The 72,089-nt window shown below is 41.2% G+C and overlaps 4 protein-coding genes across 5 annotated transcripts in view; 2 read left to right on the top strand and 2 right to left on the bottom strand.

Moving 5' to 3' along the window:
• Positions 1-684, bottom strand: part of arhgap29a (Rho GTPase activating protein 29a) — a 73,146-nt gene extending 72,462 nt beyond the window's left edge. For both annotated transcript variants that reach the window (XM_064949197.1, XM_064949199.1), the window contains exon 1: positions 520-684. The gene's annotated coding sequence lies outside the window, so the exon portion shown is untranslated. The remainder of the gene's footprint in view (positions 1-519) is intronic.
• Positions 685-14,590: 13,906 nt separating this feature from the next.
• On the top strand, positions 14,591-28,240 carry LOC135522690 (ATP-binding cassette sub-family D member 3-like). The gene is made up of 20 exons (XM_064949196.1): positions 14,591-14,846; positions 16,343-16,379; positions 16,476-16,577; positions 17,299-17,387; positions 18,320-18,389; positions 18,986-19,083; positions 19,268-19,391; positions 19,605-19,661; positions 19,746-19,888; positions 20,231-20,300; positions 20,448-20,517; positions 20,736-20,925; positions 21,157-21,321; positions 21,488-21,551; positions 21,873-21,950; positions 22,147-22,212; positions 22,368-22,577; positions 22,732-22,836; positions 23,080-23,136; positions 27,105-28,240. Exons 1-20 carry the CDS (start codon positions 14,737-14,739, stop codon positions 27,180-27,182), a joined length of 1,983 nt encoding a protein of 660 aa, XP_064805268.1. The 5' UTR covers positions 14,591-14,736; the 3' UTR covers positions 27,183-28,240.
• A 3,145-nt stretch (positions 28,241-31,385) lies between these two features.
• Positions 31,386-38,928, top strand: acp5b (acid phosphatase 5b, tartrate resistant). The gene is made up of 6 exons (XM_064949194.1): positions 31,386-31,601; positions 31,792-31,982; positions 32,924-33,051; positions 36,746-36,937; positions 38,159-38,306; positions 38,450-38,928. The coding sequence occupies exons 1-6, from the start codon at positions 31,529-31,531 to the stop codon at positions 38,687-38,689; spliced, it is 972 nt and encodes a 323-aa protein (XP_064805266.1). The 5' UTR covers positions 31,386-31,528; the 3' UTR covers positions 38,690-38,928.
• A 234-nt stretch (positions 38,929-39,162) lies between these two features.
• Positions 39,163-49,714, bottom strand: f3a (coagulation factor IIIa). Its single transcript, XM_064949195.1, has 6 exons — positions 49,411-49,714; positions 49,029-49,137; positions 48,026-48,219; positions 47,578-47,762; positions 43,063-43,237; positions 39,163-40,546 (listed from the first exon to the last, which is right to left on the bottom strand). Exons 1-6 carry the CDS (start codon positions 49,478-49,480, stop codon positions 40,401-40,403), a joined length of 879 nt encoding a protein of 292 aa, XP_064805267.1. The 5' UTR covers positions 49,481-49,714; the 3' UTR covers positions 39,163-40,400.
• Between the last annotated feature and the right edge of the window lie 22,375 nt (positions 49,715-72,089).

Here is a 72,089-nt window from a genome sequence, read left to right as displayed (position 1 = left end):
ACTAAATATAGTTTACGTAACAAAAATTAATTTGAAAAAGTAGTTCATAGGCCTACATCCAAGTCTGATGCCGAAAAAGAAAGGACATTATTGCCTACTTAAACCATATTGTCTCTTCTTTTTGCAAAAAAAAGTACTATGTGGTTCCAGCAGTTAGCTGGACATGACACACACAAAAAAAACAATTAACGTTAACTACTGAAAACACAACCAAGATTAGAATTTAGTTAAACTACCACGAAGCTACAGCAAAATGTAGTTAAATTACTAGTTGCACTGGAGTTCACTACTCCTCAGCACTGGCCAAAAGTCATTCCATTGCTGAGATTACACGCATTTTATTATGTTTTGTTCTTTGTATTTTGCTCAATATCTAACCAAAATAACAACGTTTTCTCCGTATATAAGTAATAATCTTCTTCACATCTCTAGGTGCCTATATGGATGCAATGGTTCACTCAATCAAAAAATGATAGCCGCCACATAGAAGTCTTTCATCAAATGCAGCAACCCACTCACCTGCTGTACAGTCCTGAAACATTGCACCTTCAAAAATCCCCGCTGTCGTGGAGTACAGAATCCAGTAATAGGTTATGTCTTTCTTTCCTAAACATCTGTGAATGACCCTTTTACAATAGTTTCCGAAACGGGAATTGTGGGATCGCCGCCGCTCAGCTCGATCTCGGGCACGAACGTCCTCCTCCTCTTCTCACGTGACACAGTAGGTAGGCTAACGTGTGATTGGTTGTTCTAGGCGTCTCGTAAAGAAGAGATTTGGGTCCCCTGCCCGCAACAACAGGTGTCCAATATTTTTGATGCGTCCTGTACTCAAGTTGTAATCTTTCGGGTCTATGATATTGGTATCGTCTCACTCAAACGGAACAATAGGGAGATAGATGCATTGTTTAATTTCCCCCAATAAAAACGAACATGTGTAGCCTATACACTGTAATAGGCCTGTATGGTTATGTGCATTGTTCCGTTAAATGATGCAGGGCTACAGTAAAATGGTTGTATCAGTTGGCTACATTTAATGTCCATCCATATCAGCTAAAATAAGAATGGAAGAAGACTAGGCTACAATATGTATAAGAGTGTGGTCTTGGCCTTGTCAGTATTTCTACCTACTCAGTGGCTGGGAATGCCACCTTGTGAGCAGAAGAAACAGTTAAAAGATTGGTAGAGTTGGTAGAGTAAAAGATTGGTAGAATTCTATAGCCCTTTAATCCACCCAGTGGTAGAAGTGTGCTAACGCACTACACTCATATCGTCAGAACAACGAGATTTATACGATATTCGAATTTGGATCCACTGTATTACTATCCCCTGATGTTGGTGCCAAACTCAGAATGCACATTTTTTGCTGTTTGTTTATGTTGTCAGCGTTTTGAAACATGATATTCCTACTTTTAGACACATTTAAATGTATATACAAGATCACACACGTGGGTCATATGTTAATACTGTTTATAACAGTTTAAAGTTAGTCTACTGGACATATCGCTGACTGGATGATATATTTTTATTTGATCTTTATTTAGTCAGGGAGTCATACTGAGACCAATGTCTCTTTTACAGATGAGCCCTGACAGAAAAAAAATGGGGGAAAAATGACAGAAAATAAACAAATCAAAACATAAATACAAAATGCAAGCAGAAAGAAAAACACGATCATAACACAAACCCATTCATCAGTAATAAGGTCCTCAGTCAGCTTTCTGAATGGCCCTACAGACAACAGAACATTTTGAAGATTGTTCCACAAATAAGGTGCAAGAAAACTTAAAGCTGATTCGCCTAACCCAGTAGAGACCAAAGACATTTCCAGAGTTAACCATCCCTGACACCGGGTGTGGTAACTCATATGTCTACAGTTTAGTAATGATGTTAGGTACAGTGAGACTTTTTGTAAAATGGCTTTATAAATGAAAACATAGCAATGTATCCAACCTACATGTCATTAAAGAGGGCCAACCAACTGTCTGGTAGAGAATGCAGTGATGAGAACTAAATTGTCCCCCGTAATAAAGTGCAGTGCGCTATGATAAACTGCATCTATCGGCTTTAATGAAGTGGCATCTGTGTTCCTTTAGATGATGTCGCCATAGTCTTGGACCGATAGGAATGTTGACTGAATAATTTGCTTTCTACTATTTAGCGAGACGCAGGACCAGGTTCTACAGAAGAGGCTTGTTCTTTGGAATATCCTCATGTCGTATCACTATCCATGGGACTTAGAATAGGCTACACAATAGGGCCGAGCTGGATATTCTGATCTGTTTCTAAACCAAGGTCAGTTATTTGAACTATCCCCTCTACCCCACAGACCTATGCTCTCACTCGTCAGCAATGACACACTGCTCTAGTTTGTTCCCTCCCCACTACCAAAGATTATCTATTATATTATCAAGTGACTGCTCTAACAATGAAAATACATGTCCTCAAAGATGGAAGGCAGGCGAGAGGAGGCAACACCAGGATGGATCATTTTAGCCAATAGAAGGGTAGATACACAAGTGAACAACCAGTGGTGGAAAAAGTACCCAATTGTCATACTTGAGTAAAGTAAAGATGCCTTAATAGAAAATGACTTGGGTAAAAGTGAAAGTCACCCAGTAAAATACTACTTGAGTAAATGTTTGTTTTTTAATTGGTTTTAAATATACTTCAAATCAAATCAAAATCAAATTTATTTATATAGCCCTTCGTACATCAGCTGATATCTCAAAGTGCTGTACAGAAACCCAGCCTAAAACCCCAAACAGCAAGCAATGCAGGTGTACAAGCACGGTGGCTAGGAAAAACTCCCTAGAAAGGCCAAAACCTAGGAAGAAACCTAGAGAGGAACCAGGCTATATGGGGTGGCCAGTCCTCTTCTGGCTGTGCCGGGTGGAGATTATAACAGAACATGGCCAAGATGTTCAAATGTTCATAAATGACCAGCATGGTCGAATAATAATAAGGCAGAACAGTTGCAACTGGAGCAGCAGCAAGGCCAGGTGAACTGGGGACAGCAAGGAGTCATCATGTCAGGTAGTCCTGGGGCATGGTCCTAGGGCTCAAGTCCTCCGAGAGAGAGAAAGAAAGAGAGAATTAGAGAACGCACACTTAGATTCACACAGGACACCGAATAGGACAGGAGAAGTACTCCAGATATAACAAACTGACCCTAGCCCCCCGACACATAAACTACTGCAGCATAAATACTGGAGGCTGAGACAAGAGGGGTCAGGAGACACTGTGGACCCATCCAAGGACACCCCAGGAGAGGGCCAAACAGGAAGGATATAACCACACCCACTTTGCCAAAGCACAGCCCCCACACTACTCGACGGATATCTTCACCCACCAACTTACCATCCTGAGACAAGGCTGAGTATAGCCCACAAAGATCTCCGCCATGGCACAACCCAAGGGGGGGAGCGCCAACCCAGACAGGATGACCACATCAGTGAATCAACCCACTCAGATGACACACCCCTTCCAGGGACGGCATGAGAGAGCCCCAGTAAGCCAGTGACTCAGCCCCTGTAACAGGGTTAGAGGCAGAGAATCCCAGTGGAAATGGAAAATGGTACTTAAGTATCAAAAGTAAATGTAATTGTTAAAATATACTTAAGACTAAAATGAAAAGTAAAAGTATCCTTCATTTCAAATTCCTAAAAAAGCAAATTAACGGCAACATTTTCTTGTTTTTTTTTTATTTAGCTACACTCAGACATAATTTACAAAAGAAGCCTGTGTGTTTAGTAAGTCCATCAGATCAGAGGCAGTCTCCATACTAAAATCCCTTATCTTCATGGACAGATTTTGGACGGAAGTAAACCCTCTCGCTTCGCCTCTTCTGGGATCGACAGTATAGCCACTACCCATCATGCTAATCGATGCTCACGAGGGAGAATGGCGGAAGCAGATACTGAGTTTGAATCTGTTAAAATGCAGTCAAGTAAGCCTACTGCTCATGGCGCAACTACTTCACAGTTAAAGTAGTAGGAGTGCAGTTCGGGGATATGAAGATTTACCTGGGAGATCCGTTTAATGTTACCAACATGGTGAAGAAAGTGTTGGGTACTGTGGAATCTGGGAGGGTGACCAGAGGTCCGTTTGATGTTACCAACATGGTGAAGAAAGTGTTGGGTAATGTGGAATCTGGGAGGGTGACCAGGCTCAGTCGGTAGAGCATGGCGCTTGCGACGCCAAGCGTCGTGGGTTCGATTCCCGCTGGGGCCACCCATATGTAAAAGTAGTGGCCCCAGCCGACTTGTAAGTCGCTTTGGACAAAAGCGTCTGCTAAATGGGATATATTATTATTATTAATTTCTTTATGGCTGAACAAAAGGAACGCATGTTGCGCCTCACCAGAATCAAGGGCACCAATCAAGGACGTGAATTCTGGAGTCTCTGTGGAAGATGCCTTAATAGAAAATGACTTGGGTAAAAGTGAAAGTCACCCTGTAATATACTACTTGAGTAAATGTTTAAAAAAATCTCTGTGGAAGTCGGGGTTGAGAAGATGAAAATTCCTGGAGTAGTTGGGGCTCAACGATTGACGCGTATGTTCAATGGAAAGAAGATAGTGAGAACGTGTTACTGTTTTTTGAAGGGTGAAAGAGGCTGTTCAGTGTGTCCGTCTCTTATGCCAAGGCAGCGAGAAAAGTTAAAGAATATTCTAGTGCTTCTGTTGCCATGGAGACACCACATTCCAGTGCCGTGGGTGCCATTTGCAAGGTGCAGGACCCAGGTACCCTTTTCTTGAAGGAAGTAGATTTTGGGGCATTTATTGCTATGGTGAGAAACTGCACTGCAGGAGTGGATAAGAACTCAAGAAAGATACAATATCATTGTAACTGCAGCTGAACGCTTCTTGAGAATGAAGGATGTAATGGGTGAGGAGCTGCATGGTGGACTGACTGCAAGTAGCATCCTCTCAGGTCACTGGATCTGAGTAGAGCTCTGAGTGGATTTTATTTTATTTTTTGATTATTTTTTAATTATTTATTGAATATTTGATACATACAATATACTTGTAGTGAAGCTGCTCAATAACTACATCATACCAGTCATCCAACAAATTCCCATTCAGAGCGACACACAGAAGCACCCAGGGTCAAAGCCCAACTCAAGGGCATGTTGACCGATCTACCACCAGGCCAAAAAACGTGAACCCGAACCCTCCAAGCTCCCCCCACGGTTCCCCAATAGCTGTCCCTCAACCATTCGAGACCCCTCCCACAGTCCCCCCAAGGAAGAAAATCAAATCAAAAATACAATTCATTCCATTCCCCACCCCCAAGAACCCCCCAATGCACCAACAACCAAGAGAATGAACTAAAGAGAAAAGGAAAAGACAGAAGAAAACAGCAAACAACAATGGAAAAAACATTTATTTAAATTAATATAAAACAAAGGACATCAAGGACAATTAAAATCATAACAGCAATCCCAACTGTATATGTTTGAGTGCGTGTCTGGCATTATTACATGTATGTGTGTGTTCTTGTATGTGTTTATTTGAATGAGAGTGTGTGTATATGTATGTGTACAAACACCTGCACGGCATCAGCCTCAGGCAAACCGGCATTAGTTGTAAAAACACTGCCACCTAGTGTCATTCAAATGTACTTTTTATTATGTTTTGTTTTAACTATTTTCATTCTATCTATTCTAATATCATTCTATCTCTCACAACAACTCCACTCCCACTTGTCTCCAATTCCACATAACAACCCTCAGCTTCCCTCAGCCCATCCCATATATCTCTGCTGGCCACCCACTTTGGGTTTCTACGCAACACATATCTTTCAGCTATGCTGTGATGTATAACATACAATTTCAATCTATCTAATCGAATAGAATCCACAGATTGCGAGTTGAAGATAAATACTTTAAATAAGAGGAGTAGTATATTAGTAATTGACTGACCCGGTCTCTCCAGATCTCCTAACAGTACTATTTCTAGGGTCAATTTTAGATCAATGCTATGCATTTTCAGCCATTCCTGAACCTGAGACCAGAAACAGGCTACCTGAGGACAATACCAACATAAATGGTCTATTGATTCTGTATCCTCACAACAAAATCTGCAGAGCTTCGATGATTTTATGCCCCAAATATTCAACATTTTGTTGGTGGCAAGAATTCTACATAATAAGTTTAGCTGAAAAGCACGAAGTCTTTAATCTTGCATTGTTTTATATATCAACTCACACACCCTGTAGCATGGAATCGGTACATCAAAAATCTCTTCACAACTATTTTGCAATCTGTATGGCACAGTTGTCAATATCCTGGTCCTCAAATGAAACTGGTATACTTTCCAATTTAAACTATTTTTTATTCATCTGCCAGTTTCGATCCTTTATATTGGGCAGACAGACCAGTTCCCTACCTCCTCCTGCTGCCACCCGCCTCCTCCATTTTTGGGACAATGCTATAATCAATTGGTTGTACTCTTGGATTGAGCAGACCTTTCCGTACAATTGTGATGACTCCATGAAGAACATAACTCTACCATTCTAATTTACAATATAATTTAAGAACAAATTACCCTTTTCAAACTTCTTTCCCATAAATACTGGTATTTTATCAACCAGCACATTTGATTTCAGCCATAATATTTGTTGTAATATTTGTTCTATCTTTTCAGGGGGATGAAATTGAAATTGTAGCCAGCTCTGAAATGCTTGTTTGAAAAATGGTAAAGTGCTCTGAGTATATTTGGATGATTTTTGTTTTTGTTTTGTGTTTTGTTTTTCGGATTTTTGAGCAGATTCAACGTTTTAGTTTATTGGCCCTCTTTTTTATTTCCCGCATCCAGTAGTGGGCAGCAATGCACCGTTTCCAGTGACGTCCGCCCTAAAACCAGTTTGCCAACATAGGGACGTTGTCGCTAGATTTCTAAGGTTTTCAGAGCCCTCCAGCAACTTTTATTGGTGAAAGAGTATACAGTGTTACTGTAAGTCTGCCACAGCGACTTTGGATTGATTTTGCGACTTCCCTGTTTGTGTGTATGTGGCCGCCTGGCTGAGTCCTGCTGGACTGCTCCCTCTCTGTGCCTCCGCCTCCACCTGCTGCTGCGTGAGTGCACCTGTCACTTGCGACCCTTCCCCCGCCTCTCTTCACTCTCCACTCTCTCCCCCGCCTCTCTCCTCTCTACTCTCTCCCCTACTTCTCTCCACTCTCCATTCTCTCCCCAGCTCTCTCTTCTCTCCACTCTCTGTATGTGGCTTCTATGAAAGTGACCTGTGTTTGCATGTGATCAGGGGTACATTCATTCCGCCAATTCTGTTGAGAAATGTTTCTTAAACAGAAGCAAACAGACGAAATGGTGATAAACATACCTGAATTTGTCCAATCTCTGACTTGCAACTGTTGGACTGATGATTACACCCTAGATCAGCCAGATGCAGCCTTTATTTCTCAAATTACTTTGTAAACTTTCATTCATAGGCTAGGTTGTAGCAACCTCATGATGGGTGTAGGGAAAAATGTTGTATCGTGTAGTAGCCTAAACCTATCGATGTTACATTGAGCTGGGCGAATGGAATTTGAATGACAGTCATCCAATATGCTGTATTAGAAAAAAGGCCATGCTCATAAAATCATTGTCCTCCCTCATCTTAACCGCCACTGGCATATACCTGTCATTAAAAATATGAACGCATGTAGACCGCTGATTGGCCAGCTCATCCTCCTCAGGACAATGACGTCATCCTCTATGTGGAAATAGCAAGCATTCTTTTACATTTTCTTTTCACCAATGTATGCACTGACCTCAAATACGAGTATAGTATGAGTCAACAACATTATTTGGGTATGAGTTAACAAAATATGAACTTTTAAAAGTGAGTTTTCCCTGTACAATTACTATATAACAGCAAACCTTTCCATCTGCCCAATGGCAAAATGTGTAGAATTGCAGGAAATTAGCTTTAAAACAGCAGAATGTCCTTGTTTTTCCATGAAAACATACATTAAATTAGTTGCAAAATGAATAGGAAATACAGTCAAGACGTTGACAAGGTTATAATAATGATTTTGAATTGAAATAATAATTGTGTCCTTCAAACTTTGCTTTCATCTAAGAATCCTCCATTTGCAGCAATTACAGCCTTGCAGACCTTTGGCGTTCTAGTTGTCAATTTGTTGAGGTAATCTGAAGAGATTTCACTCCATACTTCCTGAAGTTGGATAAGTTGGATTGGCTTGATGTGCACTTCTTACGTACTGTAACGGCTTTCGTCTGGTGGAAGAGAAGCGGACCAAAATGCAGCGTGGTGGTTATTCATGTTCTTTAATTAAAAGGAACTCAACATGAAATAACTAAACAAAACAATAAATGTGTGAAAACCTATACAGCCTATCTGGTGACAATAAACACAGAGACAGAAACAATCACCCACGAAATACTCAAAGAATATGGCTGCCTAAATATGGTTCCCAATAAGAGACAACGATAAACACCTGCCTCTGATTGAGAACCACTCCAGACAGCCATAGACCTTGCTAGATAACCCCACTAAGCCACACACCCAACACCCCACAAAACCCCAAGACAAAACACACCACAATAAACCCATGTCACACCCTGGCCTGACCAAATAAATGAAGACAAACACAATATATTACGACCAGGGCGTGACACGTACCATAAGGTCAAGCTGCTCCCACAACAGCTCAATGGGGCCATTACATGATAGACAGAATACCAGCTGACTACTTCTTCCCTAAATAGTTCTTGCATAGTTTGAAGCTGTACTTTGGGTCATAATTTCCACTGGATGTCAGAAGGTGAATTCACCAATTTGTAAGTCGCTCTGGATAAGAGCGTCTGCTAAATGACTTAAATGTAAATGTAATAATCCTGTTGTAGGACGAAATTGGCTCCATTTCCGCTCCGTCCACAGGGTATGGTATGGCGTTGTGAAATGGAGGGATAGCCTTTCCTTCTTCAAGATCCATTTTACCCTGTACAAATCTCACACTTTACCAACACCAAAGCACCGAGCACTCTTCCAGCATATTTTCATTTTTTTCTGTGTCTCACAAATGTTCTTTGTGATCCGAACACAAACTTAGATTTGTCTGTTCATAACACTTTTTTCCAATCTTCCTCTGTCCAGTGTCTGTGTTCTTTTTCCAGTCTTAATCTTTTCTTTTTATTGGCCAGTCTGAGATATGGCTTTTTCTAAGCAAATCTGCTTGGAAGGCCAGCATCCCGGACTCGCCTCTTCAGTGTTGACATTTAGACATTGAGTCTTTTGTGGGTACTATTTAATGAAGCTGCCAGTTGGTGACTTGTGAGGCATCTGTTTCTCAAATTAGACACTCTAATGTATTTGTCCTCTTGCTCAGTTGTGCACCCGGGCCTCCCACTCCTCTTTCTATTCTGGTTAGAGGCAGTTTGCGCTGTTCTGTGAAGGGAGTATAACAGGTAGGGGCACTTGATTCAGCAGCCCTAGCGCTGTTGGTGGTAGGTGCACTTGATTCAGCAGCCCCCGTGCTGTTGGTGGTAGGGGCACTTGATTCAGCAGGCCTAGTGCTCTTGGTGGTATGGGCACTTGATTCAGCAGCCCTAGTGCTGTTGGTGGTAGGGGCACTTGATTCAGCAGCCCTAGTGCTGTTGGTGGTAGGGGCACTTGATTCAGCAGGCCTAGTGCTGTTGGTGGTATGGGCACTTGATTCAGCAGGCCTAGTGCTGTTGGTGGTATGGGCACTTGATTCAGCAGCCCTAGTGCTGTTGGTGTTAGGGGCACTTGATTCAGCAGCCCTAGTGGGGTCTACAGTAAATCACGGACTATAAGAATAAATCCAGCTCAGTCACGAACCAGGATGTCTTGCTCCCAGGCAGACTAAATAACTTTTTTGCCCGCTTTGAGGACAATACAGTGCCACTGACACGGCCTGCAACGAAAACATGCAGTCTCTCCTTCACTGCAGCCGAGGTGAGTAAAATATTTAAACGTGTTAACCCTCGCAAGGCTGCAGGCCCAGACGGCATCCCCAGCCGCGCCCTCAGAGCATGCGCAGACCAGCTGGCTGGTGTGTTTACGGACATATTCAATCAATCCATATCCCAGTCTGCTGTTCTCACATGCTTCAAGAGGGCCACCATTGTTCCTGTTCCCAAGAAAGCTAAGGTAACTGAGCTAAACGACTACCGCCCCGTAGCACTCACTTCCGTCATCATGAAGTGCTTTGAGAGACTAGTCAAGGACCATATCACCTCCAACCTACCTGACACCCTAGACCCACTCCAATTTGCTTACCGCCCAAATAGGTCCACAGACGACGCAATCTCAACCACACTGCACACTACCCTAACCCATCTGGACAAGAGGAATACCTATGTGAGAATGCTGTTCATCGACTACAGCTCGGCATTTAACACCATAGTACCCTCCAAGCTCGTCATCAAGCTCGAGACCCTGGGTCTCGACACCGCCCTGTGCAACTGGGTACTGGACTTCCTGACGGGCCGCCCCCAGGTGGTGAGGGTAGGCAACAACATCTCCACCCCGCTGATCCTCAACACTGGGGCCCCACAAGGGTGCGTTCTTAGCCCTCTCCTGTACTCCCTGTTCACCCACGACTGCGCGGCAACGCACGCCTCCAACTCAATCATCAAGTTTGCGGACGACACAACAGTGGTAGGCTTGATTACCAACAACGACGAGACGGCCTACAGGGAGGAGGTGAGGGCCCTCGGAGTGTGGTGTCAGGACAATAACCTCACACTCAACGTCAACAAAACTAAGGAGATGATTGTGGACTTCAGGAAACAGCAGAGGGAACACCCCCCTCTCCACATCGATGGAACAGTAGTGGAGAGGGTAGTAAGTTTTAAGTTCCTCGGCATACACATCACAGACAAACTGAATTGGTCCACTCACACAGACAGCATCGTGAAGAAGGCGCAGCAGCGCCTCTTCAACCTCAGGAGGCTGAAGAAATTCGGCTTGTCACCAAAAGCATTCACAAACTTCTACAGATGCACAATCGAGAGCATCCTGGCGGGCTGTATCACCGCCTGGTACGGCAACTGCTCCGCCCACAACCGTAAGGCTCTCCAGAGGGTAGTGAGGTCTGCACAACGTATCACCGGGGGCAAACTAGCTGCCCTCCAGGACACTTACACCACCCAATGTTACAGGAATGCCACAAAGATCATCAAGGACAACACCCACCCGAGCCACTGCCTGTTCACCCCGCTATCATCCAGAAGGCGAGGTCAGTACAGGTGCATCAAAGCTGGGACCGAGAGACTGAAAAACAGCTTCTATCTCAAGGCCATCAGACTGTTAAACAGCAACCACTAACATTGAGTGGCTGCTGCCAACACACTGACTCAACTTCAGCCACTTCAATAATGGGAATTGATGGGAAAGGATGTAAAATATATCACTAGTCACTTTAAACAATGCTACCTAGTATAATGTTTACATACCCTACATTATTCATCTCATATGTATACGTATATACTGTACTCTATCATCTACTGCATCCGTATGTAATACATGTATCACTAGCCACTTTAACTATGCCACTTTGTTTACATACTCATCTCATATGTATATACTGTACTCGATACCATCTACTCTATCTTGCCTATGCTGCTCTGCACCATCACTCATTCATATCTTTATGTACATATTCTTTATCCCCTTACACTGTGTATAAGAAATTAGTTTTGGAATTGTTAGTTAGATTACTTGTTGGTTATTACTGCATTGTCGGAACTGGAAGCACAAGCATTTCGCTACACTCGCATTACCATCTGCTAACCATGTGCATGTGACAAATAAAATTTGATTTGATTTGATTTGATTTAGTGCTGTTGGTGGTAGGCGAACTTGATTCAGCAGCTCTAGTGCTGTTGGTGGTAGGGGCACTTGATTCAGCAGCCCTAGTGCTGTTGGTGGTAGGTGCACTTGATTCAGCAGGCCTAGTGCTGTTGGTGGTAGGTGAACTTGATTCAGCAGCCTTAGTGCTGTTGGTGGTAGGGGCACTTGATTCAGCAGCCCTAGTGCTGTTGGTGGTAGGTGAACCTGATTCAGCAGCCCTAGTGCTGTTGGTGGTAGGGGCACTTGATTCAGCAGCCCTAGTGCTGTTGGTGGTAGGCACACTTGATTCAGCAGCCCTAGTGCTGTTGGTGGTAGGTGCACTTGATTCAACAGCCCTAGTGCTGTTGGTGGTAGGCGCACTTGATTCAGCAGCCCTAGTGCTGTTGGTGGTAGGCGCACTTGATTCAGCAGCCCTAGTGCTGTTGGTGGTAGGCGCACTTGATTCAGCAGCCCTAGTGCTGTTGGTGGTAGGTGCACTTGATTCAGCAGCCCTAGTGGTGTTGGTGGTAGGCACACTTGATTCAGCAGCCCTAGTGCCAGGAAGGTAAAGTGTTCCCATTTTGAACAATTTCATGTGTCTGAATGTAGAATCAAGTGCACTTATGGGCCTACCGCTGGTCAATCAGATAGCTCAGATCACCGTGTCTGCACGGTTTCCTCGAGCCACAGACTGTAAAAAGAAGCCTCACCTCAAACACACAGCAAAGTTGATACTGTGAGATTTAAAAACTTTCATACAATGACTTGAGAGAGACTCAACGAATACGAATTTTGATGAGTAAGTTCATGTTGAAATTGTTATTCATTACTGTCAACACTTTGTTCAACACTTTTATAAGCCATAAAATGTGCATTCTCACTACTTCCACTCATGCTACAACCAGCACTGCAGCTGCAATGAATATGTAAATATGCAAAGTGCTGCGTTGTTATTATTAGTGGCTTGTGTCTTTTTTTATATCTAGGAATATTTCAATATCTCTGGTCATAGGAGTAACAACATGAATTGGTGCATGAGGCAGAAATAATGCAGTCCAACTTGAGTTTCACCATCAGCTGGAAGACTGTGTCAAAGACAGTACATTCTGAAGATGGGCAAAAACTGCAAGTGCTGGTTAAATGTTTTATATTTTTTATTTTGGGGGGGGGGTGTTGAAGTGAGGAAGAGGATTATTTAAGAGACTGTTTGAAGAGGTAGGGTTTCAGATGTTTTTGGAAGATGGGCAGGGACTCTGCTGTCCTAGCTTCAGGGGGAAGCTGGTTCCACCATTGGGGTGCCAGGATAGAGAAGAGCTTGGAATGGGCTGAGCAGGAGCTGCCCTCCCAAGACACCTGAGGTTCCAGAACGGAGTGCTTCTCTAACCCCAAACCCCGGCCTAGTCTGCTTCGCAAGTCTTCCCAGAAGTCTTGCGATGTTGCGCCTCTGGGATTAGAAACTCTGTGACTGTGTCCCCTATTCTCAGCGGAGGGAGGGAGAGTGGAGAGACGGTGAGTCGTGTGAGGCACGGTGCTCCCTCCATCAATCTGGTAAAAAAGGCCATCAGTCCAGTAATTTAAAAAAATAAAAGATATCCCACTCACTCAGCTGTTCCTCACAAGTAATACAAATGATTACCAGTGTGATCAGATAACTACATTTTTTAATTATAATTTTGAAATGGTCTGAAAAGAACAACATGTATTGGGCCTATAGCCACCTGCACAAACCTCATTGCTGCAGAACTGCTTTTAAGTGGTTAATGTTGCATAGGCTTACGTTTTTTTAAGTCATATTTAAAAAACAATCTGAGCTGTAGATCTCGGCTTGCATTTTGACTGAGAAACGGTTGGTGACCACTGCCCTACATACTGGTCTTATCAAGAAGAAAAAAATCTGTCAGGGGAGGTTCTCTTCTGCACTGTTCAACCAATCCAGTTAATGTGGAGGAGGAGTTAAGATGGAGTGTTACCACAGAGTTTCTAAACCCAGAGGCGCAACATCGTGAGACTTCCGTCAACGCTTGTGAAACAGACCAAACAGACTAGGCGGGGGGGTTGGAATTTGAGAAGTCAATGAGAGAAGTGAAAATGGCTTCCTTAGTTGTTTTCTCGAAATCTAAAGGCATAACCTAGATTCTAGCACATGTCTTAAAGCTGCAATAGGTAATTTTTTGGGTGAACTGACAAAATTCACGAAGAAATTTACAGATCTGTGATTCTCATTGAAAGCAAGTCTGTGTGCGCTATTTCTATGCTTCCTGTTTTTAAGTTTTGTCTTTGCATCTTCTGCTTTTGGTTTTATACACCTGCTTCAAACAGCTGAAAATACAATATTTTTGGTTATGGAAATCATATTTCACAACGGTTAAGATGGTACAATGATTATCTACACTATGCTTGTTTGTTTTGTCACATAAACTGAAAATAGGCAAACTATTAGAATTTTTGAAATTTTAGAAAATAGCGGAGAGATTCCTGCATAGTGCAACTCTAAGTAGTTGAACATGTTATTACTATAACCTAGTGAAAGTGACAAACTGCCACGTTTTCATTTTTGTCAAAAAAAGATTTATAGCGAACGAGTGCCTTTGATATGAAGGCCTGCACATGCTCAGTTTGGCGCGAGATGAGTTATAGACCCGGATATGTGTTTCTACTTGACACTATAAGTGTGATCTGGTATTTCTATTAGAGAAGCAGTTGCAGCCTATCTTCATACTGTACTGTCTTTGGTGTCACCTTGTTAATATTCAAAAGCGGAATTCACTTCACAGGCTCTCTTTCCATTTCCCCTGAAAACCGGAACATCCGGTTGTTGGGGACTTGGCAGAGAGGCTACAAATGGAGCAACCTACAGTTACTTTCCTTGAAATATAGTTGCCAACTCTGCGGCTCAGCTGGTACTCTAGGAAACATGGCAGCCGTCAGTAAATATTTTACAGTTAAAAACTCCTCGATAGCTGGGGGAGTCCTACTCGCTTTATGCATCCTGAAGCAAAGAAGAAGAGGAGGCAAGTCAGGCAGGTATGTTGCTGAATAAATTATAATCTTGGTTGTACTTTAATTGTGCATTGCTAGAGTGCCCATGCCACCAGTTCTTGACTGAGGTAAAAGGAGTTTTATATTGGATATTCAGTGGATAATCTTTTTTCTCTATATTGAACTAATTATGCCATGACTATGAAAATGTTATATTCTGAATCAGGGGTGGATGGAAAACAATCCACTCAACCTTTTGTTGTTATAAAAAAAAATCAGTTTCCTGATTTCAATCTTCAATAGATCTTACACAGAGCGTGTCATGATTATGAAAATCGTTATGTTCTGAATCAGGGGAGAATGGACAGAAATCCAGTTCATTTGTATTTATTATAATTTTTTTCCACTTTCAATCTTCAATAGTTCTTACAAAAACGTGCCATGACTATGAAAATTACATATTCCAAATTAAATGGAGGATGGAGAAAAATACCAGTTTTTTTTGTAGTAGTTGAAATGTGATTATGATTTTTTTGGGGTGGATTATTTATATTTTTAGGGTGGCTTTAAATATTCAAAAGCACTCTGCTTCGAAATGCTCGTTTTAAGGTGGACCTAATCACTGCAGGTGGTGTTGCAGCCAGAGTGAATGGGTCCGTTCATTAATCACTCTCCTGATCCCACCCCAACAACCTGCCTCTTTAAGAGAAAGAGACAATCTCAAAAGCAGTTAGTTATTTTTGAAAAAATATCAACATTTCAAACCAAAAACAATATGTGGATTGTTCTCCATCCTCCCATTTCAGAATATATATATTTTTTATAGTCATGGCACGCTTTGTGTAAGAACTATTGAAGTCCGAATATCCAATATAAAACAAATTTTACCTTGGTGTGTTCTTGTATCACAGAACTTGTGGCCAGCAATCCAAGTTAGACAGAATTATTGAATGTCCAATTTCACAGATGTAATGTAATTAAATCTGAAAGTCAGTGATGTATTGCAGTTATATAATATTGCGGTTATCCATAACAGACAAGGGTTGATTCAAATGGGGTGGCAGGGTAGCCTAGTGGTTAGAGCATAGGACTACTAACCGAAAGGTTGCAAGTTCATATCCCAGAGCAGACAAGGTACAAATCTGTCATTCTGCCCCTGAACAGACAGTTAACCCATTGTAGGCCATTCTCATTTGCAAACAGTATAGGTCTTCATAGCCTGGGTCAGCAGGATAATTGGGGCAAATGTTGATATATTTGGCAACAAAGACAACACTGTCAGTTTTCCCGCAAGATACAATGACTCTTATTAGCAGCATGCTGCCTGTCAGTAACATATTGACAGTTACAAATTGCTAATTCATTTCAGGTTAAATGCTGTGTCAAGACTCCTTGTGACCTTAGTTTAGCCTACACAACATACACTTGGTTTATTATGGTCATGATGAAACTAATGTTACCTTGGTACTGTGTTGCTATCCTGATGTCCCAGATGTCTGTTGGAACATTGTATCTGACTATGTGCCCTATGTCTTTTACAGTACAAAAGTGGGCTCAGAACTGGTGTTGAGCAATGAAGTAAGTATGTAAGTGCATCAACAAATGTATAAAATATCCAACTACATGTCATTGTCACATTTGTCCCCAACAACTGCTTTGGCTCTATTTGTGCAGGACAAAGCAGCTAAGAAAGACCGGGCGGCGGTGGACTATGTCTTCTTCCTCAGAATCAGCAAGATCCTCCGGATCATGGTGCCTCGATGGTTCTGCAAAGAGGTGAGCCTCGTGGTTGGGTTGTTTTGTTGCAGAAAATATGGTCAACAATTGCACATATTTGAGCAAAAAACAAGATCTTAGTATTTCCCAATGGCTTATTATAGGGCCATTATTAAGTCATCTGAATAATAATATTAAGTGGATGTCTTTGTAAATGTATGTTCGGTTGCGTCACATCATGATAAGCATTGAACCTTGAAGTAATCAATATATGTGGGAACAGGCGATACCCTTGCCTTGTAAAGACGGATATGTGTTCCTTCGTTGCATCACTTTTACCCCACAACTTATCTCTTTCTCTATGCGTGCGCGTCTCAACGTGTTCGACAATATTGTCTAAACTTGTGTGTTCTACAAAACCAATGGAGCCTAGACATTGACCTTATATACTGATCCGTTTGTTTGATAAGCCAAGGTTGCGATGACATGACATCTGTTGGGTGTATCAGAGTTGATCCTCTATAGAACTCATTTAACTCTAATAAGATGGAAATACTGGTCATGTTGTTAGTTAAGGACAGGCCCATTCTACATTTGAACTGCCATGTTTTACTCATTCATTTTTTTAAATTAGTTTGCACACATTACTTACAATACAACATGAGATTGACTTGTTTATGAACATTGTATTGTTTAATCTGAGGGATTTGCTCATCTGGTGTTGTCTGTTCCCCACCTGTCCTGCACCACTTCTCTATTCCCTCCGTTGTTATCACCCCAGACTGGATACCTTCTCTTCATCGCTGCTATGCTGGTGACCCGGACATACTGTGACGTATGGATGATCCAGAACGGAACCATGATTGAAAGGTTAGAACCATAGAGCTATAATAGTGTTCTATTACCAGTTCTACGGTTAGAACACTGACTTTCCATGTGACTTGTTAGGCTGCTTCACTATGACTGTTAACCAGATCATGACAGCCAATGAGTTTGGTGGTGGAAGTGTTGAAAGGGTTAAAATATTATGGTCCGGTTCCCCATACACAAGTTCAGCTTAGTACTGGAATAAGACTCATGTTCAATGGAGATAATAATTGTAGTGCTCTTTACTCCATGACTAGGCTTCGTCTGGGACTGGGAAACCAGCCCCATATCAAACAGTATTTATTTTCCTGCTCAGGAATTGATTGCTGTCTTTCAATCTCCCATAGTGGTATCATTAGCAGAGATCACAATCTGTTATTCCTACGTTGCTGTCATACCTTGGGTAACTCTCCACCACGTGATGGTTTTCATAGAACCCAAACCTATAAAACCGATAACCTGTGTTTTTCGTTGTTTGTTGCCTATTACAGTTAAGCTTTTCAGGCCAACATTTGTAAACTCAACATGACTAATTGCCATTGGCTGTTCCAACGCCAGTGTATCTATTTGTATAACAAATCATCCTTAATGTCAGAGCTCTGCTTCCATACAATCTCACGGCCAATGCAGCAAAACACTAGCTGGGCCGTATGTGAATGATCCTAAATCATCTTTATAAATTTGTTTGGTTGTTACTTTTTCTCCGCTCTCCATGACTTCTTGCTTTGTCACTGGATATGTACTCTATGTGGTTGAGCTAATGCCACTTTGCCTTGCCAATTACTATGACCGTCATGGCAGAGGAGTTGGGTAAAGCACAAGCAGATCTGAAGGAGGACAGAGGCTAATCACTGCCACTAATGTTGAGGTGAATCAATCGGACAACAGCTATCTGTCCCATGTTTGCTCATTCTTGTGCATGTTGTGGTTTGCAGTGCAATTATCGTTCGCAACAACGCCGATTTCAAGAACTACTTGTTCAAGTGTTGCAAAGCTATGCCAATTGTAAGTGTGTTTTTGGTATTTCATCGCATCCAAAATGTACATGAGTCTAGATGTCAATTGATATACTTGAGTCTGGTTTTAAATCTCATATTACAGTAGTGAGTTGATTGTATAACGAATAGTTTACAAATACCAGACTTCTGAATGTGCTACAGTAGTCCCACAGTACTTCTTTAGTGTTATAATTGTTCTTTTGGTGTAAATTCTCAGAGGTCTGATATCAACATGGCAATATACACGGAATATCAATTATTAACCTCTCTCTACTGTAATTCATCACTTACCAATACTAATGTATTAATAACCATATATTTAATTCAAACGTTGGCTGAAATACTGGATAATATGTTGTTCGTGTACATACATACACATAAGCTTGATATTCTGTTCAAATGTACTGTATCTTATTCGCTAGACACTTGGAATTTAATTTGCTCTGCGTGTTTTGTATAAAACAGTCCCTCTGCCCATTTAACGAACAAATCCAGATTTCATCACATGCATACTGTGCTTGGAGAACAGACACTGCAATAGGTTGTATTTTGATTAAGCTCTGATGGTAATAAAGAGTGTGTTTTGTGACTGTCCATTTCCAGTTTGCCTTGGTGAATAACCTCTTGAAGCTGGGTCTGAACGAGCTGAAGCTGAAGTTCAGAGAGAGGCTGACCAAACATCTCTACGACGAGTACCTCAAGTAAGCATTGTCTACTGCCTCATCTCAGAACCTTGATGTCTGGCTTTTTCGCAAACATTCCAATAGGGACTACAGATAAATAGTTATCTAACTAAATATGGTGCAATGGTATGTTGTACATGGTCCCTAACAATAAATAACAGCCAATCTACAAATGAACTCACTCAACATGTGCCATCCCCAGAGGATACACGTACTACAAAATGGGCAACCTGGATAACCGCATTGCCAACGCTGACCAGCTGCTGACTCAAGACGTAGAGAAGTTTTGTAACAGTGTGGTTGACCTCTACTCCAATCTCAGCAAGGTACAGTAGAGTTGACCTAAACCATAATTTTTACTACTGTTTACCTCTGTATTTGTGTGTGTGGTTCCAAGGTGTCTGGTGCGAATTTGTATAGTATTTGTAGAACATCTTAGTCAATCATTAACTTCTTGTGTAAATCATAATATTGCTGAAAACAAGCCATCAAGAAAGCTACGTTGTGTAAAATGCACACTTACTGCATCTCTCCTTTAGCCTCTCTTGGACATTGGACTGTACCTCTTCAAGCTGACGTCTTCCATCGGAGCCCAGGTGAATATATATACTCCGATTCCAGAGGCATCCAATAGATTCCATTCAGGTTTTAAGAGGATGTAATGTCATTGTTTCCCTCAGGGCCCATCAAGTATGATGGCCTACCTGCTGATCTCAGGCCTGTTCCTGACCAGACTGCGGAAGCCCATCGGTAAGATGACTGTCATTGAGCAGCGCTACGAGGGAGAGTACCGATACGTCAACTCACGACTCATCACCAACAGGTAAAGACCTGGATCTACACTGACTTTGTCATGGGTTGGCAATACAGTGTTTTCTGACTAAAGTAAAACCTGTTAAATAAATCCTCAGTCAAGGAGCGAGTTCTTTAAAAAAGAGAACTAACTTACAGTGGGGCAAAAAGTATTCAGTCAGCCATCAATTGTGCAAGTTCTCCCACTTAAAAAGATGAGAGAGGCCTGTTTTAGTATTTCTAATGAATTTATTTGCAAATTATGGTGGAAAATAAGTGTTTTGTTACCTACAAACAAGCAAGATTTCTGGCTCTCACAGACTAAATAACTTTTTGCCCCACTGTATGTTAAACATGTACTGTTTTGCCACAGTGAGGAGATTGCCTTCTACAATGGCAACATGAGAGAGAAACAGACGATTCATTCAACATTTAAGAAACTGGTAAGTACCATTAGTCCTTTGTTAGTAAGAGGGATATTAAAGATTTATTCGTTCACTTCCATCTCAACGAGCAAACTAATGATTGTGGTTGGAACTGTCTCTACAGTGTCTAATGTTGTGATACCTTTTTGTCTTCTATCTTCTCAGGTCGACCATTTGCACAAGTTCATCTTCTTCCGCTTCTCTATGGGCTTTGTAGACAGCATGGTCGCCAAGTGTAAGATCTGATGTTTTAAACCTACAGCTTATGATCATGTCCTCCGTTACATAGCCAGAGATATATAGCTGTCAGTCAACTTGCCATTGTCCAGACATCAAATTATTATTATTATTATTATTATTGCTTTGCTAGGCAACAACATAACATTGTTCAGTACAGAATTGGTTTTCCACCAGAGCTATGAGTCACATCTTGGGTCTCTTCCCCCCCTGCAGACATGGCCACCGTGGTGGGCTACCTGGTGGTGAGTCGGCCCTTCCTCAACCTGTCCGACCCCCGCCACATGAACAGCACCCAAGCTGAGCTGATGGAAGACTATTACCAGAGTGGCAGGATGCTGCTGAGTCTGGCCCAGGCTCTGGGAAGGATCGTACTAGCTGGCAGAGATATGACCAGGCTTTCCGGGTGAGACTTCACTCTTCCCAAAACACTGTGATCCCATCGCCAATTCCATTGAATCGATTTGAATTGATGACATTTAATCCGACGGCTTCTCCAGCCAGAGACCACATAACGGACATCACTCCCGTCTTTCCATGCCTTCACTCTACTCTTCCATCACGGCTCTTCATGCTTTCACTCCCAAGTGCTGTGTAGGTGGTCTTCTGCTATAGGCCTGTCTCTCCTTCCCAACAGGTTCACCATGCGTATCACTGAGCTCAGGCAGGTCCTGAAAGAACTGAACTCTGGGAAATACGAACGTACCATGGTCTCCCATCAGAACAAAGAATCATTAGGTGTAGAAAGAGTCACACTGGTCCCGGGCAGCGGACAGATCATCAACGTAGACCACATCATCAAGTATGTGTGACAATCCTCAGTGCATTGCTGTACATAATATTGGCTGCATGAAATCACTTTAATATTTTACTTTTACCTCACTGAAGTTGTCCAAAGCCAAGGTGTTTTCTGAGGTCTGAGCATGAATCGTCACTAAGAACAGTGTCTGACTGTGTTGGTGTTGCAGGTTTGAACACACACCACTAGCAACACCCAATGGAGATGTCCTGATCAAGGACCTGACCTTTGAAGTGGGCATCTCTTTCTTTCCTTTGTATATTTTATTTAACCTTTTTATTTTTGCGTGGTTAGTCTCACTGAGAACTCACAGGTCTCTTGCAAAATAGATGTTATGAGATGGTAAAGCTACCATGACTTTGGAGTCCCTCGCCAATGAATGTGTGCCAATTGTCTAGTCATTCAGTTGGACCTAAGTACACTCAAACAACTTAGACTTTAATGGGTGATGTTGAAGTGGTGTTGACATTCAAAGTTCGGAGGGCCACGCCGGATGTTACAATGAGGTTATATGCCCTCCCCGACACTCTCGCTTTCACTCTCTCTTTCTTCAGGTGCGGTCTGGTACCAACGTGTTAGTGTGTGGGCCCAATGGCTGTGGCAAGAGCTCACTCTTCAGAGTACTGGGAGAGGTGAAGAATTGTCTGTTTTTATGATCTTGTTCTATTTATTCATACTGACATGACTGTGTCTATGTAAGATAAGATGTGGCAATGGAATATCTTGTAATAATGGAAGTACTGCAACTAAGTCAAACATTTTGGTTCAAGTGTCTTAAGAGCACAGTAGGCCATGGAGGTAACATTAGGTGTGTTGTTGACTCTATAGCTCTGGCCTCTGTTCGGAGGGCAGCTGACCAAGCCTGAGCGAGGGAAGCTCTTCTATGTTCCTCAGGTAACTAAATGGACACTTTGAGTCTCTTATATTACGAATGTTATATTCTATTCCATGTTTTGGTAAATTGGCAGCCATATTGGCTCTACTGGAAGGCTGTTCCATCTTATTGTAGAGACAGTACATGACCCCTGACCTCTTCCATCTTAATGTAGAGACCCTACATGCCCATTGGCACGCTGAGGGATCAGGTGATCTACCCTGACACCTATGAGGAGCAAAAGAGGAAAGGCATCTCTGACCAGGTGCTGAAGGAGTACCTGGGCAACGTCCAGTTAGGTCACATCCTGGACAGAGAGGGGACTTGGGACACCGTGCAGGACTGGATGGATGTCCTCAGTGGAGGAGAGAAGCAGAGGATGGCGGTAAGACGTTTTCTTTTTTAAATTCTTTCTTCAGTTTTTAATCAAAGCTTTCTCAAGCTTACATCATCACATTCTAATTCAGTTTATTACAGAATTGGGTATCATAAGGTGATTGACTTTGTTTTGTATGTGTGATGTTTGTCTCTGTCTGTAGATGGCAAGGTTGTTCTACCACAAACCTCAGTTTGCCATCTTGGATGAGTGCACCAGTGCTGTGAGTGTAGATGTGGAGGACTTCATCTACAGTCACTGCAGAACGGTACGGATAGCCCCAACCCCCTCCAGCCTTTAATCTGGACTCTAAGCATGTACTGTGATAGGTCTGAGTGTTTGCTTCCATCTTTATACAACTTCAGTTTAATAAATAACAGCACACCTTACATACACGTTATGTCTGCAGCATAGTTCATATAGTTCCTCATGTAATTATTTGATCTGACAAGTGTTTGTGTTGTATCTTTTTGGCTCTTATCTTATGACTGGTTTGTTACTTTATCCACAGGTTGGCATCAGTCTGTTCACTGTCTCTCACAGAAAGTCTTTGTGGAAACACCATGAGGTAAGATGACATCCTTTCTGGAAACACTGTTACGTGGGTCTTTGTGGCTTCTGATGCGTCAGTGTACAGTATGTTGTTTTGCTGTGATACATCTGGGAGTTTTTATTGAGAAACTCCTTCAGGCAGTTTTCTAAGATGTAGCTTTTGTTTCATTTGTGTCATGTCAGTCAAAAGGTTTTGGTTAAATTCCCCTGGTAGTGTTTTTTTAATGGTGAGTTTAAGAACATTTAGTATGATAAATAGATTTGAATCTTGTATCTCATTATGGTGAAATAAGTTTAGCCAGTTATAATTGTAATGGCTTAGAAGATAATAAGAAAAAAATATCAATATTTACCTGGCTAAAAGCGAAGGAATATAATATATATTGTTCAAAGGAAACTAATTCAATTTGATCAAATTTTATATTAAAAAAAATAAGACATTGTAATAATAGTCATCTAATAAATATATATATATATACACTAAATTTGTAGCTTGGTCCTTTTTACAAATTTAGATGAAATTGTGTGGAAAAAGGACTGGAGGGACAAAATACATTTCTCCCATGGGCAATAAAATTCAAAAGGGGTGATGATATTCATTAACAGTAATTTTGATCCAAATGTGCGAATTGTCCAAACAGATCCTCCAGGTAGATGGATGTTTTTAAATGTTTTGAACCATGATGGGAGGTCATAATAAGGTTTTAAATACCTCATGAACTTAAGGAAGTCACCAATGTCATGGATATATTGGAATTAGTGGATAAATGGAGGCTTAAATAGCCTGACCAAGTGAGACATACACGATGGAGGCTCAGTCAAGCTAGTCGTCCTGACTACTTTCTTATGTCATTCTCTCTGGCACCAAAATTAACAAAGTGTTGATAGGGGACAGAATGCAGTCAGACCATCAAATAATTGGCATTATTATTATTATTTCCATGTGGATGACGATATTGGAAATTTTATCAAAGCCTATTGGATGATAACTTGTTTTTAACTAGGACAGAAGAATTTATAATTTACTTTTTCCAACGTAACATAGGTACAGCAGATCTCCTTATTGTATGGGACACTTTTAAATGTTCCTTTAGAGGCCATGCAATTCAGTACTCATCTCTTAAACAAAAGCAATGTAGGTCAAGGAGTCCACACAAACAAAGGAAATGCAAGGACTAACAGTACAGATAGTTAGCAATAAAAACTGTACCACAGAGGCTCAGAATAAGTTAGAGAAAAAAAACAAAAAGAAATGGAGGAACTTATTCAAGAAAGATCCAGTGTAATATATTGTAAAAAATAAAGCAAACTGGATGGAATATGGGGAAAAATGCACAAAGAATTCCCTGAAACTTGTTACAAATGACTGAGTCAACCATTATTCATAAAAAAAACATTTTGAAAGAGGAAGTAAAGTACTTTAAGCACATGTTTTCATTTGTCTCCTCCATCCCCACTAACCGACTCTAATTGTATGGATTTTTTCCCTATTAATAATGTAAAATGAACATCTGTACAGAAAGACTCATGTGAAGGCCAAATTACGGAGGAACATCTTGATGCAATTAAAGCCTTTAATTCCAGGAAAACTCCAGGACTGGATGGCATACCAGAGGAGTTCTACCAAACCATTTTGATATACATAGAGGACTGTTATTAGCATGTTTTAATCACTCCTATATAAATGGTAGATTATCGGACACTTAACAAGAAGGTCTGATATCATTATTACAACAAACAATTGGAGGCCTCTTACACTTCAGTGTTGTGATGCAAATGTTTTTAGCAAAATGCATAGCTGATTAAAAGGTTAAAAGGTTTTGCTGGATATTATTAATCCTAACAGGGTTTTTCACATGGACAATACATTGGATATAATATATGCCAAGTGTAAACAATAGAACACTATGAAACATCTGGGAAACCAGGCCTGGTATTCATAGCTGACTTTGAAAAGGTTTTTGATAGAGTACGAATGGAGTTTATATACAGTATAAATGCCTGGAATATTTCAATTGTGGAGAATCTCTTGGGTTAAAGTTATGTATGGTAACCCTAGGTGTAAATTAGTAAATGGCTACTTCTCAAAGTTTTAAACTTTCAAGAGGAGTAAAACAAGGTTATCCACTATCGGCATATCTATTTCTTATTGCCATTGAAATGTTAGCTGTTAAAATCCGACCTGGCAATAGTATCAAGGGGTTAGAAATCCACTGTACGCTGATGACTTTTCTTTTAAATCCACAATTTGGATCCTGCCACAGCCTCATCCTCAGGATAAGAGGATCTTGATACTTGTTCTAACCTCTCTGGATTACAACAAAATTATGTGTACTATATTACGTATTGGATCACAAAAAATACAACTTTTACATTACTGTGTAGTTTACCAATAAAATGGTCTTACGGTGATGTGGACATAGTCGGTATACATATCCTGAAAGAAAGAAACGATCTCACTCCAATACATTTAATAGAAAGTTACCAAAAATTGATAAAATCTTGCTACAATGGAAAGGAAAATACCTGTCTATTTTTGGAAAAATGCAAAAAATATTCCATTTGATTTGGAATGGCAAGTCAGACTAAATTAAAAAGTCTTATTTATATAATGAATTTTAATTAGGAGGGCAGATATTCTGAAATATTAAAGCATTTGACCTCTCACTAAAGGCATCAGTCATACAAAAGTTATACTTCATTCTGAACTGGTTCTCTAACAAATTAGTAGGAATATCGCACCCCATGTTCAAGAATGGCCCTTTTCCCTTTTATTCAGATTACAACCTCTCACTTTCGGTTATTTGAAAATGAAATCTCCAAAATATCACTTTTTTTTAAAGAAGCCATAGAAAGTTGGTTGCAATTTCAGTTTAATTCACCAGAAAAGAAAGAACAAATAATACCACAAATTTTGTGGTTTAACTCAAATATACTAACTGATAAAAAATAAAAATTCAATAAAAATTCAATACAATTTTAAAATTAAAAGTATAATCTTGGTAAATTATATCATAAATAGGACTGCTGGAATTATGTCACACAAGCAACTAACAAAAATATATGGTTCTACCCAAAAGTAGAACCTAATTGAAGCATTACCGCAAAATTGAAGAGGCAAGTGAAAGGGGGAAAAAGTAATGAACTTGTCTGTCGGCCATGCATTAAAGACCAAAATTGGTTAAAGAAAATTGTGATAAATATAAAAGTATACCAGTTTAATTTAAGGACTAAAAAGTTGGCAGCTGTGCCATATAGATTGCAAGGAAGTTGGGAAGTGATTTTCAATGTACCGATTCCATAGCACTATTGTTTTTATTTAAATTATTCTACAAAATTCTTCCAAACAAGAGAATGTTGTATGTATATATATATATATATATATATATATATATATATATATATATATATATATATATATATATATATATATATATATATATGGGGGCTCTGCAGAAAGCTGCAAGGAGACATAGTCATTAGATCATTTGTTTTGGTACTGTCCATATGTAGCTTGTTTCTGGTCGCAGGTCCAGGAATGGCTGAAGAATTGCAACATTTACCTGGAGCTAACTCTGCAGATAGGACTATCATGGGATTTTGAAAAGTCATAGTCAATCAATCACTAATATAATAATAATTTTACCAAAAATGTTCATCTGTAATTTAAAATCTATAGAAACTATGAGAATAGAAAGGTTCACAACTTTTGTGGAACAGCACAGTTAAAAAATATATGGCAACTAGAACTGGATGGACATCAGAAATAGATGGGAGAGGTTGAGGGTAGAGGAAGGACAGGACTTCAATTACATTGATGGAAGCTGCAATCTGCAATCTATCTGCAATATCAAAGCTGATCTACCCTACATTATTTTTGTAAATGGAGTGCACTGGTGTGGTTGCCTGGTTATGGAACCACACTTTGAAACCATTTTGCTGCCAGAAATACCCTTTGAATTTTTGTTTTGTAACTTCCTCCAGTACTACCTTCACATGGACGGAAGAGGGAACTACGACTTCAAACCTATCACTGAGGAGACCATAGAGTTCGGCTCCTAGAGGAGCGTCAACAACACACACACCATCCTCCGGCCTGAAGAAAGGCGCCCACTAATTCTGCACTTAAAACAAACCTAGACTACTGTTTTTAATCAATTGTAACCTCTTTTGTTGTTTTCTTTTGACAAGATGTATTTAAATGATCAGATATGTTAGTCTGGTTAAGTAAACATTTGTCAACGGTGATTGTATGTGTTTGTTAAACGCTCTACAACAACGCTTTCTTAGTGTCCAACAAGCTTTTTCTGCCCTTAACCTTGTTCTGAACACCTCCAAAACAAAGGTCATGTGGATTAGTAAGAAGAATGCCCCTCTCCCCACCAGTGTGATTTCTACCTCTGAGGGTTTAAAGCTTGAGGTAGTCACCTCATAGAAGTACTTGGTAGTATGGCTAGATGGTACACAGTCCTTCTCTCAGCACATATCAAAGCTGCAGGCTAAGGTTAAATCTAGACTTGGTTTCCTCTGTCGTAATTGCTCCTCTTTCACCCCAGCTGCCAAACTAATCCTGATTCAGATGACATTCCTACCCATGCTAGACTATGGAGACGTCATTTATAGACCAGCAGGTAAGGGTGCTCTCGAGCGTTTAGATGTACTTTACCATTCGGCCATCAGATTTGTCACCAATGCTCCTTATAGGACACATCACTGCACTTTATACTCCTCTGTAAACTTGTCATCTCTGTATACCCGTCGCAAGACCCACTGGTTGATGCTTATTTATAAAACCCTCTTAGGCCTCACTCCCCCCTATCTGAGATACCCACTGCAGCCCTCATCCTCATCCTCAACATATAACACCCATTCACATTCCAAAGGTCCCCAAAGCACACACATCCCTGGGTCGCTCCTCCTTTCAGTTTTCTGCAGCTAGCGATGTTGTCTTAGGTCTCTCTTTATGTAGTGTTGTGGTGTCTTTCTTGTTGTGATGTGTGTTTTGTCCTATTTTATTTTTAATCCCAGCCCCCGTCCCCGCAGGAGGCCTTTTGGTAGGCCGTCATTGTAAATAAGAATTTGTTCTGACTTGCCTAGTTAAATAAATAATTATATAAAAATATGACTTGTAATTTATGGTCCAAGTTAGCCTAGATGAATTATGATTGCACTATACACCTGTAAACTGAACCATGTTTGATAATAATTAATATGAGTTAGCTCATACAGATAACTGCACTGCCTAGGTGATGGGTTTAGTGATCCTGTAGGCAAGTAACTGAGGGAACGCAACAGTATAATCAATATCTTGTCTTTTGCTAAGAGCAATTTCTACCAAGGTATATGTACAGTTGAAGTCGGAAGTTTACATACATTTAGGTTGGAGTCATTAAAACTCGTTTTTCAACCACTCCCATCCAGACCCATTTGCGACCAAGCTTTAACTTCCTGACGGATGACTTGAGATGTTGCTTCAATATATCCACATCATTTTCCTGCTTTATGAAACCATCTATTTTGTGAAGTGCACCAGTCCCTCCTGCAGCAAAGCACCCACCACAACATGATGCTGCCAATCCCGTGGTTCGCGGTTGGGATGGTGTTCTTCGGCTTGCAAGGCTCACCCTTTTTCCTCCAAACATAATGATGGTCATTATGGCCAAACCTTTCTATTTTTGTTTCATCAGACTGGAGGACATTTCTACAAAAAGTATGATCTTTGTCCTCATGTGCAGTTGCAAACCGTAGTCTGGCTATTTTATTGCGGTTTTGGAGCAGTGGCTTCTTCCTTGCTGAGCGGCCTTTCAGGTTATGTCGATATAGAACTTATTTTACTGTGGATATAGATACTTTTGTACCTGTTTCCTCCAGCATCTTCACAAGGTCCTTTGCTGTTGTTCTGGGATTGACTTGCAGTTTTTGCACCAAAGTACGTTCATCTCTAGGAGACAGAATGCGTCTCCTTCCTGAGCGGTATGATGGCTGCGTGGTCCCATGGTGTTTATACTTGCGTACTATTGTTTGTACAGATGAACGTGGTACCTTAAGGTGTTTGGAAATTGCTCCCAATGATGAACCAGACTTGCGGAGGTCTACAAAAAAAATTCTGAGGTCTCGGCTGATTTCTTTTGATTTTCCCATGATGTCAAGCAAAGAGGCACTGAGTTTGAAGGTAGGCCTTGAAATACATCCACAGGTACACCTCAAATTGACTCAAATTATGTCAATTAGCTTATCAGAAGCTTCTAAAGCCATATAATTTCCTGGAATTTCCCAAGCAGTTTAAAGGCACAGTCAACTTAGTGTATGTAAACCTCTGACCCACTGGAATTGTGATACAGTGAATTATAAGTGAAATAATCTGTCTGTAAACAATTGTTGGAAAAATTACTTGTGTCATGCACAAAGTAGATGTCCTAACCGACTTGCCAAAACTATAGTTTGTTAACAAGAAATGTGTGTAGTGGTTGAAAAATGAGTTTTAATGACTCCAACCTAAGTGTATGTAAACTTCCGACTTCAACTGTATAATATTCAGATGAAGCTGCAGCTTGCCCCTCCGGGGTGAAATCGATCCATGTGATTTCCTAGCCTAGTTCCTGATCCGTTGGTACTGTCAAGGACCAGGCTATTCCTTATGGAGGAGAGAAACTCTGATCTGCTGTAGAGTAAAGGGGAAGTGAAGCCTGAAGCTCGAGACTCCCGTCCTCTCAGTGACTTCGTCCCAAATGGCTCCCTTTTCCATATATAGTGCACTACTTTTGTCCAGTGCCATCTAGTGGATCGGTGCCATTTGGGATGCTACCAAAGCGTTCCAGAGGAACAGCCTGAGCAAGGCTCTCGCCAGAATTACAAATCTTTCATTCCAAATAAGTACTCACTATGTGGTCGATATCTGTGCAGTGCTCAGGCGACCCCCTTCGAACACGACGTCTGTCTCTGAGGCACTACTTCCATTACTACAGTAATTCTCAGGCTGCGTGTAGCAGTATGTAGGCTTGGCACTTGATTACTGACTATTGATTTATGTGGAATTGTATGAAATGTGACATTGTATGAAATGTGTTACCCTTCCTTGTATCAGGATGGTGCACTTGATCAGCAGGCCCCAGAAGCCTTTTTTCTTGGCCCCTCACCGCTGCAGTGACTACTACCCAATAGTTGCCTCTGTTTTTCAGTGTAATATACTGTAACAGAGTACATTTTTTTACTGAACTGTAAATAAACAGCCTCTGCAGAACGCATGGTTTTATATGGGAGAGAGACTATGATATTGTGGCTTGACACTAAAAAGAGCATGGACCTGCAATAACTGTATCAACATAACATTTTCATTAAAAAGAGACTGTGACTGGACTAGACTGCCATATTATCACAGGGTTACATGGGGGAACGGGTGTTTAGTTGACTTATGTTCTACAAAGCCCATAGAGGATCTAGACTGTAAATAGGAGAAATGGGAAGGGCAGGTAGACAGTTTTTCAACCTTAATGCATTCTCTTTGGTAGGTAGTATGATTGAAGTCTGTGCTGGGGTCGCCTGATGGGAGGAGACAGAAACGTGTCAACCCTGATAGAGGCTGATACCTCTCTGGAGAATGTGGGTGAAAGGTTACCTTGGTCAGAGTTCAAACATATCGTCAGAAAATAACGTCCTCTGAATTAACTCCACATACAGAGTAGTAATTTGCTGTATATTTTATTTCATAGAGTTAAATTTGATAAGTGCTGTGATTTTAAAGTTTGTCTTTGTTTTATAAGGATACTTGAGTTGCTCATAGATGCGTTTTGTAAAGGCATGCAATGTAACAATGACTTTCCCATTTGAACCTTGGCACAGAGAGCAGAGTCGTAAAAAAGGTACCTGAGCTTTACATTGAACATACCCTGTCTTTGTACACCTCTGGTGTAATAGGTGAAAGGTCATTGACATCCACTGGTACAGAGTACAGAACTCAAGTACACATGTGACTTTACCTTTCTTTCCATGTTAATCATTAAATCAAGAGACAGACTAAGGGAAGTTTTATAGTTGCACTGTAAATATGTCCAGGTGATACATTTAGGTGAAATTGTGTATATATGTATTTTTACTAAATGTCTTGTTTTCATCTAATTGTAATATTCATATATGTAGCTAATTTATTCCATTCCAAATATACTATTATATGCTAATTTGATCACTTAAATTGATTGTCTAGCGGCTAGCCTGTCCATTGTTCTGTCTTGTCTTCTGACATGGCTCAATAAAGGAAGTTATCTGAAACCACAATACTGCTTCCTCTATATGAACAGTTCTAAAGAGAACAAATGGAAATCTTCTTCCTGTTACAGCGTGTGACACACTGACCAACTGCTCAACTGTTCGTTTTCTTTGTTAGTAAGTCTATTCCTCTCCACTCTGGCATAATGGATAGGTTGTATCTGCTGCTACTGGTGTGCTTACAGTCATTCTGGCCTCACTGCCAACCACTGGACCAAGGTACAGTTTTCTATCTATCACTGTTATCTGTAAGTGTGGCTGTTTTCTATTATCAATTTGAAATGAGACTGTAAAGTAATTGTACCAGAGAATCTGTTTTTGGTTCAAGCACATGAGATAGTATGAAATAAAAAGTAGCAGAAGAATGATGTGTGATTGGTCTGCTGTGTTGGTTATACCTGTCCTTTAGCATCGCTGCGGTTCATTGGGCTGGGGGACTGGGGAGGACTCCCGCTCTTCCCTTACTACACCCCTCATGAGGAGGCCATCGCTGAGGAGATGTCCTGGGCGGCCCAGACCCTGGGACTGGACTTTGTCCTCAGTCTGGGAGACCACTTCTACTATGGCGGAGTGAAGGACGTGGATGACCCACGCTTCAAGGTCAGTTCACAGGAAAACCAAGTTCATAGTTCACACTTCAATACACTCAAAACACAGTGGTAATATCATATTGTAAAATGTATGACACTTTGCTAACTACAAAGGGCAGGCTAAATATATTATGATCCATTCTGTGTTGAGATAGGTGTTGTGTACATTGGTGTTGTGTACAGTATCAAATCAAAGTTTATTGGTCTCGTACACAGATTTGCAGGTGTTATGTCAGGTGCAGGGAAATGCTTGTGTCCCGTCAGTTCAATAGAATGTCTCGCAAATACAATACAAATACAGAATAATATAAAAATCCAAACAAGAAATAAACAAATAACGATCAAGGTAGATATATTAGTGAGAATATAAATATGTGGTGAGTACAGACAATATAATTAGGAAGATAAAAGGGTATGTACAGTAGTGGGTATATTACGATGATTCTGTGTATAGTGGTTCCGTGTTTCTAGCCACCCAGCTTTGTAACAGAGGGAATGTGGTTTGTTGAGTACACAGAGTGACGTAACACAGATTGACAGATGGAGCTGTATTAAGATGAGAGTGGAGAAGGCACTTTCGCTCAACGAACTCTTCTAGAGCCATCCCACTGGGCACCGACGCCAATTGGAAACAACGTTGATTCAACCAGTGTGTGCCAAGATGGATGCGATTATCTTCTTGTGATTTGTTTTTTAAGTGAAGCAAATGCCTGCCCTCTTGTGGTAGCATATTGTAGATGAACTAGTTCTACAGAGCATTGGGATATTAGTAGTTTTGCAGCACACAGGATGATTTGTAACATAATTATGTTAAAATGGATAACAGAAAATAGGAACAAAAAACATGAGCATTTCCACCATTCTTTGTTCTTTACTTTTTTAATTGACTTGTTTGTGAATTTGCGTCAGTCATTTTCCTGGTTGATAATAATATAATTTTTATTCCTGCAGCACACCTTCGAGCGTGTCTTCTCTCAACCATCACTCGTTGACGTCCCATGGTACCTTGTGGCGGGAAACCACGACCATCTAAAAAATGTGTCTGCTCAGATTGCTTACTCCAACAGATCGGGGAGATGGTGAGCATCTCTAACGGTGCACTAGATAAACTGTGTGTTTTGATTGTTTTCACCACATCCTGAACACAATATTTAGTCGATCTTTAAAAGTACAACTTATATAGGCTTTATATAGCATACATGAAGGATTCACAAATCCTCTAAGAGAATGACATGGTATATAAAAGGGTGAATTGCCTAATTGGCACTGTGAATATTTATGACATAAGCTTACAGAGGATTTGTGAAGCCTTTATGCAATGCTAAAATAATTATTACTGTATGCTATATACTGTACACTGAGTGTACAAAACATTAGGAACACCTTCCTAATATTGAGTTGCATGCCCTTTTGCCCTTAGAAGAGCCTCAATTTGTCGGTGCATGGACTCTACAGAGGGTCAAAAGCATTCCACAGAGATTCTCCCCACAGTTGTGTCAAGTTGACTGGATGTCCTTTGGGTGGTGGACCTATTTTGATACACACGGGAAAATGTTGAGCATGAAAAACCCAGCAGCGTTGCAGTTCTTGATCTTGACACATTCAAACCAGTGCACCTAGCACCTATCACCTTGCACCATTCAAAGGCACTTTGGGAGGGGGTTCTAGACTGATGTGTGGAATTGTTTTAAGATGGTCATACTTTAGCTATTTGATTGGATAAACGTTTGGACACACCTACTCATTCAAGGGTTTTTCTTTATTTGTACTATTTTTGACATAGTAGAATAATAGTGAAGACATCAAAACTATGAAATAACACATGTGGAATCATGTAGTAACAAACAAATCAACATATATTTTAGAGTTTAGATTCTACAAATTAGCCACCCTTTGCCTTGATAACAGCTTTGCACACTCTTGGCATTATCTCAACCAGATTCACCTGGAATGCTTTTCCAACAGTCTTGAAGGAGGTCCAACATATGCTGAGCATTTGTTGGCTGCTTTTCCTTCACTGTGTGGTTCTACTCATCCCAAACCATTTCAATTAGATTAAGGTTGGGTGATTGTGTAGGCCAGGTCATCTGTGTCACGCCCTGGTCTTAGTATTTTGTGTTTTCTTTATTTATTTGGTCAGGCCAGGGTGTGACATGGGTTTTGGTATGTGGTGTGTTTTGTCTTGGGGTTTTCATAGGTATTGAGATTGTGGCTTTGTGGGGTTTGCTAGCAAAGTCTATGGCTGTCTGAAGTGGTTCTCAATCTGAGGCAGGTGTTTATCGTTGTCTCTGATTGGGAACCATATTTAGACAGCCATATTCTTTGAGTGTTTCGTGGGTGATTGTCCTTGTTTCTGTCTCTGTGTTACTTTGCACCAGTATAGGCTGTTTCGGTTTTCGTGTTACATTTCTTGTTTTGTAGTATTCGTGTTTAGTTGTTTTTTTTATTAAACATGAATCTCAATAGCCACGCCGCATTTTGGTCCGACTCTTCTTCACACCAAGAAAGCCGTTACAATCTGATGCAGCACTCCATCACTCTCCTTGGTCAAATAGTCCTTACACAGTCTAGAGGTGTGTTTTGGGTCATTGTCCTGTTGAAAAACAAATGATAGTCCCACTAAGTGCAAACCAGATGGGATGGGGTATTGCTGCAGAATGCTGGTTAAGAGTGCCTTGAATTCTAAATATTTCACAGACAGTGTCACCAGCAAAGCACCTCCACACCATCACATGCGGAGATCATCTGTTCACCTACTCTGCCTCTCACAAAGACATGGCGGTTGGTACCCAAAATTATCAATTTGGACTCATCAGACCAAAGGACAGATTTCCACCGGTCTAATGTCTATTGTTCATGTTTCTTGGCCAAAGCAAGTCTCTTCTTCTCATTGGTGTCCTTTAGTAGTGGTTTCTTTGCAGCAATTTGACCATGAATGCCTGATTCACGCAGTCTCCCCTGAACAGTTGATGTTGAGATGTGTCTGTTACTTGAACTCTGTGAAGCATTTATTTGGGCTGCAATCTGAGGTGTAGTTAACTCTCATGAACTGATCCTCTGCAGCAGAGGTAACTCTGGGTCTTTCTTTCCTGTGGCGGTCCTCATGAGAGCCAGTTTCATCATAGCTTGATGGTTTTGGCGACTGTACTTGAAGAAACTTTCAAAGTTCTTGAAATGTTCCGCATTGAGTGACCTTCATGTCTTAAAGTAATGATGTACTGTCGTTTCTCTTTGCTTATTTGAGCTGTTTTTGCCATAATATAGACCAAATAGGGCTATCTTCTGTATACCACCCCTAACGTGTCACAAAACACCTGCATTAAGAAGGAAAGAAATTCCACAAACAAGGCACACCTGTTAATTGAAATGCATTCCCGGTAACTACCTCATGAAACTGGTTGAGAGAATGCCAAGAGTGTGCAAAGCTGTCATCAAGGCAAAAGGTGGCTACTTTGAAGATTCTAAAATAAACATATATTTTGATTTGTTTAACACTCTACAATGTTGAAAATAATAAAGAAATAAAGAAAAACCCTGGAATGAGTAGGTGTATCCAAACCTTTGACTCTTACTGTAAACATTTTTTTCGAGATAAAATATTGAATTTGGCCTTTACTACAATTGTTATTGTTATGATATATTTTTGTTACACATATTTAACCCCTTTTATGGGGTAGGCACAAAACTACCTTCATACACCAGAATTTCCTCTACCAGTTACCTTCAGACAAGTCCCATGGCACTAGTGGAGGTGTTAGAGAAAAACCGTGAACACCATCATATTCGTGACAATGTCTCGTTTCCACAGTGGGGTCAAATTAGTTTGTAGCCCAAACGGTTTGGTCGCTTCAAAACAGAAGTTGGCACATCAGCAGTATCGACTTCAGATGAGTCCCATGTCACTTGTGGGGGTCATAGAGCAAAACGGAGAACACCATCGTGCTCATGAGTGAGAGTCTCGCCTTTCCATAGAGTGGCCATAATAGTTTGTAGGCTGTTCGGACGCGACAGACAATTTCGTGAGAAATTGGGATGTCTCATGGTAGGACAAACACAGCTCTAGCTCTGCCACTTTTCCCTGCTGATGTAGAAGTGCGATTGAGACGCATCCAATGCAACAAAAAAAAAGATATCTCTAGTTTAAACTGATGAGTTTTGATGGGGATTTAATCAACTCTAGGGGGTTTAAATCTTTTGTCTTGCCCATTCACCCTCTGAATGGCACACACATAATCCATGTCTCAATTGTCACCATGCTTGAAAATCATTATTTAACTGGTCTCCTCCGGTTCATTGGAGCGGCAGGGTAGCCTAGTGGTTAGAGCGTTGGACTAGTAACCGCAAGGTCAAATCCCCGAGCTGACAAGGTACAAATCTGTCGTTCTGCCCCTGAACAGGCAGTTAACCCACTGTTCCTAGGCTGTCATTGAAAATAAGAATTTGTTCTTAAATGACTTGCCTAGTAAAATAAAATAAATAAAAAATTCATCTACACTGATATAAGGGATCATTGGATTCACCTGGTCCGTCTGTCACTGAAAGAGCAGGTGTTCTTAATGTTTTGTATACTTACTGTATTTAGCCTTATTAGTTGTAATTAGTTTAAAGTGGGACCCAATATTCATATTCAACTTATCAGATGCTTTTATCCAAATTGTGCATACACTTTTAGTATGTGATCCCTGTGGGAATTGCCCACTAACCTTTTTGTTGCTTACCAACTGAGCTACACAGAACCATAACGGCTGTGTTCTTCTCTCCTTGTTACCTCAGGAGGTTCCCTGAGTTGTACTATGAGCTCCAGTTCAAGGTTCCCCAGAGTAACGTGTCTGTGACCGTCCTGATGGTTGACACCGTAGTGCTTTGTGGGAACACCTATGAGGGGACCCAGCCCAAAGGAGAAGAGGACCCGAAGGCTGCTGCCAAGCAGTTCGACTGGATCAACTCCAGACTGGCAAACAGCAAGTAAGATCCATATGGTTCAGTTTCCTGGACCTAGATTAAGCATAGTGTGTACTTAAGAGCCCGTGTTTGACCTGTTGTGTTTTAGTGTCAGTTTCTCAAATCTAGATTAAGCCTAGTCCTGGACTGAAAAGCCCAATGGAGATTTGACCCTGCTTTTCAGTCCAGGACTAGGTTTAATCTAGATGTGACCCTGCTTTTCAGTCCAGGACTAGGTTTAATCTAGATTTGACCCTGCTTTTCAGTCCAGGACTAGGTTTAATCTAGATGTGACCCTGCTTTTCAGTCCAGGACTAGGTTTAATCTAGATTTGACCCTGCTTTTCAGTCCAGGACTAGGTTTAATCTAGATTTGACCCTGCTTTTCAGTCCAGGACTAGGTTTAATCTAGATTTGACCCTGCTTTTCAGTCCATGACTAGGTTTAATCTAGATTTGACCCTGCTTTTCAGTCCAGGACTAGGTTCAATCTAGATTTGACCCTGCTTTTCAGTCCAGGACTAGGTTTAATCTAGATTTGACCCTGCTTTTCAGTCCAGGACTAGGTTTAATCTAGATGTGACCCTGCTTTTCAGTCCAGGACTAGGTTTAATCTAGATTTGACCCTGCTTTTCAGTCCAGGACTAGGTTTAATCTAGATTTGACCCTGCTTTTCAGTCCAGGACTAGGTTTAATCTAGATTTGACCCTGCTTTTCAGTCCAGGACTAGGTTTAATCTAGATTTGAGCAACTGACACTAAAACACAACTGGTCAAACACAGCCTCTTAAGTACACTGTTCAATTACATCTGTCAAACCACTGAGGTGGAACAACTTAACACTTAAATAAAACGTGGATGGATTCAATGTTTTTCACAGTTCAGAGGAAAGAAAAGTCTCAGATCTGACAAGTTGTTGTTTGAGTCTCGGGAAAAGAATGTGAAGATTTCAGAGCATGTTTGTCGAGATCCCTGACTGACTAGCCTCCTCCACTCTCAAAACTCCACTCCTCCACTCTCATCACTCTTTTAATCAAGAGACCTTCACTTCACACCGCTACACATACATTCCTCAAGCTGTTACCGTATGAGGACTAGATTCTCCTGTAACAGAAAAGGTTCAGTAAGCCAGACTTACATTATGAGTAACCTTGCCTGAGACAAATAATTGTTTTAGCTCCCCGAAGTGAATGCCTAGGCTTTAGCTCAGCTGGCTAACACAGTCTTGTGTCTATCTTTTTCTCCCAGGTCAGAGTTCATTGTGGTAGCTGGTCACTATCCTGTCTGGTCCATTGGTGATCACGGCCCCACTAAGTGTCTTGTGGATAGACTACGGCCACTGCTGAAGAAGTATGATGTCACAGTCTACCTGAGTGGTCATGACCACAGTATACAGGTGGGTTATCATGCATGTTAGGACCATATACATACATACAATAACATGGGTTCAATGTTACAGTTTGAATAGACAAATGTTACCATTTCACAGTCGCTTATTTGAACAACTGATGTTGACCTGACTTTCCATACTTCTACCAGTTTATCAGAGAGGATGATGGGAGTTCTTATGTGGTCAGCGGGAGTGGGGCCTTTACAGAAATGTCCATTCATAACATCAACAGCTTCCCGACTTCATGGCAACGGTTCTCCAACGCTGTCAACCATACATCCGGTGGGTTTGCTTACTTTGAAGTCACAGAGAACAATATGACTGTCAGCTACATCCAGACTGATGGGAAATGTGTTTACCAAACAGGACTGGCAAAACGCAAAGTCTGACACAGGCAATGGCATCACGAGATAGTGAACAATCAACTACTGCAGGCCTAATATGCTGACTGTTTCTAAGAGCATACTGTATCTTTAAGCAGTTTACAAAACTGAAAACATCTTATTCTAGTTCAATTAATCTTTTAACTCTGTTTTCTTTTGGTTAATAATTGTCTTGGACTGTAACCAAAAAAAATGAATATGATTTTCTCTGAATTGCAATTCTAATATAATTTTAATGTTTTGAATGTGTTCTATTTTTCTTGAAAATCCCCGCCCCCAAAAATTGTGTGAAATAATTGTCAGTTGAATGATCTGTAGATGGTGCTGGTTAGATCATTTTGCAGGAACTATACAAGACTGATGTCTGCTGTGATAAAGATGACGTAACTTGAGCATTCTCACCAGACGTAGTCACATTAACATAACATACCCCACTATTCAACGATGTCTCATATCAAAGATAAACACATTACCACAAATTAATGGTAAGACTTTATTATGAAAATGTCAATAAAATCAAACAAGAGTACCATATTAGTGCCAGACTCCACAGTTATAAAAGTGTTTAATTTTGCTTTGATTATTTTACATCATGTTTTATCATCTAACTGTTTGGTTTACACTGAGTGTACAAAATATAAAGAACACCTTCCTAATATTGAGTTGCAACATTTTTGCCCTCAGTACAGCCTCAATTCTTCGGGGTATGGACTCGACATGGTGTCGAGAGCGTTCCACAGGGATGCCGGCCCATGTTGACTCCACTACTTCCCACTGTTATTTCAAGTTTGCTGGATGTCCTTTGAGTGGTGGACCATTCTTGATACACACGGGAAACTGTTGAGCGTGAGAAACCCAGCAGCATTGCAGTTATTGACACACTCAAACCGGTGCACAGGGCACCTACTAACATACCCTGTTCAAAGACACTTACAGTGAATCTTCTGTCTTACCCATTCACCCTCTGAATAGCACACATACACAATCCATGTCTCAATTGTCTCAAGGTTTAAAAACTATTATTTCACCTGTCTCCTCCCCTTCATCTACACTGATTGAAGTGGATTTAACGGGTGACATGTATAAGGGATCATAGCTTTCACCTGGTAAGTCTATATTATGGAAAGAGAAGCTGTTCCTAATGTTTTGTACACTCAGTGTAAATATATATTAAATATATATAAGGCAAAATAATTTAGTTTCAACATATAGGCTACTGTATCTACTGATCCCCTAAATGTTTAAAATAACCTAAAATACAAAGATTACTTTCAGAATGGCTACATATAATAAATTAAGCATCTTAATAAAAAATGATATATATATAATCCTACTAATCTTAATTTCCCATATGATTTAGTATTCAGCAGTCTCCCAAAATCAAGTTATATTTGACCAAAGATTATATCAAGTTAAAACCTAATAAAACACAATAAAATAAGAGTTGGTAGTGTTTCTAAAAGATAATATTCACAGCAGTAGTAAAAGTCACAAAATCAAAAAGGTGGATATTTGCAGCATTGTATGGAAACAAAATATACACTACAGCACATGTACCATATTCACTGTGCAGTTTCACAGAAACAAAATGGTGAACTCCAGTGTTTGACAGTGGAATGTTGAACTGGGGCAGCCCCTGCAGACTCCCTTTCAAAGAGTAAATCCAGTTAAGTTGTACCTTGTATTCCCAAGCATCTGTCAATGATGCACTCCCTTTTTACACACTTCTTAGTGGCACTCCCTCTTTTCCACTTCTGTTGGCATTCCTTCTGCGTTTGCAGCACACCACTGTGACTCCGATAGCCACTACTATGATCATAATGATAAGTAGGATGAACGTAGCAATCACACCGATCCCATACTCTGGAGAGGAAATAGGGTTGCGAACCGTTATTTGGCTAGACAGTGATTCACATACACACACAAACATGCACAGGGACTTTTCCAGTGTTGCATTTCACATTCAGTCTAAACATTAGTAATTCATTAGCTTATTTTATCCTTCGCATTCCCATACCGATTGGCCCACTAGAAGATATGATCAGCACCTATAACCCTCTTCTCATCATTCCTCACAGCGAGTAAGATGCACATGAATGATTCTACATTTGTAATACTAGGACTTGGCATTAGCTAAGTGGCTAAGGATTCGATATCCTCAGTACCACAGATGCAAATCTAAACTCCCTTAAAAATAGAATGGCCAACATGAATTATCGAGTTACAGAATATATTAAAACAGGGCCAGATTTCCTTAATGAACACAACTTGTCAAAAAGATCAAGGCTGACACATGGGCATTTCCTTAATGAACACAACTTGTCAAAAAGATCAAGGCTGACACATGGGCCATGAATATACTTTAATTATATATATATATATATATATATATGTAACCCTTATTTAACTAAGCAAGTATTTACAATGACAGCCTACACCGGCCAAACCCAGACGATGCTGGGCCAATTATTCGCCGCCCTATGGGACCAATGACATCCGGTTGTGATACAGCCTGGAATCGAACCAGGGTGTCTGTAGTGACGCCGCAAGCACTGAGATGCAGTGCCTTCGACCGCTGTGCCACTCGGGAGAATAAAAAACACCAACCCTTCACAGTACACCTCAGTAGTACTACTTAGCACGATAATATATACGTACAGTGGCTTGCGAAAGTATTCACCCACCATAGCATTTTTCCTATTTTGTTGCCTTACAACCTGGAATTAAAATAGATTTTGGGGGGATTTGTATCATTTGATTTACACAAAATGCCTACCACTTTGAAGATGCAAAATATTTTTATTGTGAACAAACAAGAATTAAGACAAAACAAACAGAAAACCTGAGCGTGCGTAACTATTCACCCCCTCAAAGTCAATACTTTGAAGAGCCACCTTGTGCAGCAATTACAGCTGCAAGTCTCTTGGGGTATGTCTCTATAAGCTTGGCACATCTAGCAGCTGGGATTTTTGCTCATTCTTCAAGGTAATACTGCTCCTTTAAGTTGGATGGGTTCCGCTGGTGTACAGCAATCTTTAAGTCATACCACAGATTCTCAATTGGATTGAGGTCTGGGCTTTGACCAGTTCATTCCAAGACATTTCAATGTTTCCCCTTAAACCACTCGAGTGTTGCTTTAGCAGTATGCTTAGGGTCATTGTCCTGCTGGAAGGTGAACCTCCGTCCCAGTCTCAAATCTCTGGAAGACTGAAACAGGTTTTCCTCAAGAATATCCCTGTATTTAGGACCATCCATCATTCCTTCAATTCTGACCAGTTTCCCAGTCCCTGCCAATGAAAAACATTCCCAAAGCATGATGCTGCCACCACCATGCTTCACTGTAGGGATGGTGTTCTCGTTTTCCTTGTTGGCCAAGAAGCTCAATTTTAGTCTCATCTGACCAGAGTATCTTCTTCCATATGTTTGGGGAGTCTCCCACATGCCTTTTGGTGAACACCAAACATGTTTGCCACTGTGGAGCTTTGTAGCTCCTTCAGGGTTATATTTGGTCACTTTGTTGCCTCTGATTAATGCCCTCCTTCCCTGATCTGTGAGTTTTGGTGGGCAGCCCTCTCTTGGCAGGTTTGTTGTGGTGCCATATTCTTTCCATGTTTTAATAATGGATTCAATGGTGCTCCGTGGGATGTTCAAAGTTTCGGACATTTTTTTCATAACGCAACCCTGATCTGGACTTCTCCACAACTTTGTCCCTGACCAATTTGGAGAGCTCCTTGGTCTTCATAGTGCTGCTTGCTTGGTGGTGCCCCTTGCTTAGTGGTGCCCCTTTCTTAGTGGTGTTGCAGACTCTGGGGCCTTCCAGAACAGGTGTATATATACTGAGATCATGTGACAGATCATGTGCCACTTAAATAATGTCAATCTGTGTGCAATCTAACTAATTATGTGACTTCTGAAGGTAATTGGTTGCATCATATCTTATTTAGGGGCTTCATAGCAAAGGGGACGAATACATTTTCCATTTTTTGTTGTTGTTTTGAAACAAGTTATTTTTTTCATTTCACCTCATCAATTTGGATTATTTTGTGTATGTCTATTACATGGAATCTATTTAAATTACAGGTTGTAATACAACAAAATAGGAAAAACGCCAAGGGGGATAAATACTATTGCAAGGCACTGTATAATAATCCCCAGTTTACAATTGGCTCATTCATCCCCCTCCTCTCCCTTGTAACTATTCCCCAGGTCGTTGCTGTAAATGAGAACATGTTCTCAGTCAACTTACCTGGTAAAATAACGGATAAATAAAAAAATACCACTTAGCAGATGCTTTAATCCAAAGCCACTAACAGTACAGTGTTTGTATGTGATCCCTGTGGGACTTGAACCCACAACCTTGGCATTGTTAGTATCCTTACCTTCAAAGACGGACTTATCGTCCCCCGGTGAGCACTGTCTTTGACTGAGCTCTCCCAGCTGTTTGTCTGTGCTGCGGGAGGGGATGTAGGCCTGGACGTTGAAGCAGTAACTCACCCCAGGATCTACATCCCTCCTGTCTAACTCTATCTCACTGCTTGCAGAGATCTTTGTTTTCTAGAGGGAGAATTACATAAAGAAGGGCTTATATTATGTCATAAATCTATCAAATATTCACAACACATTCATAAAAACGTTTGTTTGAGACGTTGATCAATTACATTCAAACCTATATTCACCCACTCAAAAAGATAGCCAAAAGTTAGTTCAATTTCTAATGTTTTATCACAACGCTTTCAACCATTTAAAAGCACAGCAAAGTTCAAACACAATATCAAATATTTTGTTTATTTATACAACAGATGAATGTGTTATCACTTTGCTTGGTCAGAACCAAATGACCTGGATTGCAGTTGAGATTACATTAAAAGTACATGGTGCAATTAATCAATGCCGTTGATTCTAAGCAGATTATTACAGTAACTGTGAAGATCTTCACAGACCTGCGATGACCTAGGCATGCTATCTTGAACATGCTTTATATGATTACATAAGAAGACACGTATAGCTACGGTAGCTCCTAAATGTGACCTTGGATGTGTTACTCATTTTAAGGTTGAATGTTACATTAGTTTGTAAGAGAACCCTTAACTTTGGGCTATTTACTGTATTACAAAAGTCATATTACATTGTGTTTGGTTGACATTGCAACCATATATCAACATTTAAAGTCTCTACTGAGTTGGCGATGTGAATCCAACATATTATTAGTTAATTTGTTAATAAGCTAGTTATTGTATTTCAAAAGTAATATTGAATTGTGTTTGGTTGTCATCTCAAACCAAAATCTAAGTTTAAAAAAATGGACTAAATAAATCAAATCAAACTCAATAAAGTTTGATTTTATTTAGTCTTATTCTTTAACTTAAATGTTTGGTTGAGATGGAGATGTGAATCCAGCATATCAATTATTCATTTGTATACAAACTGGAATTAAAGCCAGACTAAGTTGGTGGCACAGATGGAACTATCCTAGCATATGAAGCATCTTCAAATGTTGATATTTGGTTGCATTGACAACTAAACAATTCAATATGTAAGGGATAAATGCCGACGTTCTGTACATTACCTTGGAAATAATGAACGACTCAGCAGGACAAGGCATAGCCAAGTCCCTTTGCGGAGTTCATTCTTCCAAGGTAATGTACAGAACAGAGGTATTTATCAAATCAAATGTATTTATATAGCCCTTCTTACATCAGCTGATGTATCAAAGTACTGTACAGAAACCCAGACTAAAACCCCAAACAGCAAGCAAGGCAGGTGTAGAAGCACGGTGGCTTGGAAAAACTCCCTAGAAAGGCCAAAACCTAGGAAGAAACCGAGAGAGGAACCAGGCTATGAGGGGTGGCCAGCCCTCTTCTTGCTGTGCCGGGTGGAGATTACAACAGAACATGGCCAATATGTTCAAATGGGCCAAGATGTTCAAATTTATCCTGCTTATAGTAGAAAAAAAACAAAGTTTACATTTTCATTTTTATAAGAGATACTTTCTCATCTTTTGGTTGCTAGAGACGCGACCCAGTCGTTCATTCGATTAGTTATATATTTATGGACACGATCCAGTTGTTCGTTCTATATGTTCCGTTGCCTTGCTCGCTGGCAAAGTTGTCCCTTGCTTTCTAGCTAGCCAACTAGCTACAGCTAACACAGTCACGATCTCTGTAGCCAGAAAATCTGTATTTTTGGGCGCCGATTTTACCGATTTATTTTTATTTATTTATTTTTAAACCTTTAAAACCTTTTCAATGACGGCCTAGGGACGGTGGGTTAACTGCCTTGTTCAGGGAGGAACGACAGATTTTCACCTTGTCAGCTCGGGGGATCTAATCTTGCAACCTTACAGTTAACTAGTCCAACGCTCTAACCACCTGCCTCTCATTGCACTCCACGAGGAGCCTGCCTGTTACGCAAATGCAGTAGAAGCCAAGGTAAGTTGCTAGCTAGCATTAAAATTATCTTATAAAAAACAATCAATCAATCATAATCACAAGTTATAACTACACATGGTTGATGATATTACTCATTTATCTAGTGTGTCCTGCGTCGCATATAATCGATGCAACGCTGGGGGATGATTTAAAAAAAGCGCATTTGCGAAAAAAGCACAATCGTTGGACGACTGTACCTAACCATAAACACCGATGCCTTTCTTAAAATCAACACACAGAAGTATATATTTGTAAACCTGCATATTTAGCTAAAAGAAATCCAGGTTAGCAGGCAATATTAACCAGGTGAAATTGTGTCATTTCTCTTGCATTCATTACACACAGAGTCAGGGTATATGCAACAATTTGGGCAGCCTGGCTCATTGCGAACTAATTACCCCGAATTTTACATAATTATGACATAACATTGAAGGTTGTGCAATGTAACAAGAATATTTAGACTTAGGGATGCCACCCATTAGATCAAATGCAAAACGGTTCCGTATTTCACTGAAATAGAAAACATTTTCTTTTCGAAATGATAGTTTCAGCCTAATGGCTGGTGTAACCGATGTGAAATGGCTAGCTAGTTAGCTGGGTGTGCGCTAATAGCGTTTCAAACGTCACTCGCTCTGAGACTTGGAGTAGTAATTCCCCTTGCTCTGCATGGGTAACACTGCTTCGAGTGTGGCTGTTGTCGATGTGTTCCTGGTTCGAGCCCAGGTAGGGGCGAGAAGAGGGATGGAAGCTATACTGTTCCACTGGCAATACTATAGTGCCTATAAGAACATCCAATAGTCAAATGTATATGAAATACAAATGGTATAGAGAGAAATAGTCCTATAAATACTATATTAACTACAACCTAAAACCTCTAACCTTGGAATATTGAAGTCTCATGTTAAAAGGAACCACCAACTTTCATATGTTCTCATGTTCTGAGCAAGGAACTCAAACTTTAGCTTTTTTACATGGCACATATTGCACTTTTACTTCTCCAACACTTTGTTTTTGCATTATTTAAACCAAATTGAACATGTTTCATTATTTATTTGAGGCTAAATTTATTTTTATTGATGTATTATATTAAGTTTAAATAAGTGTTGATTCAGTATTGTTGTAATTGTCATTATTACAAATAAATCAATGTTTAAAATCGGCCGATTAATCGGTATCAGCTTTTTGGTCCTCCAATAATCGGTATCGGCATTGAAAAACCATAATCGGTCGACCTCTAGTAGGGACCAGAGAAATTCATATTCATCACTCACCACGTTAGGTCATCAGACGTTCTAAAAAAACATGTCTCTACAAAAACAAATACGTTTTTCCTCGTTGGACCTGCGTTTTCCAGGTATCCAATTTTGGTTTGTGTGGTTGTTGGTTTAGCTTTTCTGTAAAGTTGTAGCAAGTACGGTCTGCATGTGTAGGTGCATATTGCATCATGATTACAAGGTGTCCCAATATCTTTTCCAATTTTCCCGATATCCTTTCCAAACTGTCCTGGTATCTGGTGTTAACGTCCATTCTAGAATGCCCTTCTAGCCAATCAGAAACAACTATTCAACAATGCTGTGGTATAACACAAAATATCATTACATTTGAAATCAACCACAGCTTGAAACTCTAGGCCAATTGTATTGTCTATTTTAGTTGAATTCTGGGTTGAATCGAAACAATAGCTGTTGAGGACTTTGCAAATCCTATATAGGCCTAAATAGCATCATTTAATATATATTAGTGATAAAGTATGGTCACATTTCATTTGCTCTGTTAAACCTACCCTTTGGAATGACATATATAGCAACAGCGAATCTATCTTGTTTTTAAGTGGAGATTTTTCAACAATCATTCTCACAATTGCACATTGGTTATAATCAGTGACAAATATCATAGCTTGGCAGGGCTGGGCTTGGTTATAACCCTGGATAGGAGATGAAAGGGTAGATAAATTCTCCAGTAGGAGGTGCTGCCAAGCTTATAGTTATTTTTCTCTGATAGTGGATATTACGTTGAAGATCTGCCATTGTTTTAAAAGTACAAATTCAACATATTTCATACAAGGTTTGTCTATGTTGAAAATTGGTTACCATGATGACATAATCCTGCGGTTGAAATTTTACCCTGAAAACAACAACAATGACAATTCATTTTCCACCTAGATTCCATGTCAAAATATGTTGACAAATTACACTGAAACAATGTTGATTGAACCTCTTTAACCTCTTTCTGTTCTGACCGATTCAGTGGGAGGGAGAGATTTCCCATGCAATATAATCAGAAGTGAGCTTTGCAAAGCTTATATCATCCACTGCATTTCATTTTATTATATTCCTTGACTTGCTCCTTTAAAGGAGCTTACACGATTGACGGATGTCCTCTATCTCACTTGGTTCGGCCCCAGGCTCTAGTTCTTTGAGGAACTGTAAATATCTAGTGTAGGGCTAACCTCCCCTTTAAGCTTACCTTGCCCGTGCTTGTTGCTTTCCCAAAGGTGACTTTGTACTGCAGTTCATCAGCGAAGACATCCCGGATGGTTCTCTGTTGGTTCTGCTTATTGAACAGGGCTGTGAGAGGGTCTTCTACATACAGGGTGATCTTCCTCTTGTCTTTGCTCACCTCGATCTTGAACTCAGGTCTGCCTATAAGCGCTGGAAGGGAAATAACAGTAGAGATTGACATGCTTGCTTGTCACATTTGGAGCCACTTCGCATGTGGAAAATATAGTATGCACTAGTATGGCAGTGCAACCAAAGGTTTCTATAACAATGGTGTGCTTGTCTGGGTAAATGTGGAAAATGTGTATTGATAAGACTGTAGACAGGTGGTAGTTGGGTTACTTAGTGTCTTCGTAGGGACAAAATAGTATAAATGGTATGACATGTAGTGTAGGTGGCTACGATGCAATACTTACTGTCTTCGTAGGGGGTGAACCTCTCCGAGGTTGTGTGGGGGAACTCTATGAGGTCAGAGTTCACACCACGTAGAGGTTCTGAGAGGACATCAGCAGAGTATATGGCCTTCAGGTCCACAAGAGAGTTGGACAGGTCACACTCTGTCTCCATAGTCCTGATACAGTGTTGGTTCTTCTTTCTGTTCTGACCGATTCTGAAATAAAGAAGATATTTATGATACAGTCACAACATCGTTCTGATACTGTTAGCATTCTTCTCTCTGTTCTGGCCAATACTGAAATAGACATAATGGTAGGTTTCAGTCAAAGGATTATCATTATCTTCAAACATGTTTTTTTGTTGCATTTAGGTCATTCATTGGGTCTGGGTTGATATCTTAGTTCAACAATAAGAAAAGTACCACATTTTATTTTAATCTTTGAATTGCATTTTAATATTTATCTCATTGCACCACATATCACACAAATTGTACTTAAATAAATACAAAATTTGTATTCCTTATTTTGTTCTTGAACTATTCACCAGGTTAAGATGCTTCAATTCCTGAAAATCATTTTAGAAGATCTAAAGTGTAGTCTGATCACTTTCCTCACATTTTTCCTGCTCTCCTAAATCTTTCCTGCCCTCCAACATATCACCCCGACTCTTCAATGTCAGAGACCGAGTCTGGGAATAGTTTAGTGCATACTTACCATGGTAATGTTATATAGGCACGGTCTTCTTAATATTTAGTGGAGACATAGGCTAGTGTGTGTGTGTGTGTGAGTGTGTGTGTGTGTGTGTGTGTGTGTGTGTGTGTGTGTGTGTGTGTGTGTGTGTGTGTGTGTGTGTGTGTGTGTGTGTGTGTGTGTGTGTGTGTGTGTGTGTGTGTGTGTGTGTGTCTCTGTGTGTATTTGTGTGTGTGTGTGTGTGTCTCTGTGTGTATTTGTGTGTGTGTGTGTGTGTTCCGTCTTCCTGTAAATGCAAAAACCAGTAATATCAGTATGTAAATGCTTTACTTACACAGAATATTCAACGGTGTATGAATAGTTGGTGGGTTTAGGATCCCACATAAGCAGTGTTTTGAAGTTGATAGACAACCAAGAAACGTTCTGTGCCTTGGGATAGTCCCCTACAAAAAAAGAAAGATCAGTTTAACTACATGTAATGTTAGACATTGACAATGAGTGAAACATAATTAGGTACAGTGTGCCTTTTCATGAGAGGGTCACAGGGTGCATTGCCTGTACTGTAAACCAGACTGGTCCCAAGAAATTGCCAACGAATAATTAGGCTTTTAAATGCAGTATCAGCATCATTTGATTAATCCATATACTGTCGTTCTAGTGTACAGTGTTTAGGATTGTAGGCTATATTTTAATTGTTCATGATGTTTCTGACTCACCTGAAACACAGTTTGTAAAAAAGAATGCAGAACACAATGTGGTAAAAATGACCCTTTCCATTTTCAACATTGTATATTCCAACAGGTCAGTGTAAAAACAGTAATCCCGTCGAGGTAGAGTTAGGTGAATGCGGAATTTAGATGCACACAGCAGCGGTGGTCTCAAAAGTAATACAACTCTCTCTTTGTTTAGAAAAATCCCGTTGAACAGGCGCGCGTCTCGGGGGAATAAATGCTGGCGAGATTAGAATGGGGTGGTCGGCGACGATTCACCTCTGATAATTCAGTCTCCTTGTCTCAGCCAGCTATATCTGTCAAACGTACTGTCTAGCGATATAAAGACGCGTGTGTCGACCAAATAAGGATTGTCCGGTTTGTGGTTTCATGCCTGGTGGGATGGGCTTATGAGAGTTTATTGTATTGCAACTTGCTGAATTTTATGTGATGAGAAAATGATCGTAGCCTGTATTTCAAACAGCAGTTGCTGTGTCGCTCCACCAATGTTCGGTCAAAAAAGTATCGACACTGAAACTGCAACAATTTCTAAGAATTACAAGGACAAGGACATCTGTAAATTGAAATGAATTCATGGATTTCACATGACTGGAAAAACTGAAATGCATCTGTTGGTCACATATACCTAAAGAAAAAGGTAGGGGCAGAAAACCAGTCAGCAGCTGGTGTGGCCACCGTTTGCCTCATGCAGCAGGACACATTTCCTTAGCATAGAGTTGATCAGGCTGTTAAATATTGTCCCACTCCTTTTCAATGGCAGTACAAAGTTGCTGGATATTGGTGGGAACTGGAACACGCTGTCATACACATCGATCCAGAGCATCCCAAACATGTGCAATGGGTGGCATGTATGGTGAGAATGCAGGCAATGGAAGAACTGGGATATTTTCAGCTTCCAGGAATTGTGTACAGATCCTTGCAACATGGGGCTGTGCATTATCATGTTGAAACATGACGATATGGTGGCGGATGAAGGTATCTCTGTGCATTCAAATAGTCATCTATAAAATACAATTGTGATCGTTGTCTGTAGCTTATGCCTGCCCATACCATAACCCCACCTCCACAATGGGCTACTCTGTTCACAACTTTAACATCAGCAAACCGCTCTGCGTTTGAGGCCAGTTGGATTTAATGCGAAATTGGAGGCGGCTTGTGGTAGAGAAATTAACATTACATGATCTGGCAACAGCTCTGGTGGACATTCCCGCAGTCAGCACGCAATTGCATGCTCCCTCAAAACTTGAGACATCTGTGGGATTGTGTTGTGTGACTAAACTGCACATTTTAGAGTGGCCTTTTATTGTCCCCAACACAAGGTGCACCTGTGTAATGATAATGCTGTTTAATCAGCTTCTTGATATACCACACCAGTCAGGTGAATGTATTATCTTGGATGTAAAATTGTTTTGGAGAAATAAGCTTTTTTTTCAGCTCATGAAACATGGGACCAACACTTTATATGTTGAGTTTATATTTATGTTCAGTGTAATATAATAATAGCCTAAGATGTAAACTGTGGAGATCACATTCATGACAATGTCATCATGCATTTTTTCTGGAATGGAAAATCAGTCTACTCACAACTGCTGTCCAGGAGTTTCCCCCCGTGGGCTAAATTGTAGTGATAATCAGGGAGTTTAGGTTTGTAGGGTAACATTGGGTAACTAGCCACCACTAAGAACAATGGCCAATTGCTGACAAAGCAAAGTTTGATATAAATTTGATATGTGGGTGATGGTCACACTTAGGCAAACAAACTATGAAGGGGAATAAGTGGCTATAGTTTACACATGTTTTGTTATTTAATAATAAATAAAATAAAAAGGGGCGTTTTACGCAAGTAGTGGGGTAACTGGTTTTGCTGGGGAGGAGGGTGGATTATTTTGTGTCTCGCCTAGGGTGGCAGAACAGCCACGACTGGGCCTGAGCACACTTGTTCCAGAGAGATTAATTTACCTGTTGGTGGAGGCAGAGTCAAGGTGAGACCATGGGGTAAGGGGGGAAGCCAGCGGTATCCTACAAACGGCATGGCATGATGCTCACCACAGGTATTCAACAAGAGGACATCTAAAGGGTGTTGTCATTAAAAAAATGTTGAGCAATATTATTAGAAAAATATATTGTAGGAGGCATCTGCATACTAAGACAAAGCCATGACAATGCCATATGAGTCACCTCATTGAGTGTTCAGACAGGCATCTTATTTTTAGTTGTTCTTTAATGGAGTCAGTCATGCTTTCAATGGCTTCATGTCAACTTAAATGTCAAGTTCAAAAGCTTTATTGTCCATTAGGGTAAAGTGTCTAGTCTTAAAAAAACTGCCCGTTCAAGAGGATATATTGGCTGTGCAGCTTATAAAATACATAATACTGTCGTCTGAGGACTACATTTCAGTGATTTTGTCCCTGTGGTATGCAGTGGTATAAAGCACTTAAGTAAAAAATACTTTAAAGTACTACTTAAATAGTTTTTTGGGGTATCTGTACTTTACTATTTATATTTTTGTCAACGTTTACTTTTACTTCACTACATTCCTAAAGAAAAGGATGCACTTTTTACTCCATACATTTTCCCTGGCACCCAAAAGTACTGCCTCTGATCTGACGGACTCACTAAACACATGCTTCATTTGTAAATGATCTATGAGTGTTGGAGTGTGCCCCTGTCTATCCGTAATTAAAAACAACAAGAAAATGGTGCCGTATGGTTTGCTTAATTAATCTAAGGAATTTGAAATGATTTATACTTTTACTTCTACTTTTGATAATTATATTTATATGTTTATTTAAAACCAAATAATTTTAGACTTTTACTCAAGTAGGATTGTACTTTTATTTGAGTCATTTTCTATTAAGGTATCTTACATTTTATTCAAGTATGAAAATTGGGTACCTTTTCCACCACTGGTGGTATGTACAACTCACTCTCAGCCAGGAACACTTTTATCACTGCATGATGTCATGCTGAATTAAAGTGTGTTAACTCTTGGGCTGTCTTATACCCCTCTAACTGGGGAGGGGGGGCAGTGGGACACAGACGAGGACATACGTAGAGCGGGTTTGCTCTCTTTCACATATCAAGGCCAAACCTCATATGATTCAATATTGCAGACCTCTCAATGGTAGCAATAAGATGATGAAGAAATTAATTTATACACAAATAAGTACTTTCAGAATACTTTTAGAGTACATGTTCTAGTATTGAAAATACTGATTTATTTCTTGGAGGCATGAAAATACGATCCATAAAATTAATTGTCAGACGCTCCACAACAAAAGAGAAATTAAATGTCATACAAACATTTCCCACATAAGCACATGTTGTGGATAACATGTCTGAGTTTTTAGGGATTGCCATGACAACAATGTTGGTTGCTTACATTTTACTAATGGTGTGATCATCTTTGGTAGGGCTACAAGAGAAAGAATGACTCCCATCTTCTTTAGTTTTTAGCTACCAGTGTGGTAGAATACCAATGTGGTTGGCTCACTAGCAGTGGCACTCATTCACTCCAGAACCGATGCAAGGGGAGGCTTTCCCCCAATAAGCTTATGCTAATCAGGGTCTGGATGGTGCCTCACACAATCGCCTGTGGCTTTGAATGTAAAAACACTTACTGGAGAGTCTGAATACCATTACAGGAGCAGGAAATTGCCTTCCATTGAACGAGGCACAGAAAGCAGGCCAGGGACAGGCAGACCGGGCTCATTAGAAGATTATGTGTGACCACCGTTACTAGACTACTGACTATAGTCTAGCTATGACTAATGATACAAATCTGAATGCCTTTAGAAAGAAACGACAGAGAAAAGAAAAGTGTTTGCACAGTTTCCATATCCAATGCAGTTAGAAGGAGTTGCTGATTGACAGAGAGGACAGGTTGGAATGAAAAGCACCCACATTCTCTGGACTTGCATCTCACAGGGGAATATTACGTTATATTTTCTTTAGAAAAATGTTTAATACACTTATAATACACTGTCCCCTATTCCCAGGCTAACCCTACAAAGACACAGGGAATTAAAAGCATGATGACAAAATGAAAGAATATTTTTGAGGAAATGATCATTCACAAAGCATCACTAAAAACAGCTGATTCCATATTTATGCTGTGTGATTCACTCAACATTTTTTTGAAATAATAATACCAAATACATACATATTCACATGTTCTGTTCATTTATGTGGTTATAAGTCATTGAATAATACCAAACTAGTATCACTCAAACAACCAAATCTAAGGCTAACAGTGCTGTGTGACTCTCTCAATTCATTCATTATCAGCAATATAAAGGACGAGTCCCACTTCAGACACCAGCCAGCACAGTAAGCATAGTCGTTCACCACACATTACTGCTGGATGCTGATCTACTGTTTTCCTTTATGGACAATTAGGCTGAAGAATGCATGTGGAAATGACATCATAGGCCTCCTCTGAACTCCATTGTCTAAATATTTACCAGTCACGTCCATTGGGAAATGAGAAGATATTATACTGAAAGTCTGACTGCGATCATGGCTTGTTTCTATGAAACTACTTAATTTCATGATCTTCCCCTCTCACAGTTTGCCAATAGTACACTCATAGAATGAGTAACATGAATTCGACTCAGTCAGCTCAATGAGGTAGCTACTGATGAGTAAGTGAAGAGACATGGTCCACATTTAGAACGGTCGGCTATCCCAAAATTCTATTCAGCTTGGTTGTATTAATTTATTTACATCCTTTCATTCCAAGTTGGAGGGAAAACATATGGCGGATTGGGACTGAGTCAGTAAATGGGGTGAACGACTTGCAGGCTTAGAGGTTTAGTTGACTGATTCATTTTCAAAGGAGAATCTCTGACATATAGGGGTTATGGAACAACGTAATATTGTCTTTCAGTACAAGCTACTGTTCTTGTTATGGTGATGGCTGAGAGTCATTTTCTAAATGTCACATTTGGGACATATGTTCAGAGAGAAGTTGCGAGCCGCATGAAGAGAAAACGTATTTCCAGATGTCTCTGGAATTCCATTCATTGAACCTTAGTAAAATATATTAGGGATGATAAGGGATGATAAATTGAAAAGCATAAAATTAGATTCAGTTCAAGGGGAAGTTCCATGATGTGTTTTTACAGGAATTTGATATTTTCTAGTGTTATTCTTCTCAGCAACACTTACACTTTTAATAAGTATACCACCCCATTCACGAAAATGGTTCACTCCTACAGACAGTGAGACACGTGGCCATGGCTCGCTAAAGCAGGCATTGAGGTATTCAGTTACTGTTTGAATGAACGTTAGAATGGGCAAAACGAGTGACCTAAGCGACTTTGAGTGTGGTATGATAGTCAGTGCAAGGCGTGCCGGTTCCAGTGTCTCAGAAACGGAAGGCCTCCTGGGCTTTTCAGGAAAGAACCTGTCTAGGGTTTACCAAAAATGAAAAAAAATGAAAATCCAGTCAGAGGCAGTCCTGTGGGTGAAAACAGCTCGTTGATGAGAGGTTGAAGGAGAATGGCAAGAATCTAGCAAGATAACATGCGGGCCACAAACAATCAAATAACGGTATATTACAACAGTGGTGTGCAGAACTGCATCTCGGAACGCACAACTCGTCGGCCCTTGTCACAGATGGGCTATTGCAGCAGACGACCACACCGGGTTCCGCTCCAATCAGCTAAAAGAAGAAGCATCTCCAGTGGGCACACGGTCGCCAACACTGGACAACTGAGGGGTGGAAAAACATCCCCTGGTCTGACAAATCCTGGCTTCTGTTGCATTATGCTGATGGAAGTGTAAGGATTTGGCGTAAGCAGCATGAGTCCATGGCCCCATCTTTACTGGGGTCAACGTTACAGGCTCGTAGCGGTCTAATGGTGTGGGGTATTCTTTCCTGGCACACGTTAGGTCCCTTGATACTAATTGAGCAATGTTTCCATGCCCCAAAGAATTTAGGCTGTTCTGGATGCAAAGAGTGATCCGATGTGGTACTAGATGGGGGTACCTAATAAACTAGCCACTGAGTGTACATCTCACTTTGCGAAATGTCACTACTCTCTGGAAAACTTTAGCATGCCTTGAAATCAGTTCATATGCCAAATTACCAAGTAGTTGTTGAGTTTGGCTTATTCTCTGTACAGTGCCTTGCAAAACTATTCACCCCCCTTGGCGTTTTTCCTATTTTGTCGCATTACAACCTGTAATGTAAATGGATTTTTATTTGGATTTCATGTAATGGACATACACAAAATAGTCCAAAAGAGTGAAGTGAGATGACACACAAAATAGTCCAAAAGAGTGAAGTGAGATGAAAAAAATGTCTTGTTTCAAATAATAGTAAAAAACGACAAAGTGGTGCATGCATATGTATTCACCCCCTTTGCTATGAAGCCTCTAAAGAAGATCTGGTGCAACAGCCCTCCCGGGTGGCGCAGTGGTTAAGGGTGCTGTACTGCAGCTGTACTCTGGGTTCGCAACCAGGCTCTGTCGTAACTGGCTGTGACCAGGAGGTCCATGGGGCGATGCACAATTGGCCTAGCGTCGTCCGTGTTAGGGAGGGGTTGGCCGGTAGGGATATCCTCGTCTCATCCCGCACCAGCGACTCCTGTGGCGGGCCGGGCGCAGTGCACGCTAACCAAGGTTGCCAGGTGCAAGATGTTTCCTCCAACACAGTGGTGCAGCTGGCTTCCAGGTTGGATGCGCACTGTGTTAAGAAGCAGTGCGGCTTGGTTGGGTTGTGTATCGGAGGATGCATGACTTTCAACCTTCGTCTCTCCCGAGCCCGTACGTAGCATTGTAGCGTTGAGACAAGATAGTAGCTACTAAACAATTGGATACCACGAAATTGGGGAGAAAACAGGGTAACATTTTTTAAAAACAACAACAATAAAAGATCTGGTGCAACCAATAACCTTCAGAAGTCACATAATTAATTAAATAAAGTCCACCTGTGTGCAATCTAAGTGTCACATGATCTGTCACATGATCTCAGTATATATACACCTGTTCTGAAAGGCCCCAGAGTTTGCAACACCACTAAGCAAGGGGCACCACCAAGCAAGGGGCACTATGAATGCCAAGGAGCTCTCCAAACAAGTCAGGGACAAAGTTGTGGAGAAGTACAGATCAGGGTTGGGCTAATAAAAAAATATTTGAAACTTTGAATATCCCATGGAGCACCATTAATTCCATTATTAAAAAATGGAAAGAATTTGTCACGGCAACAAATCTGCCAAAAGAGGGCTCCCCAACAGGAGCTGCAAAGATCCACAGCAGAGATTGGAGTATCTGTCCATAGGACCACTTTAAGCTGTACACTCCACAGAGCTGGGCTTTACGTAAGAGTGGCCAGAAAAAAATAAGCAAACATGCTTGGTATTCGCCAAAATGCATGTGGGAGACTCCCCAAACATATGGAAGAAGATACTCTGGTCAGATGAGACTAAAACTGAGCTTCTTGTCCATCAAGGAATACACTGTCTGGCGCAAACCCAACACCTCACATCACCCCGAGAGCACCATCCCTAAAGCATGGTGGTGGCAGCATCATGCTGTGGGGATGTTTTTCATCTGCAGGGACTGGGAAACTGGTCAGAATGGAAGGAATGATGGATGGTGATAAATACAGGGAAATCCTTGAGGGAAACCTGTTTCAGTCTTCCAGAGATTTGAGACTGGGACGGAGGTTTACCTTTCAGCAGGACAATGACCCTAAGCAGACTGCTAAAGCAACATCGAGTGGTTTAAGGGAAAATATTGAAATGTCTTGGAATGGCCTAGTCAAAGCCCAGACCTCAATCCAATTGAGAATCTGTGGCATGACTTAAAGATTGCTGTACACAAGCGGAACCCATCCAACTTAAAGGAGCTGGCGCAGTTTTGCCTTGAAGAATGGGCAAAAATCCCCGTGGCTAGATGTGCGAAGCATATAGAGACATACCCCAAGAGACTTGCAGCTGTAATTGCTTGTTACATTCCCCAGTTCCTGTGTGGTTTTTGTATGTGTGTGTTTAAGGAAATGGCTTCCTGGAATCCCCCAGGTAGCTGATTGGTTGACTCCATGTCAAATTGGAACTGACCCCGCCCTCTCGAACAGAGGACGCAGCTGTCTTCAATTACCAACTCCTTCTCCAGCTATATAAGCAAGTGTTCTGTTACTCAGAAGCAGAGATGATTGCTGAGAGAAGAGGGTGAAAGCCTGTGTTGGTTGTTGTTAGGAGAGAGAGCGATGATAAGTGTGCCCTGTCTTGGTTGTGGCTGAGCGATGATTGCTGAGAGAATAGAGCTGAGGGTGATAGCCTGTGTTGGTTGTTTCTTCGAAAGAGCTTATTGTTATAGCCTGTATTGGTTGTTGCTCAGAGAGATTATTTGATATCTTGTGTTGGTTGTTGCTCAAATTGTTTGTGTATAGTGTTTTTGTAGCCGGTCCTGTAAAGGTATGTGTATGCCAAAAGGACTGTGATTAGTAATTATTATGTTTTTGTTCCCAGGAGGGAAGGGGAAGGCACCTTGGGAGGGCTTAGGCAAGAAGCCTGCGGGCATACATATACCCGTAGTATATACTGTCTATGCACACTAGGTAAGACCTGGGTGGACCTTCCCCTGTATTTTGGTTAGTGTGCCAGGTGGTGCTAGTTAGGTAAGTTGTGGGTAGGCAGGTAAGGTAGGAGAGGGGGCTTTGACATTTACTTTCTTTGCTTTGGTTCCGTCCAGCCCCCCCCCCCCCCCCAGCCCCTCCCCCCCCCAGCCCCTCCCCCCCCAAATTACCGTGTGACGGAATAAATTCCCTGTAAATGGTAATTCTCTGCCTTTTGTCATCCTTACTCGGACCTACAGGCCCATACCTCTTTCACTCCACGGAGAGTTGAGTTGTTTCAGGGTGTTCGTTCCCTCTTCCTAGAGGCGTATGTAACATTGTTGCAAAAGGTGGCTCTACTAAGTATGGACTTTGTTATGCCCGATCTAGTTCTGTTTTTTTTTTCTTTTGTTTGTTTCACAATAAACATATTTTGCATCTTCAAAGTGGTAGGCATGTTGTGTAAATCAAATGATACAAACCCACAAAAATATATATTTAAATTCCAGGTTGTAAGGCAACAAAATAGGAAAAATGCAATGGGGGGGTGAATACTTTGTAGCTGCTTGCTGAGATTCACTTGCATCTTGAGAAGGCTCCATCCATGAGTAACATGTCTGCTGATTTCAGCATTCTCATTAGCAATTTACCCAACTATATGTTGCTTTCCTTCTACCCCGGTAAAGCCCCATCCTAACAAGGCGGTTATAACCTTCCCTGGTAGCTGCCAAAACAATTGTTGCTCATCTTCTGCACCCTCAACTTTAACCATGCTTGATCCAAATCTGAATTTATATCAAGGACTAAGCAGGCTTATAGGGACCTTTGCATTCTGAATGGATGAAAACCACACTAGACGGAAGATGGACCTCTCTCTATATATATATAACTTTCATTTTGTGACACAGCTAGGGGGTTCTCCCTCTGCTAAATTTGTTTGGTCTTTAAAGCCGACCCTCACATTCCATGTTTTTTTTGGTGTCCAAGGAAATCCTACATTTCCTTTTCTTTTGGGATTTCTTCAGCACTGATGACCCAGTAGGTTGGGCAGGGTATTGAGATGCATCCTGTTTTTCTACCGTGTTTGTGTTGTAGTATTTATCTAGAGTCTTCAGGTCTTTTGCACAGTGAGCTGTGGAAGTATACAAGACTGTTTACTTTAGTACACCATAATGATTGGATGGCATACTCATTATTTCAGTGGATTGTGTATTTAATACAATGTAATGTCACGCAAACCATATCCTGTTACAGACCAGTACATCAGTAGTTATGTAACAAGATGAGTTTGCTTGATTCACCGTGGGACTAGGAGGCCAATGAGGCGAGTTTAAACCTGTGTGAATCAAAACAAAAAAGTCCCAGACAGAAATAAGATGAAGACATGAGCAATCCCAATAGTATTCTGTGGGTTTCAAAATGACTTTAAATTGTGAAATTTGATGTACAGATTTGACTTGGTCAAGAAGATGTTTGATGTAACCACCACAGGAGGTTGGTGGCACCTTAATTGGGGAGGACGGGCTCATGGTAATGACTGGTGCGGAATAGGTGGAATGGTATCAAACACATGGTTTCCAGGTGTTTGATGCCAATCCATTTACTCCGTTCCAGACATTATTATGAGCCGTTCTCCCATCTGCAGCCTCCACTGGTAGTCACCTACGGCGTCTTAGAGTTAATTATTCTATGTTTCACATACAGAGCCTTCAGGAAGGGGAGGCAGGGTAGCTTAGTGGTTAGAGCGTTGGACTAGTAACCGGAAGTTCCAATCCCTGAGCTGACAAGGTACAAATCTGCCATTCTGCCCCTGAACAGGCAGTTAACCCACTGTTCCTAGGCCGTCATTGAAAATAAGAATTTGTTCTTAACTGACTTGCCTAGTTAAATGAAGGTAATAAAAAAAATAAAAAACAAGTATGCATACCCCTTGACTTATTCCACATTTGGTTGTGTTACAGCCTGAATACAAAATGGATCCAAAATATTTCTCTCACTCATCTACACACAACACCCCATAATGACAAAGTGAAAACGTGTTTTTAGAAATGTTTCCAAATGTAATGGAAAAATAAAATACAGAAATATCTAATTTACCTCTGAGTCAACACGTTACAGTGGCGGCTCCTCGAAGTAGGGAGGTGATTTTTTTTTTAAATGGTGAAACAAAAAAAAAGTTTTCCTTTTTAGATACTAAATACATTCACATCATCAAATAATTGATTAAAACACATTGTTTTGCAATGAAGGTCTAAAGTAGTGTCAACAGACCTCTCTAGGGTAGCATCACGGTGTAGCTAGAGGACAGCTAGTTTCCATCCTCCTCTGGGTACATTGACTTCAATACAAAACCTAGGAGGCTCGTGGATCTCATCCCCTTCCATAGACTTACACAGCAATCTAGAAGCATGAACTGATATGTTGTAAACCCGGTCAAAGGATCAAAGAATTAATCTAGTACTGAAAGCAAAAGCTACAGCTAGTGAGCACTACAGTGCATAAAATGTGGTGTGTAGTTGACTCAATGCGAGAGAAAGACAATAGTTGAACAGTTTTGAGCAAATTAATTTCTTAAAAAATGAAGGAGAAGCGAGAGAGAGAGAGAGAGATAGCTATATTTTGTAGAATTGTCTTCACTTTCACTTACTTAACTAGAGAATGCAGCTAGCTAGTTTAGCCTAGTCAAACCCCCGGCTCAAACAGAGAGGGATGCTATGTTAGCTAGCAGGCTATGGCTTTCCAACACTGGACCTCTTCCAAGTCAAGGTAAGCTTTTGGTTTTATTCATTTATTGACACAGAGGCTATCCGGTTTAACTGCTAAACTGCTTGCTGACTACACTGTACTTCATGATTGTAGCAGAATTACTAACATGTTAGTTCTAGTAGCCATGTTGACTATGACGTTAGCTAATATGGTGACATAGCTAACCGCTGTGTGTAGCGGTTAGCCATGGTATAAAGGTTTAGTTTGGAAAGGTTTTATCACCTGGTCACAGACAGCTGTTGTGTTGTGCACTGAAGTCCACAAGAGTACGAAGATGCAAGAAGGAATTATACAATGAGCAAAGTGATCATGCTGTTTGTTTGTATGGTGTTTGCTGGTGATCAAGGGTGTATTCATTCTGCTGGTTCTATTGAAAAACATATTTTACATGGAAGCAAACGGAACGAAACCGGTATAAACTTACCTGAATTTGTCCAGTAGAAGCTCTCATTTGCAACTGTTGGACGAATGATGACACTGTAGATCAGCTAAACACAGGCAAGAGTGTGCAAGGCGGTATTAATTGTGGCACTGTCTGCCACCTTGATGACTCAAATTTTCTCTCGACCTGTGCACTTACGTTGTAAACTTTCATTCGTAGGCTAGGTTGTAGCAACCTCATGATATGTATAGGAAATATTTTAATATCATGCAGTAGCCTAAACTTAGCGATGCTACATTGAGCTGGGTGAATGTAATATGAATGACAGTCATCCAATATGCTGTAATAGAAATAAGACCATGCTCATTAAAAATGAATGGTCCTCCCTTACCTTAAACGGCACCAACCGCCACTGATGCTAAACTCCCCTTTGGCAGCGTTTACAGCTGTGAGTCTTTCTGGGTAAGTCTCTAAGAGCTTTGCTCACCTGAATTGTGCATTTAATGTTGTCTTGTTCAGCAACTCCAGTGGTACTCGGTGATGTGTTGTGTGGGATTTGCCCCAAATATAACTCTTTGTATTCAGGACATGAAGTTAATTTATTTGCCAAATGTTTTGCAGTTTTACTTTAGTGCCTTATTGCAAACAGGATGCATGTTTTAAACTTGGTAACTGTTTCAAAGTCACCATTGGCCTCATGGTGAAGTCCCTGAGTGGTTTCCTTCCTCTCCGGCAACTGAGTTAGGAAGGATGCCTGTATCTTTATTGTGACTGGGTGTATTGATACACCATCCAAAGTGTAATTAATAACTTCACCATGCTCAAAGGGATATTCAATGTCTGCTTTGAAGAAAAAAAATCTACCAATTGGTACCCTTCTTAGCAAGGCATTAGAAAACCTCCCTGGTCCTTGTGGTTGAATCGGTGTTTGAAATTAACTTATTAACTGAGGGATGTTACAGATAATTGTATGTGTGGGGTAAAGAGATGAGGTAGTCATTCAAAAATCATGTTAAAAACTATTATTGCACACAGAGTGAGTCCATTCAGGTTAATATGTGACTTGTTAAGCACATTTTGATACCTGCACTTATTTAGGCTTGCCATATTAAAGGGGTTGAATACTTATTGACTGAAGACATTTCAGCTTTTCATTTTGCATGAATTAGAATTTTAAAAATCTAAAAACATAATTCCACTTTGACACAATGGGGTATTGTGTGTAGGCCAGTGACACAAAATCTAAATTCAAGCCATTTTAAATTCAGGCTGTAACACAACAAACTGTGGAAAAAGTCAAGGGGTGTGAATATTTTCGGAAGGCACTGTATCTATCATATTAAGTATGACACTGTAAGTTGATTTTCAACATTTATATTTATTAATGATCAACCACAAAACGTTCAAAGCTAAGTGAACAGCAAGTTAAACATGCAACAAAAAAACATCTGCTCCCCTCTCAAGGATTACACTAAACACCCACAGATCTGCATGCAGTACATTCCTATTCATAATTATCACAATTACCCTCTCGACCAGGATCTTCTGAGCTCTGATGTGAGCAGGGCCAGAGTTGGCATGTTTGTTTGGTGGTTTGTAGAGTCAATAAGAGGTCACAAAGGACTCAGTTTACGTGGTTCGTTTATCATCAAGCCAGCACAGGTGACTGATAACATATAGTTTACATTCCTACCCTGCCAGATGTGTTTTATTTAAGGGACCGGGTATACTGCCACACGTTAAAGGAAGACGTTCAGGGGTTGAATAGGGGCACAGTACTGCAGATTAGGAGATATGCAATGCTTTTGTTTATGGGACGACATCATTAGGCATGCAGCTATAAGGCCTTAGCCAGAGGAGAAGAATTTGTTGTTACTTAGAGAGACTGCTCTGAAGGTATTGTATTGTCATGGGGAATTCGAGATGAACAAAAAGGTAGCTCAGTTCACAGGAGTGGCAAATGATTTACTGCCAAAGATAAAGTTCTTCTTTCACACGCAGCCCAATTAGTCACTATTTCTTTCAAAAACATTATTCATCATCATTCTGTTTCCTTCTAACCATCAGATACTGGGTGACTACTGCAATGCAGGTTGTATTCGATGGAAGTGACCCTTATAGCTCATCCCATACACTAGGGAGAAAACATATCGGTTTGCCATGTCAGATGATTAAATGTTTGGATGTTTGTTTGGATAAGTGCTTTGTTTTTCTAAAGGATAAGAATCTCGAATGGCCGCTCAGCAAGGAAGATGCCACTGCTCCAAAACCACCATAAAAAAGCCAGACTACGGTTTGCAACTGCACATGGGGACAAAGATTGTACTTTTTGGAGAAACGTCCTCTGGTCTGATGAAACATAAATAGAACTGTTTGGCCATAATGACCATCGTTATGTTTGGAGGAAAAAGGAGAGGCTTGCAAGCCAAAGAACACCATCCCAACTGTGAAGCATGGGGGTGGCAGCATCATGTTGTGGGGGTGCTTTGCTGCAGGAGGGACTGGTACACTTCACAAAATATATGGCATCATGAGGCAGGACAATTATGTGGATACAACATCTCAAGACATCAGTCAGGAAGTTAAAGCTTGGTTGCAAATGGGTCTTCCAAATGGACAATGACCACAATCATACTTCCAAAGTTGTGGCAAAATGGCTTAATGACAACAAAGTCAAGGTATTGGAGTGGCCATCACAAAGCCCTGACTTCAATCCTATAGAAAATTTGTGGGCAGAACTGAAAAAGCGTGTGCGAGCAAGGACCTGACTCAGTTACACCTGACTCAGTTACACCAGCTCTGTCAGGAGGAATGGGACAAAATTCTCCCACCTCATTGTGGGAAGCTTGTGGAAGGCTACCCGTAACGTTTGACCCAAGTTAAACAATTTAAAAACAATGCTACCAAATACTAATTGAGTGTGCGTAAACTTGAATGATGAATAAATAATAGCTGAAATAAATCCTACTATTATTAAGACATTTCACATTCTTAAAATAAAGTGGTGATCCTAACTGAACTAAGACAGGGAATTTTTACTAGGATTGAATGTCAGGAATTGTGAAAAACTGAGTTTAAATGTATTTGGCTAAGGTGTATGTAAACTTCTGACTTCAACTGTATACACATCACTGAAATATGTTGCGTGTAGACTATGCATGATTTGTAAGATCAGTCAGGCCTTTCTATACATTGGTCCGTACAGATATTAAACACAGAATGGACTCTCTTCCCTGAAATCCTCTAAGAATTAACATTCATCCAGATTAAACAAAATATCACTCTGTCTGATCACTCTTCCATGATATTAAATCCATTCTAAAATGTCTAATCCCTGAAGTGTCATTCAAGTCCATGGAGGATACAGAGAGTGCAGGTACGCCCAATCACACAGCTGTGACCAGGACACTAGCTCCTCTTGCCCCACGGGGATTGGCTAACAACAGTTACCATGGGAAGTCCAGGTTTCTAACAGCACCCTGGGAGCGGAGCCAGAATACCAGAGGTGTTACATTCTCTGTAGCAGCCGAATTATGAGAGGGGAGAGGGGAGAGGGGAGAGAGAGAGAGAGAGAGAGAGAGAGAGAGAGAGAGAGAGAGAGAGAGAGAGAGAGAGAGAGAGAAGAAAGGAAGTGTGGTCGGCGGTATACTGTAGCTGTGAAGGGCTCAGTGAAGGGGTCAGGATTTTTTGCGGGAGGTCTATGATATCCAGATGTACAGTGGTACATTTCCCATGATAAGATTAATTTGTTTTCCGATTTGGAATAAAATGTCCTCTTGTCTTGTTTTTGCTCCCCTTTCTCTCAGTCTGTGGTAGATTAAAAACAATACTCTGTAGCTGTCTGACTTCTCCTTGTTTGTTTGATTTGGACATTTTATACCACAGCTGAACAACTAACTTTTATTGAGAGACTATTTAAACTTTTGGGAGATGGTCTCAACCCCATCTCTCTCTTTTCTGGTGGATCAGTATCCTAATTAATCATGGTCCTTAAATCTCTTGGTTTTGAGGACCATGTTGAATATCCCCAGCAAACCGGGAAGACTACCAGGACATTAGCTAACATTCCCATTAAGTTCTAGTTATGTTTTATCTAACATTAGGATTATTAGGATCATGGTTAGGATCACATGAGGATCATCCCAAGAACATTAAAATAATATTTTCAGAAAATGTTTGAAATGAAATATCCTGGGAATGTTGTCCTAACATTCACAAAAATGTTGTGCACAACATCTGTAATATCCACAACACAGAACATTCCCCTAAGTATCTTATTAGGTTTCCAGGTAATGTAGTAACAAAATGTGTTCTGGGAAGGTTATGGGTTTATATGAAATTCCTGAGGTTTTCTGACCCAAAACTGACCCTTTCTCTCAAATGACTAATGACAGTGTTGCATTGTTTCTAGTACAAACTTCCCCTCCATGTTTCTGCATCCATCCTGCGTTGAGGTGAGATCTGAAAGAAGATAATCCTCTCTCTGGGACTTTGACTTAGTGGATCAGTAGTCTGAACAGCATAAAAAGCTGAAGCAAAGTTTAACGCATAAACATCTGATTTACTGAACATTTAAAAGCCGTTTTCTCCTGAAAAGCTTTTGTAACCTCTCCTAACAACACTTGGTGTGATGGTGGCAGTCCCATGGGCAAATATCATGCTTCCATTGCATAATTAACATCCTTGGGATAGTTTAAAAAATATAGTTTTTTATTTGTATTTATTTTTACACCTTTTTCTCCCCAATTTCGTGATATCCGACACAAACTGGGATTGATCACGGTTCTGTACTGATGCCTCGAGCACTGCTAGATCGCTGCGCCACTCGGGAGGCCTCCTGGGACAGTTGAATCACATTTTCTGTGGTACTTTCTCTTCAATTTTCTTACTAGGCACCTGATTTCCCATTCCCAGTTTCAGTTTCTGTTCGGATAATTATCACGTTTCCTGCCCACACACAGAAGTGCACTTTTCCTCCAACCCAAAGTTCACACAAGTTTACATTGAATTAGTTTCAGGAAATCAGCCAGACCACTGCTTCATGTGAACTGTGTTTGACCTACAGGCCAAAGCAGCAAGCAGAGCCGCTAATGCCTCCTCCTATACCCAACAAACCCCACTACAAAGTTGGAGTTGACCTTTTTGACTGCAATGTCAAAAGTCACATTGTTGTTACCGACTACTACTCAAACTACCCTGAAGTAGCAACACTGCCAACTACCTCCAGCAAAGCTGTAATCACCTACCTGAAATCAGTCTTTGCAAGCCATGGGGTTGCGTCTGAACTGTACTCGGACAATGGCCCGCAGTTCTCAAGTTCCGAATTCCGATCGTTCGCTAACGACTGGGGATTCCGACACAACACCTCCAGCCCCAACTACCCAAGGTCCAATGGGATAGCAGAGAGTTCAGTCAAAATTGCAGAATGGACTTTCACCTGCACAAATGTTGATGGGAGGTCGCATCAGAACCAACCTACCCATCCACGAGTACTTGCTAACACCCAGAGGTGCTCACAAAGTCAAACTCGCAATGGAAAAACAGAAAGAGAAAACAAAAACAGCGACACAACAAAAGTGCAAGACACTTACCTGAACTGAAACCTGGAGATCATGTACGACTCCGAGACATCACTACAGGAACCTGGATGCAGCAAGGGTGTGTGCAGAAAGAAGTTGCACCGCGATCCTATGAGATCCAAGCGGAGCATGGATCACAACTGAGACGAAACAGAGTGGATCTAAGGCTTCAGCCATTCACTCAAGGGACTGAGGGTCATCAGGAGGATACTGCTGATGCGTCAAATGCCTTTAGAAATGGACAATTCAGTCAGAACACCCTGACTGACAACGAACGCTGTCCAACTGTTTCAGGAAGCATTTCAGCAGAACAACCAAAAAGGACTGTCAGAGCCCCTGAAAGGCTTATGGAGAACTGCTAAAAATAAATAAATAATAAATAAAAAAGTGGCTGAATGTTTTGTTTATGTGAAAAGAAATAGAGCCACAATAGAGTATTGTTGGGCAGATTATATTTAGTTGAACAAAAATAATAATAATACATCAGAATATGTTTATTGCCTCTTAAGTGATGAGAGCAATGTAAAAAAAAAAAAAAAAAGATTGGGGGAAAGAAATGTGTGTTATTGAAAATTGCATGTTATGCAGGTTGAGTAAACAAATGTGATGTGACATGTAGTTACATAGAAAAGTAGTTCTTTTAAAGGAAAGAAGATATGTTGTTATGTGTTAATAACATTTAGACTACATTACCCAGCAGGCTATGCGGGGGGCCAGGTGGTTGAAGAGTGCCTTGCATGACTAAACATGGAGTTTTCTAGCTGAAGTATATGTTCATTAAAAGTAGTTAAACCTACGCCCCAGTGTGTCATTATATAAGGAACAAACATAACACACATATTTTCATTTCATTTTGTGTTTACCAGAACGGTCCAGTGGAGCAGGGGGAGATGATGACAAATTGAAAGCTTCCATTTTTCTGCATGTTTGTAACGACGTTCTTCGTTTGTCGAAAGAGAGTCGGACCGAAATGCAGCGTGTTTGTTACTCATGTTTATTAGTGAAAACAAATAACGAAACTATACATGAAATAACGAATAAATACAAAACAACAAAACGGAACGTGAAACCTATTACAGCCTGACTGGTGAAACTAACACAGAGACAGGAACAATCACCCACGAAATACAAAGCGAAACCCAGGCTACCTAAATACGGTTCCCAATCAGAGACAACGAGAATCACCTGACTCTGATTGAGAACCGCCTCAGGCAGCCAAACCTATGTAACACACACCCCTAATCAGCTACAATCCCAATAACTAAAAAACCCCACTAAGAATACAACAAACAATAAACCCATGTCACACCCTGGCCTAACCATATATATAACGAAAACAAAAAATACAATGACCAAGGCGTGACAGAACCCCCCCGCCCCTAAGGTGCGGACTCCCGAACGCACCTCAAAACCATAGGGAGGGTCCAGGTGGGCGTCTGTCCATTGTGGCGGTTCCGGCTCGGGACGTGGACCCCACTTCATAAATGTCATTGTTCCTCCCCTTCGCGTCCTGGGATGATTCACCCTCGCCGCCGACCATGGCCGAATAGTCCTCACCCAGAACCCCACTAAAATGAGGAGCAGCTCGTGACTGAGGGGCAGCTCGGGACTGAGGCAGCTCGGGACAGAGGGGCAGCTCGGGACTGAGGGGCAGCTCGGGACTGAGGGGCAGCTCGGGACTGAGAAGAAGCCCAGTACTGAGAAGAAGCCCAGCCAGGCAGTTGAATCCGGCAGATCCTGGTTGACTGGCGGATCCTGGCTGACTAGCAGATCTGGCAGATCCTGGCTGACTGGCGGATCTGGAAGAGTCTGGTTGACTGGCAGATCTGGAAGAGTCTGGTTGACTGGCAGATCTGGAAGAGTCTGGTTGACTGGCAGATCTGGAAGAGTCTGGTTGACTGGCAGATCTGGAAGAGTCTGGTTGACTGGCAGATCTGGAAGAGTCTGGTTGACTGGCAGATCTGGAAGAGTCTGGCTGACTGGCAGATCTGGAAGAGTCTGGCTGACTGGCAGATCTGGAAGAGTCTGGTTGACTGGCAGATCTGGAAGAGTCTGGCTGACTGGCAGATCTGGAGGAGTCTGGCTGACTGGCAGATCTGGAAGAGTCTGGCTGTCTGGCGGATCTGGAAGAGTCTGGCTGACTGGCAGATCTGGAAGAGTCTGGGTGTCTGGCAGATCTGGAAGAGTCTGGCTGACTGGCAGATCCTGGCAGACTGACGGCTCTGGCTGCTTCATGCTGACTGACGGCTCTGGCTGCTCCATGCTGACTGGCGGCTCTGGCTGCTCCATGCAGACTGGCAGCTCTGGCTGCTCCATGCAGACTGGCAGCTCCTTGCAGACTGGCAGCTCTAGCTGCTCCATGTAGACTGGCAGCTCCTTGCAGACTGGCAGCTCTAGCTACTCCAGGCAGACTGGCAGCTCTGGCTGCTCCATGCAGACTGGCAGCTCCTTGCAGACTGGCAGCTCTAGCTGCTCCATGCAGACTGGCAGCTCTGGCTGCTTCATGCAGACTGGCAGCTCTGGCTGCTTCATGGAGACTGGCAGCTCCTTGCAGACTGGCATCTCTAGCTGCTCCATGCAGACTGGCAGCTCTGGCTGCTCCATGCAGACTGGCAGCTCCTTGCAGACTGGCAGCTCTAGCTGCTCCATGCAGATTGACAGCTCTGGCTGCTTCATGCAGACTGGCAGCTCCTTGCAGACTGGCAGCTCTAGCTGCTCCATGCAGACTGGCAGCTCTGGCTGCTCCATGCAGACTGGCAGCTCTGGCTGCTTTATGCAGACTGGCAGCCCCTTGCAGACTGGCAGCTCAGGCTGCTCCATGCAGACTAGCAGCTCAGGCTGCTCCGAACAGGCAGGAGGCTCCGGCAGCGCTGGAGAGGAGAAAAGTTCCGACAGTACAGGAGAGGCGAGGTGCACTGTAGGCCTGATGCGTGGTGCTGGCACTGGTGGTATTGGGCCGAGGACACGCACAGGAAGCCTAGTGCGGGGAGCTGCTACCGGAGGGCTGGGGTGTGGAGGTGGTACTGGATAGACCGGACCGTGCAGGCGCACTGGAGCTCTTGAGCACCGAGCCTGCCCAACCTTACCTGGTTGAATACTCTCGGTTGCCCTGCCAGTGCTGTGAGGAGAAATAGCCCGCACTGGGCTATGTAGGCGAACCGGAGACACCGAGCGCAAGGCTGGTGTCATGTAAGCCGGCCCAAGGAGACGCACTGGGGACCGGATGCGTAGAGCCGGCTTCATGGCATTTGGCTCGACGCTCAATCTAGCCCGGCTGATACGCGGAGCTGAAATATACCGCACCGGGCTATGCACCCGCACTGGGGACACCGTGCGCACCACTGCATAACACGGTGCCTGCCCGGTCTCTCTAGACCCCCGGTAAGCACAGGGAGATTGCGCAGGTCTCCTACCTGACGCAGCCATACTCCCTGATAGCCCCCCCCCCAAGAAATTTTTGGGGCTGCTTTTCGGGCTTCCTTGCCAACCGTGTTCCCTCGTATCGTCGGCTCCTATCTCCGGCTGCCTCTGCTCTCCTTAGTGCCTCCACCTGTTGCCATGGGAGGCGATCTCTTCCGGCCAATATCTCCTCCCAAGTGTAACAACCTTTACCATCCAGCACGTCTTCCCATGTCCATGCACCGAATAATTCCTCCTCCCTTTGCTGCTCCAGCTGTCGCTGCCTGTTAACACGCTGCTCGGTCCGAGTGTGGTGGGTGATTCTGTAACGACGTTCTTCGTTTGTCGAAAGAGAGTCGGACCGAAATGCAGCGTGTTTGTTACTCATGTTTATTAGTGAAAACAAATAACGAAACTATACATGAAATAACGAATAAATACAAAACAACAAAACGGAACGTGAAACCTATTACAGCCTGACTGGTGAAACTAACACAGAGACAGGAACAATCACCCACGAAATACAAAGCGAAACCCAGGCTACCTAAATACGGTTCCCAATCAGAGACAACGAGAATCACCTGACTCTGATTGAGAACTGCCTCAGGCAGCCAAACCTATGTAACACACACCCCTAATCAGCTACAATCCCAATAACTAAAAAACCCCACTAAGAATACAACAAACAATAAACCCATGTCACACCCTGGCCTAACCAAATATATAACGAAAACACAAAATACAATGACCAAGGCGTGACAATGTTATTGGAGAGGATGCATTGGACATTTACAATAGCTTTCAACAAGACGAGGCAAACTTGATATTGACTGTACTAATGGCTAAATTTGAGGAGTACTTTGTACCAAGCCAGAACGTCATGTTTGAGAGATACAAGTTTTTCTCTCATGATCAGAAACATGGAGTCAGTTTTGACCAGCATTTGGCTGAGCTGAACACAGAGCAAAAATTTGAATTTGAAAATCTGAAAGACTCACTAGTGAAACTCACTAGTGAAATGTTATAGTGAAATTTGATTCAGTACAGACACTCACAAAAACACAAACATTGAAATGGTACTTTGCTGCTAGGTAGATATTGAATCTCTCATTGAAACATTTCCAATTGTCAGCTAGATTGCCTGTTAACTTCATAGGAGTAGGAGGACTAAGCCTATCCATGACGGAGAACAGGAACAGTGTCAATTTCTCTTACTTCAGTATGTTGCTCATCAACTTGCTCATCAACAGATTCCAATGCAGCCTCGCTCTCGCTGGTGTCACTCTCGCTGATGTCACTCTCGCTGCTTTCACTCTCGCTGCTGCGGCTCGTTGTCCTCGCTCTTGCAAGTTAGCATCTTCGACTACTCACGCCACTTCAATTGTGGAAGAATGTTCCATTTTCGTCGCGGAAATTTGCAGAGTTACTTCTTTCTTTTCTCTGTCTCGTCATAGCTACTACCAATCTGACACCATGTTATGTTTGTTCCTTATATAATGACAAACCGGGGTGTAGGTTTAACAAATTTTAATGAACATATTCTTCAGCTAGAAAACTCCATGTTTAGCCATGCAAGGCATTCTTCATCCACCTTGCCACCCGCATAGCCTGCTGGGTAACATAGTCTAATTGTTATTAACACGTAACAACACAATGTGAAATGTAAAGAGTACCTTAAACACTCCAATTAATTTGTGCTTGCTATTGCCTAGAGGTGATACATCCACACCAGCACGAACATTAGTGTGTCACAATGGCAATGTTCAAACAATATCCACATCGAGATGTGCCAACAATTCCTCCCACATTCCCAGCATTTTGAGCTGTCAGAACAGACATTGTTTCCCAGCAACAACACTGACCCAATGTCCATTCAGTCAAAACAGCATCCTGCAAAATTCTGTATGTGTCACGCCCTGGTCGAAATATATTATGTTTATTCTTCATTTATTCGGTCAGGCCAGGGTGTGACATG

The sequence above is a fragment of the Oncorhynchus masou genome, chromosome 30 (assembly GCF_036934945.1).
Source record: "Oncorhynchus masou masou isolate Uvic2021 chromosome 30, UVic_Omas_1.1, whole genome shotgun sequence".
In the NCBI taxonomy this organism is placed as follows: domain Eukaryota; kingdom Metazoa; phylum Chordata; class Actinopteri; order Salmoniformes; family Salmonidae; genus Oncorhynchus; species Oncorhynchus masou.
Note: the sequence above shows the minus strand (reverse complement) of the source record. Positions and strands in the feature narration are given on the sequence as shown.

Bases quoted from the DNA above. Each gene is read 5' to 3' on its own strand.
- LOC135522690 (XM_064949196.1), top strand. From the start codon at position 14,737: ATGGCAGCCGTCAGTAAATATTTTACAGTTAAAAACTCCTCGATAGCT. The intron at 20,518-20,735 runs GTAAGATCTGAT...CCCCCCCTGCAG, and splicing joins AGACAGCATGGTCGCCAAGT to ACATGGCCACCGTGGTGGGC. The intron at 23,137-27,104 runs GTAAGATGACAT...AACTTCCTCCAG, and splicing joins CTTTGTGGAAACACCATGAG to TACTACCTTCACATGGACGG.
- acp5b (XM_064949194.1), top strand. From the start codon at position 31,529: ATGGATAGGTTGTATCTGCTGCTACTGGTGTGCTTACAGTCATTCTGG. The intron at 31,983-32,923 runs GTCAGTTCACAG...TTATTCCTGCAG, and splicing joins TGGATGACCCACGCTTCAAG to CACACCTTCGAGCGTGTCTT. The intron at 33,052-36,745 runs GTGAGCATCTCT...TTGTTACCTCAG, and splicing joins TCCAACAGATCGGGGAGATG to GAGGTTCCCTGAGTTGTACT.
- f3a (XM_064949195.1), bottom strand. From the start codon at position 49,480: ATGTTGAAAATGGAAAGGGTCATTTTTACCACATTGTGTTCTGCATTC. The intron at 49,138-49,410 runs GTGAGTCAGAAA...CTTTTTTTGTAG, and splicing joins TTTTACAAACTGTGTTTCAG to GGGACTATCCCAAGGCACAG. The intron at 40,547-43,062 runs GTAAGGATACTA...TTTCCTCTCCAG, and splicing joins CGATAAGTCCGTCTTTGAAG to AGTATGGGATCGGTGTGATT.